Here is a 72089-nt window from a genome sequence, read left to right on the forward strand (position 1 = left end):
TCAAAGCCGATCACGGCTCAATGGCGAGGAGTCACCTAAAGAAGGATTAGCGCCGAGGTCGAGCAAAGAACGTATGGAAGCAACAGTTAGAATAAGTTTTAGAATAGAGAGAAGGAATATTCCATTGGATATACCTTCAATTGTACTTTTTAGGGTTTCTTAGGAATATCCCCTATAAATAGGAAGAGATAAAGAACAAACAAGGATTTCACTTTTCTGATATTGTAAAGGGTTGACTACAAAGAATACACAAAAGCTTGTCTTGTCTACTTATTCCATTGCTCAATATACATCTTTTATTCACAAGATCCAAGGATTTCTTGTCCACTTTCATTTTCTATTATCCCACGTTGTTGTCAGGAAGGAGAATCATCCAAGTCATCTAACATTTGGGTGATAAATTCCTCCTTATTACATTTATTGCCATTGTCTACATTTATTGCATGCTTTCGTTACTACATTCATTAACAATCATTGAGCATTTGTAGTTGGCATTCAATATTACTGGACTCAGTCCTACATCATCAATATATCTAAACTTCAGATCTAGTAGTTATTATATTTAACTAGAATTCACCTTCTATTTACTCATTAATCCGTTTAAGAAAAGGTTTAACACCTTTTTAGTAAAACAATTTGGCATCGTCTGTGGAGAGGTTCTAGTTAAAATTTTAGTTTTTTCTAGATCTAAAAAAACAGCCATCTGTTTCCTATTTGTACGAGCTAACAATGGCAGGAAAAGAAGATGAAAGACTGAAAGCAGTAGTGGATGTCACTGCCAACCTCCTAAACACCATCAACGAGGTTGACAGAGAAGACGAGGAGAATGTGACGCCGAGTGCCACACCCAGGTAAAGTGACTCACCTCCCCCTCATGGGAGTGTAACCGCTTCACGCGAAAGGGGAGCCTCCACATCCACAACTGAGGAAGCGCCACCAGCAGTGAAAAAACTACTGGAGGCATGGTTGACAAGTACTCTAAACAACATACTCGACAAACCCGCTCAAGGGGCGAGTAGGAGCGTCGCACGAGCGGACACCACAGCAACCGTCAACGAGCAACCCGCTCCTCTCCCAGCAGGTAACACTCACACCGTTGTTGATGCAGGTAATGACGCGCTTGCACCCATTCTAAAGAAAATGGAAGAAATGGAGAACGAGAATAAAGCGCTCCGTGACCAAATGAGCGAGCACCAAAAAAGGGTTGATAAGATATCGGGCTCCCTGAAACTTTTACCAAAACGGGACGTCGACCGGTTCGTTGAACAGCCATACAGCGAGGAGGCATCCCCACATACCATACCCAAAACCTTCAAAATGCCACCATATTTGAAGATATATGACGACACAACAGACCCCGAGGACCATATAATATCATTACGTCACGGCGGTAAAGGGCAACGACCACTCGAAAGAGCAGGTACCATCAGTGTTGCTAAAGAAGTTCGGCAAAACCCTAACAGGGGGAGCCTTAACATGGTACTCACAATTACCAGCACGTTCGATAACGACGTTCGAGGAGATGGCCGATAAGTTTGTCACCACCCACGCCGGGGCTAAGAAAGCAGAAGCCGGGGTAAATGACATATTCGTCGTCAGACAATCGCCTGGCGAGGGACTTAGGGACTTCCTCGCCCGGTTCAACAGAATAAGAATGAGCTTGCCAAACGTATCAGAAGGGATGGTAGTGGCAGCCTTCCAAAATGGGTTGAACAGGAATGGGTCGAGGGCGACCGGAAAGTTGTTAAGCAGACTCATGAAATACCCTCCCACCACCTGGGAAGAAATTCACAACGCCTACTCTGCCGAGGTAAGAGCAGGCGAGGATGACCTCAACGGTCCAACTCAACGGCTAACATCAGTCCAAACGGAGTCGAGGAAAGACCGCCGTAACGATAGTCGAAGAGATCATTCAGGCCCACGCCTCAATCGAGAAAGGCACCAGCCATATGTCAGAATGGCCATCCCACCACCTCCTCGCCAAACAGAAGGGTCGTCTAGGCCATACGCTAGGACTCACCGAAACGAAAGAGGTATGCCTCCACTTTTATCTGCTCACAATTTATTTTGTTTCCCCTTCAGAAATAGTGTACGCCCTAGAGAAGCTCAGCCCGAAAGTGAAATGGCCGCAAAAGATGAAGTTTGACTAAAATTCCAGAAAGTCAAACGCCCTCTGTGAGTTCCATCAGGAGTGGGGCCATAAGACCGAGGACTGCATAGCCCTACAGGAAGAGGTGGTGGACATGCTTCACCAAGGACATCTAAGGGGGCTGATGAGCGACCGAGGAAGAGCCAATTTCGACCGCGGATGAGAACAACACCAAGGCCCTCCAAAGCCACCCTCCCCCGCCTGCACCATCCAAATGATCATCGACGGAGGCGATGAAGCAGCAATCAACCACGTGAAGTTCACCACCACACACAAACTGAAGCGGTCGATTACCCATGAACGGTATGATGACCTCAAAGACAGTATCATCTTCGATAAGTTAGATATCCACAGTTTTGACCTTTCCTCACTTCGATGCTCTTGTCATTACTCTACGTATTTCAGATACTGATGTAAAAAGAATAATGGTAGATGACGGGAGCGACACGTGTATTATCCACCCCCTAGTTGTCGCACAAATGAGACTCGAGGACAAAATAGTACCGCGCTGCATAACACTAACATGTTTTAACAATGTAGTTGAACGAATCTCAGGAGAGATAACGCTGCCCGTTTTGGCCGGGGGCGTCACCCTCGAAACAACGTTTCATGTCATGAACCAGGACACAACCTACAACGCCATCATAGGACGACCTTGGATACACGCCATGAGGGCCATCTCGTCCAGCTTATACCAGGTCATCGAGTTTCCTACCCCGTGGGGAATATTCAGCATTCGTGGTGAACAACGCACGGCCCAAGAATGCTACCGCATCGCCCAAGATTGCACATACACTCAACAGTTAAAAAAAGAGGGCTCAAGAGCATAGAAATTACCGAAGTCGGGGCCCGAACACGATAAACAAAAAGACGTCATCAAAGACCCCGCCATTATAGAAGCCACAGGATCAACAGTGGAAGACCTCGACCCCGTCCAACTGGATAGCAACGACCACAACAAAAAGGCTTATATCGGCCATAAACTCTCAGAACCAGGAAAATTTCATAAATTTTTAATTGACAACGCCGATATGTTTGCTTTCTCCCATGCAGATATGCCAGGTATCCCGAAAGACATTGCTACACACAAGCTGAACGTCGATCCACTCTACCCACTAGTATGATAAATCAGAAGAAAATTCAACGAATCAATCAATGAGGTCGTCCGCGAAGAGGTAGAAAAATTGCTTGCCAACGGCTCCATCCGAGAGTCAAAATACCCCTAATGGGTCGCCAACGTGGTCATGGTCAAGAAGAAAAATGGGAAGTGGCGCATGTGCGTGGATTTCACAGACCTAAACAAAGCCTGCCCGAAAGACTCCTTTCCGTTGCCCCACATCGATCAACTCATCGACGCAACAGCGGGGCATGAGTTGTTAAGTTTCTTGGACGCCTACTCAGGCTACAACAAAATCCTCATGGAGGAGGAGGACCAGGAAAAGACCACTTTCATCACCCACCAAGGGACGTACTGCTACAGAGTCATGTCGTTCAGGTTGAAGAATGCAGGGGCGACTTATCAAAGGCTGGTCACTAAGATGTTCAAAGACCAACTCGGCAAAACAATAGAAGTCTATATAGATGATATGTTGGTCAAATAAAAAAGAAAGGAGGACCACATCGACCACATGAAGGAAGCCTTTGATATACTAAGGCGATACGGCATGAAGCTGAACCCCAAAAAGTGTGCCTTCGACGTGTCCTCTGGGAAGTTCCTCGGTTTTCGCAAAGAGGCATTGAGGTCAACCCCGACAAAATCAAAGCCATTGAGGGAATACCTGAAATATTGACCAGTAAGAAACAGGTATAGAAACTGACCGGCCGTATAGCCGCCCTGTCGAGGTTCATCTCACGGTCCTTTGACAGATGCCACAAATTCTTCAACGTGCTCAAAAATGACAACGGACTCCAGTGGAATTCGGAGTGCATCGAGGCCCTAAGAGAACTAAAGGCATACTTGTCCTCGCCCCCGCTACTCGCCAAAGCAGAACCCGGCGAGCGTCTCTTAATCTACTTGGCCGTATTAGACGTCGTAGTAAGTGTAGTGCTGGTCCGTGAGAACAAAGGTACGCAATCTCTAATCTATTATATTAGCAAAACCCTGGTCGATATCGAAGCGAGATACCCCCACCTCGAAAAGCTAGCCCTGGCATTGGTCATAGCTTTACGAAAGCTTAGACCCTATTTTCAATGTCACCCCATCTCGGTGGTCACGACCTTCCCCCTAAGAAGCATCCTGCATAAACCCGAGCTATCGGGGAGATTGGCCAGGTGGACCATAGAATTAAGCGAGCACGATATAACATATCAGCCGTGAACAGCGATAAAGTCGCAAGTACTCGCCGACTTCGCCGCCGATTTTAGTGCCAAAATAATGCCTGAGGTCGAGCAGCAAGCTTCTCATACCTCTCCCAAGTTACCCGACCTATGGGTCCTATACACCGACGGCGCTTCCAACGCGTCAGGATCTGGACTGGGACTCATACTCGAGGTCCCAATAGGCGAAGTCATCCGCCACTCCATACGGTGCCTTAATATGACTAACAATGAGGCCGAGTACGAGGCCGTAATTGCAGGACTAAGACTAGCTCTCAAGTGTGGAGCACGACGAGTCATCCTCCAATGTGACTCACAACTTGTTGTCAACCAAGTCACAGGGACTTTCCAAATCAAAGAACAGAGGCTACAAAAATACCAGGCAGAAATTCATAAACTACTGCCGAAGTTCGACGAATGTCAACTCGACCAGATACCTCGAGCACAAAACATTGAGGCAGATGGCCTCGCCAAATTAGCAGCAGCCACCAAGAATATAAGCGGAAAGGAAAACGTGGTTACCCTCCTCCATTCGTCAATAGACCAAATCGAGGTACACTCTGTAAACTTAACATGGGACTAGCATAACCATATTATAGCATATTTGCAGGAGGGAGTACTCCCATCAAACATAAAAGAAGCCAAGAAGCTTCGAATGCAGGCAGCCAGATACAACATCGTCAACCACGACTTGTACAAAAATCATTTGGTGGATCCTTGGCGAAATGCCTAGGGCCAAAAAAAAACCAGGCGCGTCCTCAAGAAAGTACTCGAAGGCCACTGTGGAGCCCACACTGGCAACCGAGCCCTCGTTAGATGCCTCATACGAGCAGGCTATTACTGGCCCACTATGAAAAAGAAGTCGCCGACTTCGTCAAGAAGTGCGAGCAGTGTCAGAAGTACACACCAATGATACACCAAGCGGGCGAGCACCTCCACTCAATCACATCGCCATGGCTGTTCATTAAATGGGGAATGGACATCGTTGGACCACTTCCAGCAGGACGAGGTAACGTACGATTCCTTTTGGTTTTAACTGACTACTTTTCTAAATGGGTAGAAGCAGGTGCATTCGCCCAAATACGCGAACAGGAAGTTATCGCATTTATATGGTGGAACATCATATGCCGCTTCGGCATCCCCAAAGAAATCAATTGTGACAACGGACCCCAGTTCACCGGGAAAAAGACCGCCGAATTCTTTGAGAATTGGCACATCAAGCGAATACTCTCCACGCCATATCATCCTGCAGGCAACGGTCAAGCCGAATCCTCCAACAAAACAATATTGAACATTATGAAGAAGAAGCTCGAGGACGCCAAGGGACTGTGGCCGGAACTACTACCAGAAGTGCTATGGGCATACCGCACCACGCCAAAAACAAAGCACAAGAGAAATTCCATACTCACTAATCTATGGGACTGACACAGTGATACCAGTCGAAGTCGGAGAACCAAGTTTGCGATACTCCAATGAGAGCGGACCAAGCAACGACGAGAATAGAAAGCAAGACCTTGACAAAGCAGACGAGCGAATAGACATGGCTTACATAAGAATGATAGATCAGAAATAGCAAGCAGGACGGTACTACAACAAAAAGGCCAAAGTAAGACCACTCAAGGTCGGGGACTATGTACTCAAGGCCAAAACACAAGCGAGCAAAGACCCAAGAGAAGGTAAACTAGGAACCAATTGGGACGGGCCATACAAAATCACGGCGGCAGCAAATAAAGGATCATTCCAACTAGAAACAATGGAGGAAAAGCTATTGCCAAACAACTGGAACGTCACCCACCTCAAATACTTCAACTTCTGAAAATGGACGTCCTATAAGTCGTACTCTTTTTCCCTCACCCGGGTTTTCTCCCCATTGGGTTTTATCAGGGAGGTTTTTAATGAGGAGACAAAGAGGGCGTCTTAAAGTTTAAGTGTTGAATTCATCGCCCCGCCTATCGACTACTTCTCCAGGCCGAGCGATGAAGGGACTAGATAGACTGGAACTTCTCAAATGTATGTATGGAACAAAGAGAAACATGTAATATTCTCCAATGAATGAATAAACAAAGCAATATGCAGCATTCTTGCACAACTCCACCAAAGTTGCACATCACACCAACGCAGAGATTATGCATTCGACATTGCTCGAATTATTTTACATTCGACCTCGCTCGAATTAACTTACATTCGACACCGCTCGAATTATTTTACATTCGACCTCGCTCGAATTATTTTACATTCGACCTCGCTCGAATTACTTTACATTCGACCTCGCTCAAATCAATCAAACCTCAACCTCATTCGAGCTAACTTATATTTGACCTCAATTCGGTCCATATTCGACTCCGCCCAAATCAACCTTACATGCAAACGGCCGAAAAGTCAGGGACTTTCTCACAAAAGAAAACGCCAACAAGAGAGGGAAAAGGGAAAGAGAAAATCTGAAAATACATGGCAAAAAGACAATTGTTCCATTTCAACTGTTCAGCTCCAATACATTTTACAAAGGGCCTGAGAGACGCCCCCACAAAAATAGCAAAACAAAAAAAAACTAAGTACAAAGGCTTCACGCCGCATCATCCCCATCAGCATCATCGGCATACTCATCATCATACCAAGGGTCGGAGGCAAGCCCATCCAAGGCGTCTTCATCATCATCCCCGACGGGCATACCATGGTTGTAACCATAACCCTCATGAGCTGCGCGTGTCTTGACACGAACGTCTTCAAGCTCCGCCTCGGAAACCTTCCCGGCAGCCTTCAAAGACTTATACACGTCAAGTTGGGACTCAGTGTGAACCCACATCTCGTACAACTCCCGTGACATACTAGAATCAACAGAAGTACGAGAAGTAGACGGTTGGGCCTGTTGTTGCTCCTTCTCAACCTTTAAGGTGACGACCTGATCATTCAGCCCAAATAGCTCTGCCTCCAAACCCTTGATCCACTCCTCCAACCTTGCCACCTTGAGCGCCGAAGTCTCCGCCTTGCTAGCTCGCTCAGACCTACAAACACATAGGGTACCCTCTAAGGCTGCTGCCTTCGCCACGGCGGCCATCCTGGTTCTCTCGACCAGGTTCAGCTCTTCGACCCTAGCGCTTAACTTTGGCCTCAAGTCGACGACCCTGGCCTCACTTTGTTCAAGCTCGACCTTTAAGGACGCCACCTACACCTGGAGATCTGCATTCTCAGCCATCATCCCTTTGCTCACTTCGAGCTCATCCTCCTTAGACCTCAGCATCCCTTCCAACACGCTGCATTGGCCGATGGCCCTCATAATCTCCTCATCTTTCTCCTTTAGCTCCTTATCCTTCTGCTTGATCTCATCGCGTAATGCTTGGAACTGGCCATCCTCACCAACAATTTTTACCATCATTCGGTGTTTAGATCGATACTCTCTATACTTAGATTCCATCCTCTTTTAGAGAGTCGTCCTCTGCTCCTCTCATCGGTCACGCTCAATCTCCAAGATGAGAGTCTGACACGCAAAGGAAAGCAAGTCAGCAAGAGTAAACAGCACATATGAAATGGATAAACTTTGGAGGAAAGAAGTGAAAACATACTCGCAAGGCCATGCCCGATATGACCAAAGACAGATCCGCATCCCTTAGCATCTGCAACGTCCTATTTTCAGCTTCCGCACACAAAGGAACAAAGGACGGTGCCGCCTGTACCGAGTCGACCAAGAGGTTATAGCTCACGGGAATGACTATGTGCCGATTAGGACCCTCCGTTCATATCTCCACGCGAGTAGACCTCTCCTCGAAGGCCCGTACCTTCTCAGGGTCGATGTCTGAGCCAGAGTCATCGTCCTCCACAGGAATGACTCTATCTCTCCCGACCGTTGATGATGAACCAACTTCAATAGTCCATGTAGGCTCTCCTCTGCCACGGACCCCCTTAACCTCGGATGTCCTCTTCTCCATGACAGCACCCGCCGCAGGAACAACCTCGATATTTGGTGAAGCCACCGATTTTGTTTCCAAAGCGATGAGCCTTTGCGGATCAACGTCAGCAACAATGGCCTTCTCAGTCTCCACCCTTCGTTTCTTCCTCGATGACGCCTCCTCCTCGCCGTGAGACGATTCGTCGACTAGGTGCAAGATAGGCTGAGAAGAGATCTCATCTAGCACAGCAACAGTTCGAGGGGCGGAGTCCCTCAATGGCAGAGCTTGAGTCTGACCTCCTCGTGCAGACTCAGCAAGAGCGAATTGCATCCCGACCGAGGCAACCGCCTGGTGAAATGCAAGCACCGGAGCCTTCGCCTTCTTGGAAGTTCGCCAACCTAGCACTAAAAGAAAATCACATCAAAGGACAATAGTGAACGGCAATAAGTCGAAAGGTAAAAATAACACTTATTGGACGAGGGCTTGGGTCCAAAGAGCCTATGGAAGGACGCCCAGATGCGGATTCCCACGGCGTGGGGTAACACGCGAGCTACCCAATCTTTAATATCAAAGACGAGAGAAGGTGGACGCTTCTCAGCTGAAAACAAAAAGTCGTGAGCAGGTCAAGAACAAAAAAAAAAAGAAAAAAAAAGAGAAGAAATAATGAGCAACATATGGCAAGCGACCATAGACCCTTACGATTATAGTTCCATTGCTCGAGGAACCCGGTCGGATCCGCCACTAGGTGCTCGGTCCTGATGAAGAAGTATTTATGCTAGAACTACCGGTTTGCCTTATCATCCATCCCGGCCACCAATCCTTTGGTCCCACGATGCCGTAGATGTATCAATGTTCCTCTATAAAAAATTGGGCGAGAAGAGATATAGCAGATGGCGGATAGTGACCTCGCAGCCGGCCAACTCTGCCTACTTCGCCAGCATTAGAAAAACCTTATATAAATAGGGGGAGAGCTGCGCCGGGCAGACGTTGTAAAAATAGCAGAACTCCTCCGCTAATAGGGGGAGAGAAAGAGAAAAACCGACTAGGAACGGATAGACGTAAAAAGCGCAATATCCGGGTCAGTGAACATGTACTATGTTGCCCCCCGCCGGAACAATTTTAACGTGAGAAGGAATACCAAATTTGGATTGGAGGGCGGCTATTTGACTCGGTCCCGTTTTAGAGAGTACCTGAGCGGGGGCAGGTTCTTTTGGAAAGTCATTTCTGACCAAAGGGTTCTGATCACGCCCAATTATGCCTTGCAAAAAGGACTACGCGGTCGCTGCAAATATAACCCGGTTCAAGTCCGGAGTCGAATCCCACAGGGAACTAACCTATTCACTACAACCTTAAATTATGCTAATGATAAGCTCATACAACTTCCGAATGCAAGAGTTTTATGAATAATCAGTGGAATTTATTCAGCCAAGGAAAAATGACACTAAAATTAGCAATAATCAAGACTAAAATTGAATTCAAGGGTAAAAGGATCTAGGGCTATTGATTTCCCTAATTGACGGATTAATTCTCAACTCTTTAGCTATAATCTCGCTGTAATACTCTATGAGGTTTATGAGTTCCGGGCTACCGTAATTACCTTTCGATCAATTACGATAATTGACTAGAAGTATTCTCTCGAACTACTCTAGTTAACAATTTATGCAACTCAGAATTATCCCACCAAAGCTTCGTTATTTCTAACCCCACTTTTAAATTTAAGTAATTAATCTCTTAACTTTCCCAAAAGTGGTGTTGTTCAATAACAATCTAACCAAGTGTTCTTTCTCAAGCAACACAAGGTGAATAGACACGATTAATCAAGGGCCCTTTCAATTAACCACAATACAATACGTAATTGAACAATCATAGAACAAACACGGCTCAATTATAACAAAATAGAGTCAAGACTTCATCCAACAATTGGTTCCAACAACCCTAGACAATAGGTTTAGCTACTCATACTAATGGAAAACAAATCACTAAAATAATTCATAATCAACAAATAGAAGTATGAAGAAGATGATGAAAACTCTTAGGAATTTATCCATCTTCTCTCCCTCGTTCTTGCCTCTAAAATCTTCTAAAAACAGCTATCTCTCACTTCTAGGTGAGTTTAGGTTTCATATAGGTTTAGGTTAGTCGCCTAGGAAATTACATAATTAACCCTGCATGTTTGGCTTTCGTCCGCCTGTCCGCGGGCGCGGATTCGACCGCGGATCCGGCCGCGAATTTGGACTGCCTCACTGCCTTGAGTTCGCGGACCAGTTCGCGGCCCACTCCACGGCCGCGCACTTGGAGGGGTCATTTCGCTTGCTTTTCTTGCTCCTTTTCGACCGGGCTAACCTTCGATTGCCCTTTCACATTCCATGTTGACTCCAAAACACTCGTTAGCTCCCTCCTAGCTCGGAGTAGCTCCTGCAAAGCATCAAATTCTTAATTAGAGCATTTTGTTATCTTTTAGCATTCAAATATCAATAAAGTGCGGCTAAATTAGAGTGTAAGTAGTGTCTAAATTGCATGAATATAGCCTACTATCAACACCCCACACTTAAACCATTGCTCGTCCCCGAGCAATCAAACCACACTCTAAGAGGCCTAACTTCACTGAGCGACTTCCCTACTCGTCACACCAAGAATATTTCACATAAATTGAGTACATTAGTGCAACATCTACACCTCAAGAGTTGACTCCCTCTAGCCACGCAATGTTCCTAACCGGCTTACTTACTCTATATCAAAGGTCCAGACTTACCTCTCCTTCATGAATCAAGTGTCTGCTCACAACAAAAGAGACTCATTTCATAATAAGTAAAATTCACACACACTGAGGAACTTTAAAAGGAACAGAATTCACTTACCCTTAGAAATGACATTCTTGTGCCACAAAAAATGCACTATAGGCTTGCCCGTAGTGTACGACTCTACTAATTGAGCTCACTCAGTCTAGGATCAAGTAGGACTATATTTGGATGTAATGTAGGTTGTAGGTTGGGTAGGATATATTTGGATATATAATAGTGACTACACCTCCCTAAGCACTTTAATACATTTATTTTACAATCAAGTCCACACCTAAGTTAAACCAATATTTTCATTTTTAACACCACATATACCACCCCACACTTCTTCTTTGAGCATATTCACCTTAAAAGCTACAAAATATTTATTACCAATCAACATGATACACTATTAAAAATGTTCTTCTCTTTTCTTCTTTTTTTTTTCTTTTTTTCACAAGTGGCCTTTTCCAACAAGATATACATTTCTCCTTATTTTCTAGTTCCACTCAAAAGCTCCATCAACTATCCCACACTTTATCCTTTGTAAATTCATAGTATTTCCAGTGCTTACGAGAGGTAAAGGATTCAAAAAGATGGTCAATTCAAACAAGGGATAGGGCTTGTAATGTGATTGCCAAGGAAACAAGATTACAAGTTCAACGGGGTTAACTATGGTACATAGCAAATAGGTGGGTGGAGTATGTATATATATGGTTCAACAAAGAAATGCCTATATCATTTTCCAGACTAAACAAGACTACTATTTCGCTGCAGACACACAGGGCAAGTTCTAGGCGTTAAATGTCGTGCACAGAATATAACAAGCCTCCCACAACCATGGCACATGACTCATTCCAGATTAGATCATCAAACACTCAGATCAGGGTACTTCAGCCAAATTAAGAGCATACATTTTAAGACCTTCTTACAAGAGTCAACAAATGAGCCTAAGCGTCACACTAAAGTAACCGCTATATTCAAGGCATTACGAACTCAAACAAGGCTTCCTATTTTAATTTTGCCCATAGCCCATAAGTTCCTAACTAAAAAATAAAAAGCTAACTACACCCGGTTCAAACAAAACCCTTGGAAAAGAACCGTGGTTTGAAGAAAAACCAAGGGGAAATTGATACACTACTACAAAAGAAAATCTTTTTTTTTCTTTCGACTTTAGTCCCTCAAGAAATACGTCGAATGATATCCATCGTTGGGCCAAGTCGAAATTGATTTATACAAATAAACTACGAAACTATCTATATACAACAAAGTACCCCCCTACCCCCACACTTAAAAAGATGGCATGTCCCCATGTCATACAAAGTAAAGTAATGTGAGGTAAGGGAACTTCCCTGGTGGATCAATCTTGATCGGAGACAGTGCCAGGGTCGAGATGACATGCTCTCCCCAGCGCACGCAGCCAGCCCATGATTTTCTTTTCTGACTTCGCATTTTGGGTTGCCAAAGCATCAACTCTGGTCCCCAATTCCGTGACGGAAGTGCGCAGTCCTGCCATGTCTTGTTCTAGGGCTGTCATTCGCGTACTCCGTCTGCCCTGGGATGGTCCTTCAGCCACTGCAGCTTATTCATGTGGGGGTGAGGTAGGTTCAACCTTTTTCTGCCCTTCGTCGCCCTCTTCCGACGCATTAGAATCGTCACTATGAGTTGCCCCTGGTGACACCGGGTCTTTCCCGATGGTCACTTTGTCTGCCCGAAAACTTTGCTTCTTTCTTTACCATGCCATCCGCATTTGGGTTCTCAGGCACCTTGCTGCCCGGCATAATCTAGTGATCAGAGAGGGGGAAAAGAACCCATACCTCTTCTGTGTTGAACGGACGAACATCTCAGACTGAAGAACCTTGGCCACATTGAAGTCGTAGCCATTCACGAAGCACCATATCAAGGCAGCTCTCGGACCATTTACCTCTGTGGTGTTGTGGGACGGCAGTAAGCGACTGTTGATGATGTACAACCAGCATTTTCCTTCAAAAGTGAGTGAGGAAGAGTGTAGCTTTGATCCCGGCACAACCCACACTACCTTTTTGTATGGTGCACAGATATTTCTAAAAAACCTGTTCCATGTGATGGGTTCTCTCCTGTAAGTATCATAGAAATCCTCCTCCCCATTGAATTCAGGCAATCGATACACTCTACCTGATGGCTTCTAACGAGGCATCCACCCTCGTGTGTCGCACAGTGCATATTCTATCCTCATGTTCAGGGCAGTTGGCATAGAACTCCCGAACAAGCATCAAGTTACCCTCCTCCGACTCTTCGAAAACGTTGTCCAATCTGCGCCTGATCAACTCCCGATATATATTAGGGCATTCATCCTGGAGGGACGCCCTGCCAATACCCCTTTCCGGTACAGGTTTTTAGTGGCCTTCAAACTGAAACGGTCTTGGGCAGCTCTGGAGACAAACCTGGTGCGATCAAATTGAGCTGCACTGGTTGGTGCCCGACCCCGAGATGAGCCTCCATGACCACTTGAGGAGGCCCCGGTAGCGCGTCTCTTCCTTGAAGGTTGCATGTTACCTACACAATAAATACTACTATCAGTGGAGAGAGGAATATGTGTCCCAATGGCGGTTACTCAGACTTCACTCGCACAATTGGTCACAATTTATCTTCAACACTCATTAAGGCAAATCAACAAACAGGTAGTGTGCATATGTACCCCCAAGTCACCCAAAGACCCAATCAGACTACCATTCCTCACAAACCCAACAATGGCTTCCTCCAAATCAATCAATTCAAATAGCCTCCATACACCACATATAAACCACAATCCAAATCCCAGACAAAAGTACCTATGATTTTACTACCCTATACAGAAAAGGAAAAAAAAAATACTAAGAAAGAGGAATAAAATCATGTACTTACTTGGAGATCTTGAGAAGAACGGAGGTTGGAGATCGGTTGAGTGGAGAAGAAAAGGAAGGAGAAGAGTCTTGTGTTAAAAGGAAAATATGGGGGAAGGGAGGAGTTTGGGTTCTTGAAGTTAGGAAGGGAAGAAGAGAAGTGGGGGGGGGGGAAGTGAGGGGTTTGGGTTCTTGAAGTTAGGAATGGAAGAAGAGAAGTGGGGGAAGTGAGGGTTTGGGTTAAGGAAAAGAAGGGGGTTGGGGATTAAAAATAAAAAACATACCTGGATACGCCCGCGCATCCGCGCCCCAATCCGCGGTCCAATCTGCGGTCGCGGATTCTGGGTAGAGGGGGTCCCAAAATCTGCACCCCAATCCGTGGTTCGATCCGCGGCCGCGGACGGGGGGCAGAACACAGGCTAAAATCCGCGGCCGCGGATCTCCGTTTCCAGCCAAGTTTTATGTTTGCCGCACTTTTTACCTATTCCTGGGTTAATTTCGACCCTCGAATCCTTCCGATGCGCATGATCTTTGGCCTGCACACTAGTAGGTCGGTCAAAGTCATTCAAAATCAGTTACAACAACCAAAGTAAGAAAAATAATGGGTTGCTCCCAAAAAGCGCCTAAGTTAACGTCGCGGCACGACGATTTACAACAAACCATGGGTTGCCTCCCAGGAAGCACCTGATTTAACATCGCGGCACGACCCAGGCTTTCATTATCACTCCTCATTTGCGTACTGGGGCTCTTCCAAAGTTATCACCACCCTATCCCCTTTCTCTTCGACCATTCCAAGGTAATGTTTCAACCTTTGCCCATTTACCATGAACTTGTTTGTCCCATCTTCGGATTCAATCTCCACAGCTCCACTTGAGAACACTTGCACCACTCCGAAGGTACCTGACCATCGGGACTTCAACTTACCCGGAAATAACCTCAATCTCGAGTTGTATAACAACACTAGATCTCCGGGCTTGAAGTTCCGATCTAAGATGTGCTTATCATGGATCATTTTCATCTTTTCTTTGTATAATCTAGCATTTTCAAATGCATGGAACCTGAATTCCTCGAGCTCATGTAACTCAATGACTCTGCTGGTGCCTGCGGTCTCTATATCCAGATTCAGCTGCCGCAGTGCCCAAAGTGCTTTATGTTCGAGCTCTACCGGAAGGTGGCATGCCTTTCCAAACACCAACTTGTACAGTGAAATACCAATTGGAGTTTTGAATGCTGTGCGGTATGCCTATAATGCATCATCCAACTTCTTCGCCCAATCGGTCCTTGTTGCATTCATTGTCTTTGTCAGGACACTTTTAATTTCTCTATTGGACACTTCAACTTGCCCGATCGTCTGTGGGTGGTATAATGTGGCTACTCTGTGGCGAACTCCATACTTTTCCAACAGACGTGCGAACGTTTTATTGCAAAAATGGGTTCCACCATCACTGATTATAGCTCTCGGGGTGCCAAAATGTGTGAAGATGTTTTTCTTTAGGAAACTTGTTACCCCTTTTACATCATTGGTTGGGAGAGCCACCGCTTCGACCCACTTAGAGACATAGTCAACCGCTACCAATATATATTTGTTACCATACGAACTGACGAACGGCCCCATAAAGTCGATCCCCCACATGTCAAAAACCTCCACCTCTTGAATTGTGGTCATCGGCATCTCGTGACGGCGAGATATGTTGCATGTCCTTTGGCATTCATCGCAACTTTTGACCCAAGCATGGGCATCCTTGAACAGAGTAGGCCAATACAATCCCGATTCCAACACTTTTGCTGCTGTCCGGATTCCTCCAAAGTGTCCACCATATGGTGAAGAATGGCAAGCCTGCAAAACAGAAGGTTGATCTTTCTCAGGGATAAACCTCCGGATCATGTTATCTACACATATTTTAAACAATAGAGGTTCGTCCCAATAAAAGGCTCGACAGTCGCGGAAGAACTTTTTTTTTTGAATTGAGGAGAGTTTATAAGGTACAATACCGCTTGCTAAATAGTTAGCAATATCAGCATACCATGGCGTCTCCTCCATTGTCACAGCAAGTAACTGTTCATACGGGAATGTCTCTATTATGTCTTCAACCTCCATTCTCTTTTCAGCTCCTTCCAATCTTGAGAGGTAGTCTGCCACTTGATTGTTCGTCCCCTTTCTGTCACGAATTTCCAGATCGAATTCTTGTAGCAAAAGAACCCAGCGAATCAAGCATGGCTTTGACTCTTTCTTTGCTATCAAGTACCTAATTGCTGCATGGTCAGTATAAATAATAACTTTTGAACCAATTAAGTACGACCTGAATTTGTCGAAGGCAAACACTACAGCCAGCATTTCCTTTTCCGTTACAGTGTAATTGAGTTGTGCACCGCTAAGCGTCCTACTTGTATAGTAAATCGGGTGCATCATCTTGTCTTTTCGTTGTCCCAAGACTGCTCCTATAGCATAATCACTGGCGTCGCACATGAGCTCGAATGGTTGCTCCCAGTTGGGTGCAACAATGATGGGTGCAGTTATCAGTCTCTTCTTCAGCTCCTCAAATGCCAACCTACAATCATTAGAAAACACAAAGGGTTGATCCTTTTCAAGAAGTTTACATAAAGGGTTAGCAATCTTGGAAAAATCTTTTATGAATCGCCTGTAGAACCCGGCGTGCCCAAGGAAACTTCTCACTGCCTTGACCGAAGTGGCGGTGGCAATTTCTCAGTCACATCAACTTTAGCATGGTCGACCTCAATTCCCTTACTGGACACTCGATGCCCCAAAACTATTCCTTCTTGTACCATAAAATGGCACTTTTCCCAATTCAGCACCAAATTTATCTCCACACATCTTTTGAGCACTCTTCTTAAATTGTGAAGACAATCTTCAAATGAATCCCCCACCACGGAGAAATCATCCATAAACACCTCCATAATATCCTCCACCATGTCAGTGAAAATGGCTAACATGCACCGTTGGAATATAGCCGGTGCATTGCAAAGTCCAAAGGGCATTCTCCGAAAGGCAAAGATGCCATATAGACAAGTGAAGGATGTTTTCTCTCTATCTTCCAAGGCTATTGAGATCTGGTTATACCCCGAGTATCCGTCCAAGAAACAGAAGTGGGACCGCCCAGCTAACTTGTCCAACATTTGGTTAATGAAAGGCAATGGGAAATGGTCCTTTCGAGTGGCTATGTTCAGTTTCTGATAGTCCATGCAAATCCGCCACCCCGTGACTGTACGAGTCGAGAACAACTCGTTATTTTCATTTTGTAAGACCGTTATTCCTCCCTTTTTCGGCACACATTGGACAGGACTGACCCAGTTGCTGTTAGAGATGGGGAAGATGATACCCACATCTAGCCACTTGATCACTTCCTTCTTTACTACTTCCTTCATATTTGGGTTCAGACGTCATTGATGTTCCCTGGAAGGTTTGTGCCCCTCTTCCAGAAGAATCTTGTGCATGTAAAAGGCTGGGCTGATACCCTTTATGTCTGCCATGGTCCAACCAATGGCAGTCTTACATTCTTGCAACACCTTCAATAGTTGCTCTACCTGCACAGATAGCAAACCAGATGATATAATAACAGGCAAAGTAGAATTAGGCCCCAAGAAAGCGTACCTGAGGTGGGCTGGAAGCGGTTTCAAGTCCAGCTGTGGTGGCTCCTCTATTGATGGTTTTGCAGGCGGTGTTGCTCTCTCTTCTAAGCGTAGGGGCTCGAACTGAGGTTCCCTTTTCCAGAATCCTTGACCTTCGAGAGCCATGACCCACTCTGCCAACCCTTCACCGTCCATCTCTTCCAAATTGATCAAGCAGGCTTCTAGTAGATCCTTGACATTAAGGGTCTCATCCTCTTCTTGCAGTATCACATCTACGGCCTCCACTAGTGAGCAGTTTGCAAATTCACTGGGTCTCCTCATGGATTGTTGAACGTTGAATATTATTTCTTCATTGTTCAACCTCATTTTCAACTCTTCAGTCTCACAATCAATTAATGCTCTCCTAGTGGATAAGAATGGCCTTCCCAGAATGATGGGTATCTCTTCATCCACCTGACAATCAAGAATAACAAAGTCTGCAGGAAATACAAAATTTCCCACTTGCACAAGCACATCATCAAGAATTCCTGTCAGTCTTTTGACTGTGCGATCAGCCAGTTGCAGCAACATTGAGGTCGGTCTAGCTCTGCCAATGCCCAGTTTTGTATAGATTGCCAAGGACTTCAAGTTTATGCTGGCTCCCAAGTCACACAATGCTTTAGCAAAAGCATAACTCCCAATAGTGCATGGGATAGTGAAGCTACCTGGATCAGACACCTTTTGGGCCATAGGTCTTGTCATTACCATGCTGCAGGTCTGTGTTAGAGTTACAGTGGACAGGTCTTGGAAGTCAAATTTCCGCGACATCAGGTCCTTCATCATTTTTGCATACCCTGGCCTTTCCCTCAAAATATCCATAAGTGGAATATTCAATTGAATCTGTCGAAGCATTTCCATGAATTTCCTGTATTGATCATCTTTCTTTTGTTTTGCCAATCTTTGATGGAATGGTGCAGGAGTCAATTTATGTCCATTACTTGATGTCTTTTCTTTGTTGGAAGCTTCTGGCACAAAAGGTGCCACCTGTTCTGAGACTTGTTCACCGTCCTTCTCCTTACCCTTGTCAACCTGTACTTGTTCAATTATAACCTCGGTGAGCTCTGCTGACTCATCTGCCTCTAATGTAACTGGAGTAGTTGGCGTAATCTCTCTCCTAAATTGAGCAACTTCTTGCTCTCTGTCTAAATCTCTTCCATTCCTGAGACTCACTGCCATTAGCTGATTTGGGTTATGCTCCTTTGGGTTAATATTTGTATCTGCAGGACAATGTTCCTTGGGGCGATTGTTCAAGGCCATAGACAGCTGTCCTAGTTGAGTTTCAATGCCTTTGATTGCTGAATCATGTGCTGCTAACTTTTCTTGCATCTTACCATTTGTTCCAATGAGTTGTTGCAGCATACCCCTGATTTCTACCATATTGTTGTCCTGTTGTTGATGAGGTGGTTGGTAGGCCAACTGTTGCTGGTGCTGCTGATTATAGCCCTGTTGTCTTTGATAAGGCACACCTTGACCTTGTGGTCGTGCGCCTCCAGAATTGGGGTTGTGTTGTGGCAGGTTGGGTCTGTACTGCTGGTTTGGTGCTGGTCCCCATTGTTGCCCACCTTGCCTCTGACCTCCAAAATTATTGACATAATTCATGTCTTCTCTAAAGCCCTGATTGTCATTCTCTCCACTCCGCGAGCACACATATGACTGGTTTATGCAAGGAGTGCACAATACTCCATTCATTGTATCAACAATGTGCACTTGCTTCGTACCCATCTCATCAATTTTCTTTGTCAGTATGCTCATATGAGTCATGAGAGTGGATATGTTATCTGCATGTGAATTGTTTGGGTCAAGAGCAACAGAATGCACTATTGGTGTAAGTGTCGTACCTCTAGCCATCCAGCCTGAATTTTGAGCCATCTTGTCAAGAAGAATCTTGCACTCTGTGAATGTCTTGCTCAAAAATGCACCCCCAGCTGAAACATCTACATTGGACTTCAAACTATCTGCTAAACCCATGTAGAATCTCTGTCCCAGCATCTGATCTGGAATGCCATGGTGTGGACACTTCACTAGCATACCCTTGAACCTCTCCCAGGTTTCTTGCAATGACTCAGTTGGTTTCTTCCTGAATTGTAATATCTCATCAATCTGCCTTGCAGTCTTGTTGGGAGGATAAAACTTGTTTAAGAACTGTTTGACTAATTCTTCCCAAGTAGCAATGGAGTTTATTGGGAGTGAATTCAGCCAAGTTTATGCATTTCCAGTCACAGAGAATGGAAACAGTAATAGCTTGATGGCTTCAGGAGTCATATTCGGCTGTCTTTGGGTCATACATATTGATAGGAAATTCTTCAGATGTTGTTGTGGGTCTTCAATGTATGACTCGGAGAACAGTCCCTTATTTTGCAACAGATGCAACATGTTGTTGGTGATCTGGAATGTCTCCGCTTGTATCTAAGGTACAACAATGGCGGTGGCTAAGTTATCAGTAGTTGGTTGTTCCCAATCATATAGAGCAGCTTCTGGCACAAGAGGTGCCACCACTCCATTGTTTGGGTCAACCCGATTATTTCGATTGTTTTCGTTGACATCATCCACGTTGTCCATTTCAATTTCGAGTGTGTATTTTTGTTGTAACTGTTTGTTCTTCTTGTTGGCTCGATTTAATGCCCTGAATGCTTTCTCGGGGTCTGAGAGTCCTTCAAAAAGTTCACCAGTCCTCGAAGAGCTTCTAGGCATACACCTGAGTCACAAGAGAATTCAAACGTGAGAATTTCAATGGAAAAATTTAAACACCGTAAGAAATTGATCTAAACTAAGAATCCTAGAAATTCTTCTAAGTTGTAATAAATAACATCGTTAGATCCCCGGCAACGGCACCAAAATTTGATCACGCACAACTATGCCTTGTAAAAAAGACTACACGGTCGCTACAAATATAACCCGGTTCAAGTCTGGAGTCGAATCCCACAGGGAACTAACCTATTCACTACAACCTTAAATAATGCTAATGATAAGCTCAGACAACTTTTGGATGCAAGAGTTTTATGAATAATCAATGAAATTTATTCAGCCAAGGAAAAATGACACTAAAATTAGCAATAATCAAGACTAAAATTGAATTCAAGGGTAAAAGGATCTAGGGTTATTGATTTCCCCAATTGCCGGATTAATTCTCAACTCTTTAGCTATAATCTCGTCGTAATACTTTATGAGGTTTATGAGCTACGAGCTACCGTAATTACCTTTCGATCAATTACGATAATTGACTAGAAGCATTCCCTCGAACTACTCTAGTTAACAATTTATGCAACTCAGAATTATCCCACCAAAGCTTCGTTATTTCTAACCCCACTTTTAAATTTAAGTAATTAATCTCTTAACTTCCCCAAAAGTGGTGTTGTTCAACAACAATCTAACCAAGTGTTCTTTCTCAAGCAACACAAGGTGAATAGACACGATTAATCGAGGGCCCTTTCAATTAACCACAATACAATACGTAATTGAACAATCATAGAACAAACACGACTCAATTATAACAAAATAGAGTCAAGACTTCATCCAACAATTGGTTCCATCAACCCTAGATAATAGGTTTAGCTACTCATACTAATGAAAAACAAATCACTAAAATAATTCATAATCAACAAATAGAAGTATGAAGAAGAAGATGAAAACTCTTAGGAATTTATCCGTCTTCTCTCCCTCGTTCTTGCCTCTAAAATCTTCTAAAAACAACTATCTCTCACTTCTGGGCGAGTTTAGGTTTTATATAGGTTTAGGTTAGTCACCTAAGAAATTACATAATTAACCCTGCGTGTTTGGCTTTCGTCCGCCCGTCCGCGGCCGCGGATTTGGACTGCCTCACTGCCTTGAGTTTGCGGACCAGTTCGCGGCCTACTCCGCGGCCGCGCACCTGGAGGGGTCGTTTCGCTTGCTTTTCTCGCTCCTTTTTGACCAGGCTAACCTTCGATTGCCCTTTCACATTCCATGTTGACTCCAAAACACTCGTTAGCTCCCTCCTAGCTCGGAGTAGCTCCTGCAAAGCATCAAATTCTTAATTAGAGCATTTTGTTATCTTTTAGCATTCAAATATCAATAAAGTGCGGCTAAATTAGAGTGTAAGTAGTGTCTAAATTGCATGAATATAGCCTACTATCAGGTTCGTAGGAACTACCTCCTCCACGATGGGGAAGCTTTCGTCCTCCTCAACCATGGGTTCCTCACCACCGGGAGGAATGGCTACCAATAAAGGGGTGGCATCAGAGACTCTATCAGAAGTATGAGGAAAATTTGACATCTTTTCGTAATAAAATATGTACAATGAAGTCAAAGAAAGAAAGTATCGACCAGGAAAGAAATCGAGGACTGAAACTGAAGGAGCTGTAGGAAATCGAAAACTGAGATCGGAGAAGAGGCTTAAAGAAGAACAAAGTGCATACAGAGTAGGAGATGCTAAAAGTTTCGATAATGAAGCCCCTCTCCTCTATTTATAGGGTTGGGTGGCACCTGAATCGAGGCAAAGAGCCGTCAATGGCACCAAAATCAAAGCGACAGAAGCACAGGAAACGACACACTACATTAGGAAGACGCGTAATGATGACGCGCGTGGCCATTACACCATCCTATGTCAGTCACGCCAACCACGACCCTGCTGACGATCGCCACCAGTTTGACCTCGGGCGATTCGATTCAATCATCACGACCAAATTTCCTCTGACTGGTTGTAGATAGAATTCGCTCATCGAGGACGTCCAAGAGCACAACCTCAATAAGCGGAGGGACTAACTGTATTGGTCAAAATTTGGACTGAACTTAATGACTACAAATGGACGGGACATGGTCGAGGTCAAAGCCGATCACGGCTCAATGGCGAGGAGTCACCTAAAGAAGGATTAGCGCCGAGGTCGAGTAAAGAACGTATGGAAGCAACAATTAGAATACGTTTTAGAATAGAGAGAAGGAATATTCCATTAGATATTTCTTCAATCGTACTTTTTAGGGTTTCTTAGAAATATCCCTATAAATAGGAAGAAATAAAGAACAAACAAGGATTTCACTTTTCTGATATTGTAAAGGGTTGACTACAAAGAATACACAAAAGCTTGTCTTGTCTACTTATTCCATTGCTCAATATACATCTTTTATTCACAAGATCCAAGGATTTCTTGTCCACCTTCATTTTCTATTATCCCACGTTGTTGTCAAGAAGGAGAATCATCCAAGTCATCTAACATTTGGGTGATAAATTCCTCTTTATTACATTTATTGCCATTATCTACATTTATTGCATGCTTTCATTACTACATTCATTAACAATCATTGAGCATTTGTAGTTGGCATTCAATATTATTAGATTCGGTCCTACATCATCAATATCTCTAAACTTCAGATCTAGTAGTTATTATATTTAACTAGAATTCTTAAGAAAAGGTTTAATATTTTTTTGGTAAAACACTTTCCTCTTATACCCACAATATTAATTACTCATTTCAAATTATTCTCTCAAATCCATTAAAAATATGCATCAATTAATATAGGTGATAAATTATACACTTCATTTATTATTTTTTAAGGAATGTGCAAAGTTCACATAGAACAAATAAAAATGAACGGAGAGAGTATAATCTAAGTCATCCAACGTAGACCGACATATTGAGACAAAAAACTATTATCCGCACTTAATACTTACCAAATTAGTAAATAATTTAATCTTAAGTGTTTGCTGTGTGATTATATACCACTTAAATTATAATTAAGTAATAAATTTTTATATACAAACACATGTATTGTATTAATTTGATTGGTACAAACATAGTAAATATTTGAAACTACAATTTGCGTTGAAAAGGCTAAGTCCATGAAAAAAATTTATTCACTTTTATTTTTAGACCGAGCTTATGTGTAAAATATGTATAATCTGATTAATGTGTATTATCACTTAAATTTATAACTCATATACTATAACTTAAATAGCTAACTAAACCACCCACCACCACCAAACCACGCTGCAATAAAAATCTCTCCTCTCTCTCTCTCTCGCTCGCACTAATTCAAATGATGAATTTGATGGAAGTGAATGATTGAATAATGGTAAATATGTCAGTTACGGAGCTGAAAGAACGGCACATGGCCGCTAACCAAACTGTAAATACTCTCCGTAAACGTCTCAAGCAGAAGCGTCTCCATCTACTTGACACTGACGGTTGCTCCTTTTCTTCATGAATTGCATATATTTAACTAAACAGGAGATCTAATTTTTTATTTTTTATTTTGGAAGTTGCTGGGTATGCAAGGTCACAAGGTATAACTCCTGTCAGCTTTGGCCCGACGGATCTGGTTTGTTGTCGGATCCTGCAAGGACATACCGGTAAGGTAGATATTTGTGCTTCTCTTCCTACACATTTACTCTACTGTTGCACCAAGGCTTGTATGTTGGAGCCAAACAACCTAAATTTTTAACTATTTATTGTGTTTGAAATTAAGCCTTAATGATTTTAGTTTAATCTGTTTTAGAAAATTACCAATTTGATCTCAGCAAGTTGCTCTCTTTGACCAACTGCTTCTAATAGGTTAACACTAACATGTATAGTGTATGTTTCGAAAGGATGGACTTACAGTTATGTATTGTTTGCTCCAATTCAGAGGTTGCCAACAAATTGCTGGCCTCGGTTTTCCTTTATATCGTTCTTCCATTTTATGATTTTCCTGATTCTATTGCCTAATAAGTTGTCACGGAATACGACATTATTAATTTTTTGCAGTCAAATCAGTAATTTCTGTTTCTTCATGAAAAATAGTAAATTTAGTGTAGTCGCTAGTTTGTGAAACCTTTTGTATTGTCTACACACTTGTTTATGCTGTGGTCTAAAGTCTTTCTTCATTATAGTGAAAATTTAATATGCATTTACTTTATGATCTACATGGAGTAAAGTTATATAGGAGCTCGATTTTTGTTTCTTTTTGAAACATAACATGGTGACAAATGGTGCATTTTTGTTTTAAGCATGTCTGGTCACGAGTTTATGACTCGGAACTGGGAAGAAAGAAACTTGTAGTTTTGATATGCTAGAGACACAATATTTTGGAAAAGGTTTGCTGTTATTTGTCCATAATATTTGCATCCAAAATATAAAATGTCTACAATGCCTTAACTAAATAAGCGGACTACAATGCCATAGCTAAATAAGCGGATAACTTCATATTTTCTCGCTACTTCTTTTTCTCTAAAAGTGAATATCTTTTCCAATGCAAAAAGTGATGACTGCAAAAATTGATCATTACATATCTAATACCTACTAAAAGTATTATATACTAGACAGCTGTACTAGTATTTAAGTGGCTTGTAATTCTCATAAATTTTCAACAAATACGATCAGAACCGTGGAAGAGGATGACAATTTGGTTAATGAGGAAGAAAATTCTATTTTTCAGATAAATTATTCTATTTTTTTTAGATGAAAGTGATGTCTCTAGTTGAATCCATGGCGTGACGTACTATAAATGAAGAGTGATTGTTTTTAGGCTCATCAAGGTGGGACACTAGAGATTTTAATGAGATGTAGGTTGGTGAAATTATAGAAGTATTAGAAGGTCCAAAAATTGGAATGACTTTTTCTAGTATAGACGAATTGTTTGATTTATACACGAAACAAGGAAACCAAAGGATTTAGTGTATTGAAATGATCAATATGTAAGATGTTGAGTCCACCAAGTACGTTTTTTCGTATGTCAGAGGTAAAACACTTTACAACAAGTATAGTGAGAGGACTAAATGTATAGATAGAGTTAACGATGTGATAGATGGTGAAGTAAGGTGCCCTGTAAGCAAGGTAGTTGAAGTGCATTTGCATCCAATTAACCCTGACATGCCTTAGCTTATTGTTGACCATAGGAAAATGACAAAGGCATTGAATAGGATAATTGAAACAATTGACAGATCAGTTATTAGAATTTGTGTGAGTGAGGTTTAGCATGGGGGTGTTGAGCGAATGGGATGCTTATCCGAGAACTAGAAATTTTATTCACAGTAACAGCTGAGGCTGTAGGAAGAATGCTAAGTCCATCCAAAAGCTTTTTTATGAAATGCAAGGAAAGGATAGGGCCTCCTTCATTTGATGGATGTAGACTCGGAAGTTAGATTGAAAAATGTTATTTGGATTCATCAGCAGGTAAAGGCTGCTTGTGGACCTTTATGATATAGTTAACTTTATTACCCCATACCTTGTGGACATGTATTGACTGCCATTTGCAACATTTATGAGTGTTAATCGCCTTTGTCCGTTAGTTTTTGGTGTGCGTTGATATAGCATAAAGACGTTGAAATATTTAGGTGGATTTTCTACTTGAATTTATGCTACGTGAGATATCCATCCAACTTGTATGTTGAGTGATCAATGCGAGAGCATATGAGCAAACAATAGGTCAACTTTTGCCTGACACTAGCCGTCGGTTTTGCCTATGACATATATATGTAAAGATGCCTACTAAGTTGAAAGGTGTTGCTGAATATAATATGTTGCAGCAAAGAATGAATTCAAAGCAAAGTATGGTTCACAGTAGAGGAATTTGAAAGAAGATGGGTCGAATTTACAGAAAGACATGATTTTTGAAAAGTAATAATTGGATGATCAAGTTGTATGGTGAACGAGAAAGTTGGGTACTTTTTAATCTCATAAATCTACTCTGTTGGGATGAGATCTACACAAGCAAGGGAATGCATTCCTTGTTTGATGGTTATGTGAATAGTAGAAGTACACTTTATAATTCTGTTGAATAGTAAGAGCTTGCAATTATAGCAAAATGTGACAATGGGATAAAGTTAAATAGAAGTCCAGATACACCAAAGTGAAATGTGATTTTGGGTTTTCGTGGGAAGAACAACTCCAATCCGCTCTTACACGAACATCTTTTTAAGATGGTCCAAAAGGAATCGGTGCGATTGTTGCAGTGTGATTTGTTTATTCCATTACACAAGAATGGGAGTGAGGTAGCTACACTGTTCGAGATGAATATTATTTACCGTTCGACTAGAAACAACTTTTTTGGGAATCAATTTGTATTCAAAGTTGAATACTGACCTAGAGGCAATATGTTCAGTGCACTTGCAAGATGTTTGGTTAATTGGTATTATAGGCTGCCACATAATGAAGGTGATGTCTCATAAAAGAGTGCACAAAGTGAATCCCATTACATATTGAGAAGATGATGAAATGATGTGTACCGTTATTTCTTGAAGATTTTTTTTACCGGAGGTTACCTATGTCACACCCCTTTTTACCTTTAAAAAGATAAAGTATTTTTCCAAAGTCAAAAGGTTTTCAATTTGAAAGTAACACAAAGATGTTTCCAAAAGGGATTTTCTCGGAGTCTCCATCTAATAATGGAGTTTTGTGCGGTAGGTCACCTTAAAACAAGTTTAAAAGCATTTTCCTTTGAAAACCAAAATAACTCCATTTACTTGTTCGCAAAAGAGGATTTTAGGCAAGGAGATTCTTTTGACGGGGGACCCCCAAGTTCCATGGAAAACATGGTTGCTTACTTGATCAAGTTGGCTTTTGAAAACACTTTATATTGAGACCACACACACATTTGCTGACCCTGCTCGGGAGAATGGTAACCGTTGGATTGGGAGGCTTGGATTAAATTTAAGATATTGATTGGTTGGTGGGTTGATGGGTTTTGGGCTCTTGGGTCAGACAGGTCAGGTGGCTTTTGGGCTCAGGTTGAGGTATCCGAAGTTTGACCTGGCTTGGTAGGAAATTTGATTCAAAACAAGACCTAACATTAGCTAGCCCAAAAATCTCTCTAAAATAAAATAAAATACTACTAAAAATACTAATTAATTCTAGTTAAATCTTTTCGACGAATTTAACATCAATCACATCCAATGAATTTCCATCTACCAAAAGTTTTCCTCCAAATTAAGAGAATTATGAAATTTGGTAAATATATTTTGAGCCTAATATTACTCACTGAAACTACAATTAAACAAATGTAATAACTTAGATATTAAGAATACTTAGTATAGTGAAACATTTAACATAATGTATATGGTTCACGTATTATTATTAAATTTTTTTAACAAAAGAAAAGAATGCTTAGAATTAGTCATTCTTGTTTTGTACCTTGTAATACTTCAGTATTTTCACATACCTATATCTCATTAACACGTCCCGTTCCCCCATCTTGATGATCCTCAAAGAAATCATTCTCTTTTCATAGATCGTCATGTCATTGACTCCATTAGAGACATTATTTTCGTATGAAAGATTGAATTTTCTTCCTCATTCACAAGACTATCATCCTCGAAGAACCAAACACGTCATGTGAAGTTTCTCTGACATTAATGTCATGGCTGAGATATTGAGTTCCTTCTTCATTAACTTGTTCCATGGTTCTGACCATGTTTGTTGAAATTATTTGAGTATTCCAAGCCACTTAAATTTTAGTATGACTGTATGGACTTATATATAATAGTCCGCATAATTACCTTTAGTAGCTATTAGATATTAATGATCATGTTTCGTCGCTATCATTTTTTGCATCGGAACATGTGGAGCTAACTTTTGGAGCGAAAGAAGTAACGGGACAGGATGAAGTTACCTGCTTATTTAGTCAAGCAAGCAGACATTATCAGAGTTTGGACGTTTTGGACTCAATGGTTTGGAAAATAACAGCACCCTTGAAATAGCTTCTCTGAAAATAGACCCTGCCTTTGTAGAGGTAGGGGTCATTTGGCAGAATTATATATTTCCTTTCTCGAGCATAAATAGTCATGTCTTCTTTCTCATCGGTTGTTTCCTTGTTCTACACGTCATTTTGCTCATTAACCTTTATCTCATGTCCTTTCCATTAGGTTTAACTTTTTTGTTTCTCTTTCTATTTTATGATGACAAGAATCCTTGTATCTTCTTTTTTCATCTGTTATTATCATTGTTCGGAAGATATCTCATCTTCTGGATAAAGCGTGTTCATCTTCGTGGTAAAGCTAATTGGCACGTCCTGTTAGGCAAGATTGATTGTTCAATCATAAGGTGCCACTGTTCTCTTCCTATTCTTGCTTGTTCATTCTTTTGTTGTGAGCTTGATAAAGGCTACTGTTTAGGAATTTCTCTTATGTAAAGTTTCAATTGTTCATGAAAATTATTTTTGAGCAGATCTGTTGATACGAATTGATGTGCAGAAATTAAAGAAACTAAGATTAAAGGATAGAAATTAAGACTAGACCGATATAAGGTGCAGTGTCAAACAATTGATATAATCATTTACTCAACAATTACAAGACTTATAGCACCTAATCTATAGGATTTCCCTCAAGACGAATTATACACCTTAAAGAGTTAGATCAACAAGTAGAAAATACCTAAGTTGCGCGGACTCTTCGATTTTGGTGCCGTCCCTGTCCTGATACGGGACGGATACCGATACCGGGACGGGATACGTCTCGGATACGGTCAACTGACTTCGGACACTTTGACCGGAGTCCATCGACAAATTTGGGAGAAAAATTGAGATTTTGATTTCTCAAAATCAAAAATAAAACAGATTTAGAACAATGAAAGAATAATGTCCATCTTGGAGAATGAAAGATTGTGTTGTACAATATTCATGTAAGTTTTTCACAGAATATTTCTCAAAATTTACAATATTTTTATAGCTCTATTTTGTATTAGTCGAATCCCCGCACCCGTATCCATATCCGGATCCACACCCCTGAATCTTAAATTTTAGATTTTGCCGAATCCGATACTCGGATCCGTCCCCGTATCGAATATTCGCACCCGAGTCCGAGCAACTTAGGGAAATACAAGTTCCTCATGATTCATCAACATTCTTCAATATTCAAAAGAAGTGACCTCATCCTATTCTATTTATACTAGGTCTAAAGGAAAGACATAAGTACCCCTAAATGGGCCAAACTACTATACGCCAAAGGGAAAATTTGTAGCCGAAGTATCCAATCATTGACAATCATGGCCTAAGTCACGTGATTGCGCATAAGCTCCCCATGGTGGCTCATGATGACGACGATCATTAGATTGATCCATGGACATGGTGGCATGGGCTCGGACCGTTGGCACGGTCCATGTGACCACCCTCTTGTGCTCTTTGAACCGTTGGCAATAGATCAGTTGGCACGGGCGGAACCGTTATGGCTTGAACCATTGACACGGCCCTTCTCACTCCCCTTGGACCGCATTCTGGAAATGGACACAGTTGGACCGTGTCCCTCAACCATGGCCACGGGAGGGGTGGGGGGAGGGAGGCGGCGTGTAGCTCCTCCTTAGGAATCACCCTAAAAACATTGTAGGTCTTCAGGGCACCTCCAACTTCATCTTCCAAAGCTTTCCACCTCCAACCCATTGTAGGGTCTTGATGCTTGTGGTGATGCTTCGGAGGAGTCCGGAACCAAAATGTTGCAAATTTTGACTCAAGAGACCAAAATAGGTGAAAAAAAGTTTTGAGGACAATTTTATGTATAATGCATATAAAACATGCGCTATACCTTAAAGGCCAGTTATCCCGTTAAGGTATAGCGCATGTTTTAAATGTGTTATACTCGATATTTTGAAACTTGTAGTATAGCGTGCACATATTTCATGCTCAATAGTTGAACCTAAAAAGTCGGTCAGGTATAGGAACTATACATAAATAAAATAAGCCCCTTCTTCTTCCCCGACAGAACCTCTCTTGGTCCCCTCTTCTATTTTCTAATCTTCCATTGGAGCCCACCTTCTCCCCCAAAAATCACGTGTCGCTATTATATTACAGAAAAAACACTAGATTCAAGGTTAGCTCCTGGTGTAGAACTCGATTTGGTAGAAAAGGCAGCATATATTCACCGTTCAAAAACTTAAAAAAAAGGTGGATATACTCTTTTCGTACAAAATTGTTTATATTTTGTGTAATTCGTTTTTATTAATAAATTCATAAAAATTAACTAAACACGCACCAAATCATGACATAAATTAATAAAAACGAGTTACACAAAAATATAAACAATTTATATGAAAAGAGTTCATCGAAATACCTTTTTTTGAAGTGTTTGAACAATGAATATACGCGCTTTTTCTACCAAATGGAGAACAAATCGAGTTCTACAGCATGAGCTAACCTTGAATCTTGTGTTTGTTCCGTAATATAATAGTGACACGTGATTTTTGGGGGAGAAGATGGGCTCCAATGAAAGATTAGAAAATAGAAGGGGGGACCGAGAGAAGTTCTGTCGAGGAAAAAAAGGGGCTTATTTTATTTATGTATAGCGCATGTAATACATACACTATACCTGACCGACTCTTTAGGTTCAGCTATATGCGCTATACTACAGGTTTAAAAATATTGAGTATAGCGCATGTATTTACATGCGCTATACGTTAACAGGGTAACTGGCCGTTAAGGTATAGCACAGGTTTTACATGTGTTGCACATAAAATTGTCCTTTGTGTTTTTTTCCACCTATTTTTGTCTCTTGAGTCAAAATTTGCAACCTTTTGGTTCCGGACTGATAACAACACGATAGGGGTCCAAGAATTACTAAAGAAAATCAAGAAACATGCAGAAGCTAAAAGAAAATAAAGAAACAAAAAAACAACGGAAAATTAAAGATAGATTGAATTCAAGAAACTCTTTCTTGAATTCAAGAAGTCTATTCTTGAAGTTGAATCCTAACAACAACAATTAGCTAACAAATAACTAATCGCCTTTGGTAGAGAATTAAAAACAAGAGATAGATTGTGAAACCCGATCCTTTAGAATAACAAGAACAACAATAAGCCTAAACTTATCACCTTTCTTGAATACCTAGAAGTGATTTAAGATTTCGAAAGAGTTTAATCTTACCACCTTAAGTTGAGTCTTGAAGGTTGAAGAATAAATGCAAGAGTAGCCACACACAAGAGTGCAAGAAAAATCTCACAATTTTTATTGATATTGTCTATAATAATCTAAAAATCTATAAACAAAGAAGACACCCCTTTATATAGAGAGGGGGTCACGAAATTCCTACCTAAAAACAAGGAAATAAAGTCTTAAACTACTTTGGACAACAAGTCCAAATACATTAGGAAAAGGAAAAACACTAGGAAACAAAAACCAAGTCAATCTTGGAAAGTAACTCCAACAATTTTAGGCAAAGGAAAACATAACCTTAATTACCTAGGAAAGCAATAAATCTAGTACCAAAATATATGAAAATAAGTTAAAACCAATCTTGGATAGAATCTTGAAAGTCCCAAACCAATCATGGATAGGATCTTGGAAATCTTGAAGGCAACTTGCAAGCAACTTGGCACCAACTTCTATCACGCCTATTGAACCTTTCTTGGGCAGCAAGTAAGTCCTTTTTATGTTATAAAAAAGTGGCTTCATGTAGGACTTATTGGGCTGCAAGTTTGGACATATTTTTAGGTGCCAAATAGGTCCAATAGTGGCCTGATTTAGACCTTCTTCAGAGGATGTCTCTTGGGATCTAATCCACTTTTTCTTGGACATGAATTTGGACTATAAAATAATTATAATACCTAGACAACTCATATCCTTTTATCCTTGAGCTCTCCCACTTGATAACAACACGATAGGAGTCCAAGAATTACTAAAGAAAATCAAGAAACGTGCGGAAGCTAAAAGAAAATAAAGAAACAAAAAAAACAACGGAAAATTAAAGATAGATTGAATTCAAGAAAGAGTTTCTTGAATTCAAGAAGTCTATTCTTGAAGTTGAATCCTAACAACAACAATTAGCTAACAAATAACTAATTGCCTTTGGTAGAGAATTAAAAACAAGAGATAGATTGTGAAACCCGACCCTTTAGAATAACAAGAACAACAATAAGCCTAAACTTATCACCTTTCTTGAATACCTAGAAGTGATCTAAGATTTCGAAAGAGTTTAATCTTACCACCTTAAGTTGAGTCTTGAAGGTTGAAGAATAAATCCAAGAGTAGCCACACACAAGAGTGCAAGAAAAATCTCATAATTTTTATTGATATTGTCTATAATAATCTAAAATCTAAAAACAAAGAAGATAACCCTTTATATAGAGAGGGGGTCACAAAATTTTGTAATTTCTTTGGCATGCACATGTTTAGACTACCTTATTGACAAGATCGCATTGCAAATTTCATTACATAGTGCATCTAAGAGAGGTTTTTATTGGACAACTCTAAGTAGGCATAAATTTTATTGGGATGATGATGTCCATATGCTTTATAAAGGAGTATTTACACCTATTAGGCTTAATTGGGTTAAGTGGACACATGGTCACTATCTTGTTTTATTCTTACCATTTTTTCAGATTAGTGGATGCCATTTACTAGTGCGTGACTTCTTTTTCTTGCAAGGTCGAAATTCGAGGCAAGTAAGTCCTTTTTATGTTATAAAAACGTGGCTTCATGTAGGACTTATTGGGCTGCAAGTTTGGACATATTTTTAGGTGCCAAATAGGTCCAATAGTGGCCTGATTTGGACCTTCTTCAGAGGATGTCTCTTGGGATCTAATCCACTTTTTCTTGGACATGAATTTGGACTATAAAATAATTATAATACCTAGACAACGCATATCCTTTTATCCTTGAGCTCTCCATCCCAATTAACAACTTCTTTATTTGCACTTGAAGTCTAATGACCTTGTTTTGCAACTCTTTAGCTTGACATCTTGTTAAAGGCCCTCTTTGAGATTCCAAAGCTTCATTCTTGTCCTTTAATAGATTTGAGCTTCCTAGGATGCTATCATTCCCCTCTTCTTGAAAAACATTCGTCCTCGAATTTCGACCTTGCAAGAAAAAGAAGTCACGCACTAGTAAATGACATCCACTAATCTGAAAAAATGGTAAGAATAAAACAAGATAGTGACCATGTGGCCACTTAACCCAATTAAGCCTAATAGGTGTAAATACTCCTTTATAAAGCATATGGACATCATCATCCCAATAAAATTTATGCCTACTTAGAGTTGTCCAATAAAAACCTCTCTTAGATGCACTATGTAATGAAATTTGCAATGCGATCTTGTCAATAAGGTAGTCTAAACATGTGCATGCCAAAGAAATTACAAAATATTAGTCATGCATCCATTTAACACAAGTATCTCTGCCACATGTATCAAATAAGACACTCTTATGATATAGCCAAGTATCAATTATAAATCCCATGGATGCTTCTACATATAAGTTATTCAAAGAAGCACATAAATTCTCAGAAAGGTCTGAAGAACCCATAAATTCCAAAATACAAATTTCAATACATTCAAACTCGTGATTGTAACTTTTCCCAATATTATTCGCAACATCAATGGATTCTACATGATTGCTCAAACTGTCACAGAAAGAGTCATAGATAGGTTCATGAAAGAGTAAACACTTTTATAGGCTCACAATCAACATGAATAGAGGAATGACTTCCCATCAAACAACAAAACTCACATTCTAGCAATTTATCACATGAAAACTCATTAGACACTTGAATAAGAGAAGAAAGAACATTTAACTCATTAGCAAGCCTCTTCTCATAAATTTCATGCCTCTTTCCACCAAGTTGGAATGCATAATCATCTATGTCATACTCAATTTCAAAAGGAAGCAAATTACTCTTGCACTTTAACTTAGATATTACAGTTAATGACTTGATATGCATCAAAATATCATCATCCACAAAAATTATAAAGTCACCAACATAAGAAATAAGAGTATAGTTCATTACCTCCAAAAATACCTTAGCTGTTCTAGAAAGGCCAAGAATGTGAATGAACCAATTATACATACCATACTTGGACTTATTTACTAATGGAACAACATCACCTTTTATTCTCTTATGCAATGGCTCTAACTTAGCAATGTCTTTAGGGAACTCCATGTTATAAACCTGTAAATAAGGATCAAAATAGTCAAAAGGTTCAACAACAAAGAAATTAACCAAGCTTTTATCTTCCACCATCCAACAAGAATTGATTTCGCTAAATTCATGTTGGAATCCGATTGGATCCTTTGCTACCATCTCTTGTGCCTCACCTCCCCTTTCAAAAGGTCTTTCTACATATGGTTGCACAAAATCACAAGAACTAAAACAAGAAAGATTTAATAAGTTAGGAAGTAAAGAAAATATTTTCTTGCTTACACTCTCTTTGGCTTTTATCACAAGACTAATTTTCCTCACCCTTAGCCTCTTTTCTCTCACTAATGTTTTTTCCTTTTTCTTTACTCAAACCCTTTTATTTTTCTCTCTCTACCTTAAAACTTTTCTTATCTCATTGCCTTCTCTCTTTTCTTTTCCCTCAAGCTCACTCTTTTTTTCAATTGACATCCCATTCTCTTCACTCAATACAACCTCTCCTTTTTCCTCTGTTGGGATGTCAACCTGCACTCCCTTACTCCTCTCATTCTTTTCTCTCTCATATTTTTTCATATTCTCTTTAACAGTCTTTTCATCTTCATAAATTTGTGAGGGAGTCAAAGGTCCAAGAATAAGTTTCTTCCCGTTAATCTCAAAAGAGTATCTATTTTTTTCATATTATATGAAGCTCTTCTATAGGCATACCATGGCTTTCCCAACAAGATATGATAATTATTCATGGGAATCACATCACACCAGATCGCATCCTCATACCTTCCAATAGAGAATAGTAATAACACTCTTTTATCTACCTTTGCTCCTCTCAACATGTAGGGTTCAATATGCTCAACACAAGGCAAGTTCAATTTTTCAACCATATAAGTGCTAATTGAGTTATAGCCAAACTCTTTGTCAATTTTAAGGGCACAAATCGCAGACATCACTTTAGCTCTTGTTTGAAAAATAATTTTACCATTGTCTTCCTTCCATTCGGTATATTGTAAGTTCGACTTTTCAAGTTGGTGAGTCATAGCTCGCCTCCTTTCACTATAACTACCTGTTTGAAACATCTTGAACAAAGATTAGAAGAATTATGTATCTCTCAAACTTTGCCTTTTTCCACTCAAAGCAACTCTTGGTCATTAAACTTTAGATTTATTAATAAATCTTACTAGTCACAACCCTTAGTGATAAGAATGTGGAGTTAGAAAAAGAATAGAAAAGTGAAGGACCAAACCTTGGAAGAATAGGAATTGGTTATGTAGAAAAAATAAGGAAAGAATTTAGGAAACCCAAAACCCACAAGAATAAGGAAAGAAGTTACCTTAATCTTCAAGAACTAGGATCCCCTCTTCTTGTTTCCTTTCTTGACTTGGAAACCAAATAACACTTGAATTCTACAAATAATAATGAGCCATAATGCTTTTCTTTTGGCTGATTTTCATTTTTTTTTGTTTTGCTCAAAAACCTCCCAAGATTATCAAGATTGAAATCTTGATTAGCCTATGCTCTGATACCACTTGATAACAACACGATAGGGGTCCAAGAATTACTAAAGAAAATCAAGAAACGTGCGGAAGCTAAAAGAAAATAAAGAAACAAAAAAACAACGGAAAATTAAAGATAGATTGAATTCAAGAAAGAGTTTCTTGAATTCAAGAAGTCTATTCTTGAAGTTGAATCTTAACAACAACAATTAGCTAACAAAGAACTAATCGCCTTTGGTAGAGAATTAAAAACAAGAGATAGATTGTGAAACCCGATCCTTTAGAATAACAAGAACAACAATAAGCCTAAACTTATCACCTTTCTTGAATACCTAGAAGTGATCTAAGATTTCGAAAGAGTTTAATCTTACCACCTTAAGTTGAGTCTTGAAGGTTGAAGAATAAATCCAAGAGTAGCCACACACAAGAGTGCAAGAAAAATCTCACAATTTTTATTTTTATTGTATATAATAATCTAAAAATCTATAAACAAAGAAGACACCCCTTTATATAGAGAGGGGGTCACGAAATTCCTACCTAAAAACAAGGAAATAAAGTCCTAAACTACTTTGGACAACAAGTCCAAATACCTTAGGAAAATGAAAAACACTAGGAAACAAAAACCAAGTCAATCTTGAAAAGTAACTCCAACAATCTTAGGAAAAGGAAAACATAACCTTAATTACCTAGGAAAGCAATAAATCTAGTACCAAAATATATGGAAATAAGTTAAAACCAATCTTGGATAGAATCTTGAAAGTCCCAAACCAATCATGGATAGGATCTTGGAAATCTTGAAGGCAACTTGCAAGCAACTTGGCACCAACTTTTATCACGCCTGTTGAACCTTTCTTGGGCATAAAAACGTGGCTTCATGTAGGACTTATTGGGCTGCAAGTTTGGACATATTTTTAGGTGCCAAATAGGTCCAATAGTGGCCTGATTTGGACCTTCTTCAGAGGATGTCTCTTGGGATCTAATCCACTTTTTCTTGGACATGAATTTGGACTATAAAATAATTATAATACCTAGACAACTCATATCCTTTTATCCTTGAGCTCTCCATCCCAATTAACAACTTCTTTATTTGCACTTGAAGTCTAATGACCTTGTTTTGCAACTCTTTAGCTTGACATCTTGTTAAAGGCCCTCTTTGAGATTCCAAAGCTTCATTCTTGTCCTTCAATAGATTTGAGCTTCCTAGGATGCTATCACGGACTCCCTCAGTGGCGTATCTTCTATGAAGTGCTTGATTAAAGTTCTCAAAGGAAGACATTGACTTAGCAACTGAGAAGACTACATACAGGATAGAGGAGTTCTTTTTTTGGGGAGAGAGAGAGAGAGTTCTTAGTATAACTAGTCTGCATTAACTATTCTGTTGATGACTAGAAGGGTGCTTTTGGAAGAGTCCGGGTATTTGCAGCGTCCTTTTGGGTGCCTCTAATAGTTATTTGTCGTGTGACTTAAGATGATGCAGCGCAAGTTGTTGACATCATAGGTTAGCTTGAACTTTAAATAGATGCACAAGTACTGTTGGTTCTTGTTAACCAAAAAGTTTTCAGTTATCATAAACAACAGGGTGGAAGAGAAGGCAAACAACACGAAGAAGAAGAGAGAGAAATGGGAAAAAATTGGCGGTGAAAAAAGTTGGAGAATCAATTGCATTGGGTTTGTTGTTGTTGTTGTCAAATCCTTGAGACCATGACAAGTGATACAGTGCAATTGAAACTACACAATTTTGGAAAAGTCTTATTCATTAATAATTTGCTTCAACTTAGGGTAAATTGTACTTCCATCTTAAAAAAAAAAATTACTTGTACTTAATGAATTGATAAAACCGGGTTAGCAGGCTAACTTCGGGCCACATTTGAAGGGACCTTATAATTATAGATAACTAACAAAAAAACCTCATGAAAAAATATACCCAAAAAAAGTATTAACCAGACTGGTGAAGAATACTTTTACACCATTATGCTTGCTCCTGAGTGTGATTATAAAATTTTAGAAATCTAATTGATGTATCTTCATCATATTTCGGATTTTGCCTGTGCTTTTTAATTACTGATTCACTGGTTCACAATTTATGTGAAGTGATGCGAGGGTATTGATAAAAGTTGAAGGGGCAGTACTTTGACTAGAATTTTTGTCTTTTTGGATCCTAGGATGTATACTAACTAAACATGGTTTTGCATGACTAAACTTCTTAAAAAACTTTTGGCAGGTATATTCACTGGACTGGACTCCAGAAAAAAATCGTATTGTGAGTGCATCCCAAGATGGCAGATTAATAGTATGGAATGCTCTGACCAGCCAGAAAACCCATGCAATTAAGCTTCCATGTGCTTGGGTCATGACCTGCGCCTTCTCTCCCATTGGGCAATCTGTTGCCTGTGGCGGACTTGATAGTGTCTGCTCTATCTTCAATTTGAATTCACCTACTGACAAGGAGGGGAACCTTCCGTTATCAAGAATGCTTAGTGGGCACAAGGGGTACGTGTCGGCATGTCAGTATGTTCCAGATGAGGATGGTCACGTGATAACTGGTTCTGGTGATCAAACATGTATTCTGTGGGATATAACCACTGGCCTAAGAACTTCTGTCTTTGGTGGTGATTTTCAGTCTGGGCACAGTGCTGATGTATTAAGGTAAGTTGGTGACCTATAGAGTGTTATGCAATAATAATTATGTTTTCTTGAAGTTTGTCAACATCATTTTTCATTTCTTTTCATTCGATCAGCGTCTCAATCAATGCATCAAATCCAAAGCTGTTTGTGTCTGGATCCTGTGATACAACTGCCCGTCTGTGGGACACCCGTGTTGCTAGTCGAGCACAGCGAACATTCTATGGTCATGAGGGAGATGTTAATACTGTAAAGTTCTTCCCTGATGGTAATAGATTTGGGACTGGTTCAAATGATGGAACTTGCCGATTGTTTGACATTAGAACTGGACACCAGCTGCAAGTGTACTACCAACCGCATGGTGATGGCGATATCCCACATGTCACTTCCATTGCATTTTCTATCTCTGGTCGGCTTCTGTTTGCTGGGTACTCGAATGGTGACTGTTACATGTGGGACACACTATTAGCAAAGGTAAAGCAGAGTTGCATTTTGTTTTCACTGCTTATGAGTTGGGGTTAAAGCTCAGTCATGACTGTACGCTTACATTAGGTTCAAAATTTTCCAGGAGTTATTTAAATCCGTCTGGAGGTGTGTATGTTAGTAGCAACTAGAGAGAACCTTAAGTATTTAGAGACTCCCAAGTTATTGACTATAGCCTATAGGAATGAAATGGTACGATGGAGCTAAATGAATAGTGAGGATGATATAACATACCTCAACTAGCTTGGGGGTGAGGTACAGTAGTTTCTTTGTTGCTTATGCATTGTTCGTCTGAAATATTCATCTACCATCATCACAATTTCAATTCCAGTTGGGATACCAAGTCTGGTATTTAAGTGAAGGGTAGAGAGGCGGGTCTATAATCCACCAATCTTTGAAGCTGGAGTCAGCATATCTCTCGGTTGTTAAAAAGAATATATTCTACCGTTGGTGAACTTATTGTTGGAAGAGATTATGAGATGATTCTTGTTCTAAGTTCCCATTGGTTTTTAAACAATATTCAACTAATTGTTGTGTTCTGCTGAGAGCTATGACTGTACTTGCTGTAGTCTGATGGTTTGTGTATGTTTATGTTGCTATAATCTTAGTTCTTCCTTAATTCACATCAACCTTATGTTTGCATTTGCTGTTTCAAATACTAGATGGTTTTAAATTTGGGATCACTTCAAAACTCTCATGAAGGTCGGATTAGTTGTCTTGGGTTGTCAGCTGATGGAAGTGCCTTATGTACAGGAAGTTGGGATACAAACCTGAAGGTAAGTTTTTGATGTTTTCTTACAAGGATGAGTGTTAATTATGCAACCAAAAAGGTTATCAAGTATTATTTTTTGTGATAATAAGTTTCATTCATTGCCATGTTGATCATTTCCCATGTATTCTTCTGCTCTCTGCGATCTTAGACCTGTGTGAGTGAAAAGATATGTTAATCTTTCATTTTCCGCTGGCAGATTTGGGCATTCGGAGGTCACAGAACAGTGATCTGAGTGATGAAACGCGCTACCTCTTTCCCTTTTCTGTCTCATTTTCAGGGACTGCCCGGCATATGGTCGTGTTTTCTTGGGATGGTCTTCACTTGTAGATCTCTTTGTATTTCAGCTAATGTTGTGGTTAGAAAATTGTAAATTTTACTCCGAGGAGCATGCTCTCATAAAACAACTTGAGTACAATCACAAGGCAGATTTTTTACTTCTTCATAGTTAGGTCCGTACCTTTGGGAATACCTTTACTTGGTGATCTTCCTTATTTAACTTCAATATATAGATACTCAAATCTAAGCTTTCAAAAGGATTTTATGTGTAAATATTTTTAGCTATCAGTGAAAAAATTTTTAGCTATCAGTGAATTATAACATCAGCAGATTTTCTCTCTTATTTTCAAGTTATTAATTTCTTTTATTATAGACAGTAATCTGCATAAAAGTTAAAGTCCTTTTCAAAATAGTCCTTGCTTTTCGTTACCGGTTTTCTAGAGTGTGTATTGATTATCACATCCATTAATCTGATGAATATTCACACAACTTTAGTAATAAGGCCTTTAACCCCTCCCTACACTAAAAACAATAAGGTAGTAAGTTTAAACATTGTGCCAACTGGAACCCAATTCAGCGTAATTTGAGGATATTAATTTTACCACAAAGCAAAGAGTGAATATCAAAATTTAGGAGTACAAATGTGCTGAATGCCAAGTTTCAGGCTTGGGAAAACTGCTTTAGAAATCACTTTAAATATATACGAGGCAAAAAATATACCGGTTAGAGTTGGATAAACTACAATAATCAACTCCGACTAGTCATATAAATGAATGAATTCCAATAACTCGTCAAAGAGTATCTCGCAGAGCCAATTGACTTTGTCAAATCCCACCACAGTATCACCTTAACAACTAGTATCTCTCGGTCGATGTAAAGAAACCTAGCCGCTTGCAATAACTTCATGAATTGCATCACTTACAGATATATCTTCTGACCTAACAGCCAGCTTCATTGCAACCTCCTTTGCCCCATCCAATCCAAATGATAACCGAACAAGTACCTTTACGCTGCCAATGTATACACCAGATAATAAACATGTGTGCGATCTTGAGTTGCTTGGGACTACCTCAGTGCCCTGCAGAAACATCAGAAACTATTTCAGCTTCCAAAGAGAGAAAAATTATGCAGAATTGCCTGCAAATATTTGACTAAAATTACGTAAGTTACAGACGGTATTCAACAAAACAGTATCTCCTGCTCTTAAAAAGGAGTTTTAACAAAGAGTGTTGAATTTGATAAACCTCGCAAGGTTGCATGCCAAGAAGGTTGATGACTGCATTTACTGCTTCAGTCAGGCTTTCCCTTGGGCCAAGACCATATTCATCTACGCGTTCACAATCTGGTCCCAAGCTCTCCCATGCATTCCTAAAATTGGAGACTCCCAATTTCAGCATGTAATCTGCAGCGACAACCTCCAGGTCTTCTAGTTGGTATTCATCTTCAACACCATCATCTTCAGCCTCACCAGTGGTTGGATCAACCTGGTGGATCGTCAAATTAATTAACATTACACCTTTGCATATAACCAAGATTACGAATAAATATGAGCAGTATACAATCCAACATTTCATTTTAAATCAAAACTAAGACAATCTTGGGAAGCAGTAATATGCAGAGGAGATAAAATGCTAAATCGGCAAGGTTTCGAGGATACATGAAAAACATTGAAACCATGTCCCATGTCTAATAAAGGTCTCAACAAATAACCACAGCTCAAAGGATATCCAAAATAATGCCAGATATGTTATATACAGATAATAAAGACACTATGTACTTTATGTACAAGTATCATAACCCTGAAAAGTAAATCATTAGTTGTCTCCTAAGTTATACATAGATTCCATAACAAAATTTTTGAAGGTAATAGTTCTCATGAGCAGTATACCTCTTTAACAATGAAACTTAGTGTGTTCGAGAATTTCCCAACAGCAGGGACTCCTTCAGGTTTCTCAAAAGCCACAAATGTCTGCCCTGGAGTATCATATGGAAGAGACTTGAGAGGTTTGGATGCTATTTCAGAAAATTCCTCAGCTTCGGACGGATCCACAATAACAGAGACCTGGCGGGGAAAACATTGTTTGGATGAATAAGTGGGCCAAACATCAAAATGCAAGAAACTCTTCAAAGAATCTTAGAATAATAAGCAGATCACTTCAAAATGCAAGAATTTCCTTGCAAAAAATCATTACATTTTCCAACAATTGCCCAGGAATGGTATTGGTGCAGTTGTACCGGAACACTAGATGACTATCAAAAATGTGCTTCACGACATTAACCGCATACTCTGTTTCAGCTTCTGTGAGCTCCACAGGCGCCGATGACTGAAACACAAGACAAAGAAAATTACTCACTGAAACAGCTGAGAAAGACGTTAGAAAATAAACGACAAGAAAAAACAATGAAGAACCTTGAAAAGCTTCCCATAGCTAGCGAATTCTGGGATAGAGGATAGTAATCTTTCATATGAATCAACAATAGAGGTGGGGCCGACAGGTGGAGCACCCAAACCAGTTGGCTTTTTACCCGATGCTTTCTTCTCTGCCAAAGGCTGAGATTTAACTTCCTTGGGAACAGAAAAAATATCAAACGCCTCCTCTGATGGCTCCTGCAGCCGTTTAAGCAAAATAATCAGATAACCAATAATAAAAGAACCAGAGGTCAAGAAAATTAAGAGAAGATACACACATAGTTCTTTAAACTTGTCTCCAGATTACTTAGAGGGACACCGAGTGACCCGAATAGGAACTCTTTCACTTCATCATCAGTTTCAACAACTGCACCATCACCTCCAAGGGTATTCAAGTACAGTGTTGCCCTATCGCGAACCTGCCAAAAGATTACCACTCACAAGCTTAAAGGAATAACAATAATAGTAGAAATTTTCTTTTCTTTTACCAGCAATATTAACACATAAGAAACGGGTAGAGCCCAAAATGAAGAAAACCATGATGATGATGATGGTGGTGGAAGCTTTAAAGCTCTACACATGACGTAACATCACATTTCCGACAAGAGCCTTTGCGCATATAATAGTTCAATTTAAATGCAGTTACTTCTTATATTAGATATGAAGCTGCCATACTATGAGAGATAAACAGCATGCTTTGATACCACACTCAAAACCCATACCCCCAGCAACATGGAAAATACACCCAATTACACATTTGAATCAAAAAAAAGAAAAAACAATTTCCAAGGGAAACATTAATGGGATGGGAGGGCCAGGAGGAACTTAATAGGAAGGATAGAGACTTTATACATGTTTAGTTAGGAAAGGACATTGTTTATAATTAAAAGTGAAATACTTTGCAATCTGAATGGCATCTTGAACAAGGAAACAAGAAAAAGATAGCAAATAATTTCTCATATGTGATGCAAGAAGTTTCACAAATCAAAGATATGTTCTCACAACTATCATGAAAAAGAAAAAGGACAAAGGAGAATCATCAATAATATAAACAAAATCATTAAAAAAACTAAAATATGTAAAACATCATGACTAACCTCATCATCACTGTCGAATAGGCAACGTTTCAATAGCACAAATATACGGGGCTGCAGCATATTAGAGCACACGTTTTATCAAGAGTAAAAATGCGGCATTCGTTCATGACACAAAGAAAAACAGAGAGCAAGCCTACCTTCAATGAATCAACCAAGGCACCAAACTTGGCTAAGGTGCTCACTGCACTGGCCCGAACTGTTGCATTCTCAAGTATAACTCTATTGTATATATATCGTATGTACTTACTGGGGTCTGATGTCTTAGGTCCTTCATTTCCAATAAAATGTAGTATCTATAGATACATAAAAGGAGATAAATAAATAAATAAATAGATCATCTCATAAGCTGAGAGAGAGAGAGAGAGAGAGAGAGAGAGAGAGAGAGAGAGAGAGAGAGAGAGAGAGAGAGAGAGAGAGAGAGAAAAGGTTCAGCAAAACAATTTAGATTAACAAGAAAACCATGAACAATGGAGATTGAATAGAGAAGCCAAATAACCTGAGTAGAAAGGTATGTAAATTCACAGTCCTCAATAAATTCACACAAGTGAAGCAGCCCACTTTCTTTAGCATCTGGAATGTCTCTGATCAGGATCACAATTGAGTCAACAATAGCCTTTTTGTACTCAAATCCTCCTTCTTCCCTCAAAATATTGCTTAAGAAATTCATCCTACAAATATGAAAGAATTAGCAAATATCCTCCAGAAGTTAAACAAAAAAAATATTACATTTGTTTTGGAGGCTTTTCTTGGCGGATCTATGAAACCAAAAAAGTTCATGTAGGAGTATTTATATGCACTTCCTTAAAAGTCCATGATTACTCACAAAGATCTGTACTTCAGGGGAAACTTCAAACACAATGATCTAATGGCTTCCACCACAACAATCTTGAACTCATCAGCAATGTCAGACATAAAATTAGTTATCTGCTTCATCAAACGATCAACACTTGATTCATTGCCGGTTTTAAGCAGAGTCGTTATGGCAAGAGTTGCTATGCTCCTATTCTGATCAGAAATCAAGCTCTCCATATCTATGTTGCAGTTTGTCACAGCCAAAGGATGTGTCATTGCCACCTGCACACAGTTCAAATTCCTAATCCTTCTGCTTCAATTACAGAAAGCACAAAAAGGGTTTAAACTATTATAGAATCAGATAGGAGAAAACAAGCATTTCTATTTTCTTGCACAAAGTATTACTCCCTCCATCCAATGATGGTGCTTGACTGGACACGGAGTTTGAAAAGTTAATTTGACTTATGTAGTATATTAAGAGTACTGGAAAAAAGTATTGAAGTAACAACTGAAAAGTTAGTCTGATGGATAAACAATAAGTAAAGAATTTGAAGTCTTAAAAGTCGTATAGAATAATATTATTAGTAGAATAGTGCCAAATGTCTCAAAATAGAGAAGGTGCTATATTAAAATTGGGATTAAGAGGGATGAGGGGCCAACCACTTGGTCCCACTTTCAGTCGCATACAAACACATTAATCTTTCATTGTCAAAGGGGAATTCTGGTATTTGTACAGATAAACACACTGAGTTATCCCAAAAGGAAAAACATGGGTTAGTTTGTATCATTCATTGGCATCATTACTTAACCAAAACACAATTACCGCATGACCAACTTAACCATTCACAATAGAGCTTGAAGACCAATGAAAGTATAGACGAATCACCTTATTCAAGGTGCGAACAGCAGCAAACCTAAGAACTGGCTTGGAAGAGCTTAAAAAGAGCTGTAGAACAGTGATTGCAGGAGTTAATTCCCGACTAGTCACACCACTAAGCTCTGTGATTGCCCTGGCAGCTTCAAAAATAACCATTTCTGCTTTGTGACGTAGGCAACCCTCTAGATAGTCATAGAATGGCCTATCCCCTGTTTGATTACTCATGGTAGCCTCTCTTATAACCTGAATAGATATGAAATCCCAATTCTTAGTTAACAAACCCAGAATCAGAATCTCGTACTATAATAGAAGTCCAATCAAGTTATGATGTTAAATCTCAAAAATTAGAAATGAAAGAAAAAGAAGGCACCTGACTAGTATAACGAATCAAGAGGCATTGAGCTAGAGGCGAGCGAACAGTTCCTCTTGTCAAACTGGTAACAAGCTTGCTCACAGCTAAACGGTCATTTTGCCTTATCTGTATATTTTGAAGTAAAACATACCAGTGCATGCAAAATGTTACTTATTCAGGATCCTTTTGGAGAAATGACGTGGGATACCACAATATCTAACAACTTATTGTAAGAACTAAACTGAGCAGATGAAAAGAAACATTATTTCTGAAATGCAACGAGATTCTACCGCTAACAGTCAAAAAGGAATGTGGGTGGGTGGGTGGGTTGTAAGAGATTAGAGAGGATCCGAGCACCGCACCATGTTATGAGCTCTTAAAGAATATGGTGAATCACTTTTCTTTATAATTTGTTTTCAGTTACAACTGGCTAAAATCCTGCTCTTCCACCCCCACCCACTCCCGACTGTTAGCAGTAGAATCTCGTTGCATTTCAGAATTAATGTTTCTTTTCATCTGCTCAGTTTTGTTCTTATTTATTTATTTTCACCCACCCACCCACATATATATTGGGAAAATACGTTAAAAAAAAAACCCATAGACTATACTCGTTTTGCTAGTTTCATACTTAAAATATGTGATGTTCACAGTATCCCCTGAACTATAATTTCTCCTACTTAAGACTGAACACCCCATAGTTTAAGTATGAAAGTAGCAAAACGGATATGGTTTAGGGGTTTGTAATGTATTTTCCCGTATAATTAAAAAATAATAATAAAAAATCAGTAATAATTAATTAATAAGAGAGAATCATAAAAATTTCACGTGGCTATTGTTTGTTGGCTAATTTTTGGCTCTCATATGCCACAAGGAGAGTGAAGCCACTCTCCATACTACTTGGCACACTGGGAGGTATTAAATAGGAAATATTAAAGTTTAGGGGTAACTGTGAACGCCCCATACTTTAAGTATGAAAGTAACAAACAGGTATGTTTTAGGGGGTTTTAATGTATTTTCCCATATATATTTGAGGACTAACTCTTTTTTTATAATTCGCACACAAGAATTTAGTAATCACATGAAAAGAAGGGATTGATGATAATAGACCAAATTCTCGAAAAGATTAGCAAATTACTTGATTAACCATGAGTACTCATACCTGGTGCAGCAGCGCCAGTGCATGGAATTGAATGAGTGCTGCCCTTGACTGAATAGCTTCTTGGACCTCATTGCTCCATCTTTTCACAATCTCCGGATTTGTCTGTGGAAAGTCATAAACAAAGAAGGTTTTCAAGAAAGCTACCACCAAACAAGCAACCAAAGGAAAGAGGATTCTTCAAAATTCTGGGAGTACCTGAAGCAAATGGATTCCACTAACAAGGGCAGCACTTGCAACAACAGGGTTTTTGTCAACAATGGCTTGTTTCAAGTATCTCTCAATTTGTGTGAGAAGAGTCCCATCTGTGATTCGGCAGAGGACTCGAATAGCATTTGCACGATACATATCTGTTCTGCTATTCATGTCCTTCATAAGAGAGCTAGTAACGATGATCACCTTTTGGAGCAAAAAGAAATGAAAAGTTATTTTCATCCACAGAATAAGTAGAAATTTACAAATCAACACGGGAGATCAACTAGGATCTTACCTCATCGGCTGAGGGAGAAAGCTCTTTTATCATCAAGTATACCATTCTCCTTAGACCAAGATCCTTTGATTGAAAGAGTTTTGTGACAGCAAAGAACACTTCTGTAGCTTCAACCTACAAATTAAAACAAACTAAGGAAATGAGCTCTCATGATGAAAAAGAGACAATGTACTCAAAGTGACACAAAGACCTTGTACAAGGACAAGAATAATTTGGTGGTTTTTTTACCAAAAAAGCAGCAAGAAAAGAAGCTTTATGAAAAGAGACATAGGAGCTAATTCGTACGTGGGATTAAGGTCCAGGCAAATTAGTCAGATCTCGTCCCACGTTTGAATTACCTCCCAGAATTAAACTTACTTTTAAAATGAGGTAATACCCGATCCTTCAAGAGAGATCATGGTCAGGAATATCTTGAATAAGGAATGATATTATGTCCCTCACATTTTATAATAAGTAAGGAAGCTTTGTTCCATTCTCTTCTTCTCAACCCCTACCTCCAAACAAGGCAATCATCTCTTCTCTCAAATCTCCTCCTTTTTTACTATCCCTCTGGCAACAAACATCTCCTTTAGCACGTCAGTTTGTCTCCCATCTTATGCACAATTGTCTTCGCCTCTTCTATTGCACCTCGTTTATCGTGAGCTTATTCCTCATTACCTCTTCCGCCTCCCCCCTGTCCAACAATTTGATAGGTTTCCTATTCTAGTAGAAATATGTAGATGATATATTGGTGCTGGTAAAGAGGGGGGGGGGGGGGGGACCCCGAACATAAGTAGGTGTACCTGCAATGCAACTGGTACCTGATCGGGGCAGAGAGGCTTATTTCAAGCGAGGCCCTCACAACAAGAAGAATAACTAGTTATTTAAAAGTAAAGGCTCTTTTCCGGTTTTATGAATTCTACAGCTCTCTACTTAGCCACACCTCTTCTATTGATTTTTCTTTCATTCAATCATTAATTCTTTGATAGCTTAAACTATCTAGAAACTTGCTTTGGTGACTTAATTCTCATAAAAAAAAGGTGGTCTAGCATGAGCTGTGATGTCACATACTTCTTTTTCTTTCTGCTTACTAATAACAATTTAATGTACAATTTATCAAAAGAAAATAATTGAGAAAAAGAGAATAGATGCTTCACTGCAAAAACAGAACTAGCTTAGAAACTAACCTTTGTAAACGTCTCACCCTGATTCAAAAGATACAGAAGCTTTGTAATGACCTGGAAAACCCCGAAAATAAAGGAAGCGCTAACAAGTTAGTCTAAGTAAATTAACATGACATAAAATCTACAAGAGTTATAATTTGCATGGCAGAATCCGAAAACAAAGATAACAATAGAACAGACATGACATAAAATCTACAAGAGTTATAATTTGCACGGCAGAATCAGAAATCAAAGATAACAATAGAACAGACCTGTGAGCACCTGCGTGCATCCAATTGCGGATCATTGAAAACCCTAGCTTCCTGAAGCACAGCCCCCTTCTCAATCCCCATAAACGGAGAGTACTCCGCTGCATTATTATATAAATCCAATATGAAATGCCCTTTGACTACAAACAAAGTAAGTTCCTCCTACTAGCCAAATGACTACATCACATAGATCTAGCAAAAAGCACTATTCTGGAGAGTTTTGAAAATGACACATTAAATGAACCACAAACAGTTAGCTTCCCCAATGTTTTCACACTAAACCAACAAATGAGCAATTTCAACTCAATCAGCCAACTAAACCTCAATCCTGAATTAGTTGGATTCTACTATATTAATCATCTTTATCCACTCGGCTCTAGTGAGGTATATATCCATAAGCCAGTGAGTTTTAGAAGTAAAAAGCGCAAAAAGAAATAAGCAGTGTTATCGAAGGCGTGCTTAAAGCGCGCTTAAGCCCTGAAGCAAGGCTCAAAACGTGTTGAGCGCTTAGTCTCACTTAATGGATGCTTCAGTGCTTTCATCAAGCCTCTAAGGCATACTTTTCCTTGCCAGTGAGCATAATCCTGAAGAGGCGACACTAAACAATTGATATTTCACTTTATCGCAAATTTTCTTCAATTTCTTTGTCCATATATTTGGTATTCATGCTTATAGATATTAGTCTTGGACTACACATACATATTTGTAGTTTTCTCCATTAGTGCCTTTCTTCATTAAAGCCCACGCTTTATTTGCGCTTTGCGCTTAAAGTCCCAACAGACCTTAGAGTTTTTTTTACGCTTTTCGCCTTTGATAACACTGGAAATAGGGTCTATGAAGCTTTAAGCGAAAAGCAAAAAGTAAAGCACGCTGCACGTTTCTTTGAAGTGAAGCACACAATTTACAGAAAATTAAAAGCACCAAACAAATACTCCCCCCATTTCAATTTATGTAGCATAGTTTGACTAGGCACGTATTTTAAGAAAGAAAGTAAGACTTATGAACCTTATGATTATAGGCATGCCATAATATTTGTGTTGCTATAAACCTTTTGAGACTCGTGGTCTTTTTTTTTTATGATAATCATGGTGTCCGGGTCAGCTTGTGCGCGCTTCGACTAATTCCACGGAATACTTGCTACCTCCCACCAGCAACAGGTACCGGGTAACTCTATCCATCAAGGCTTGGACTGATTGGAAGAAATCACCTAATTTTTTTGCCTCATCTGGGATTGGAACCTGAGACCGCATGGTTCACACCCACTTCATTGACTACTAGGCCAGACCCTTGGATGCTTTGAAACTTATAGTCTTAAACATGCCATACCATTAGTGTAGCTATAAAAGCTTGTCATTAAGATTAAAATAAGAAGTTTAAGCTAGATTGATTCCAAATTTAGAAAGTTGTCATTCTTTTTGGAACAAACTAAAAAAGAAAATGATGTCACATAGTCTAGAATGGGAGGAGTATGAATTATGGTACTATAATAATAAATTACAATAAAAATAATTAACTTCAGCATCCATTATACAATGATGCAGAGATCGGTCCAACTCCTCAAAGTTAAGATTTAAAGAACCGGCCTTTTTTATGTTTGGATCGATGTGCGTGTCGTTGTTTGAAGCGCATATTTCAATGAAGCACATGGCTATGAAGCAATAACCTTTCGCTTCGCAGCGACAAAGCGATTGGCTTCATCAACACTGTCCTATGCTCTTTTCAAGAATCAAATTAGGTCTGTTTCACTCAAATCTTAAATAAGTTAGATGAGTAGCTTTTCAACTCGTCAATCACTTAATTGTGCCTCAATCCCATATCAGTTCGCCTAAGCTATATGAACCACCGAATCCATTCCGTTGAATTTCTTTATACTAGGAACTTTTTTATGCTAAAAGTTATTCCGTCGATTCTTCTCAAAACAGCAACAACCGATCTCCACATGCCATTATTTACAAAATTTAGTGAGCAGTGCCAAATTTTCTACGGATTGCTTCTTTCAACTCGTTTACAATGGGCCTATGGTGCCAGTTCATTTGAATCTACACAGTTCGTTCCACTCTATTCAGGCATATCTAATTCCAATATTAAAAAACGTTCAATGCTGAATTCCAACTGATTTGCACGTTGAATCAACGATACACGATTATCAGAAAGAAAAAAGGTAAAAAGGCTAGTAACAGCAGCTGATTACTAACAGATCAACTATAATCAGACTCATTTTCATCCAGAAAACATAAAGTGAATGAAGCATTAAATCACAATGCAGATCTATAGGAAGCCTGCAAGGACATATACAGTCGTAAAAGAAGCGGATCAATTCGCATCAACCACCGAAAAATTCAAAGAAGATCAAACATAAACTTGCCGCCATATAAATGCTATCGCGGTGGAAACTTCAATCCATAAATCCTAACAGATTGACAGCAATAAGACTCAATATTCACTGGAACACATAATACTAAGAAGAAACTACAAAATGCAGATCTAAAAGCATCGTAAAACAGCAATACGTGAATTAATTATATGTTAAGACTGTAAAAACTTGAGAATTCAAAAATTCGTACCTTCGTCATCGCGATCGTCGTCTTTCTTCAGGAGAGGCTGAGCCATATTTTTACGAGAGGAATTGCAGAGAGATGTTGTGAGTATTCACCAAGGAAGGTGAAGGTGAGATTATTAGATTAATCTCTATAATGTACAGTCTCACTGTATTTATATGGTGAGTAGTGAAGTCGAAAATTTTGATCTCTGAAGCTCTCTCGGTGTGCGAGCGCCGAGGTGAGTTAGGAGACGGGTCAATTGGGTCTACTGTAACCAAAAGGGGGTCATTTCCACAAATAGCCACTTTAAAGTTTCTCTTTAACACATGACCACAAATTAAAATTGAGTGCAATTTTAACCATTTATAACCATAGATATTTTTTTTATAAATAATTAAAATTTAAAAATACCGACCAAAATTGGTCGGTAAACTGGACTGGTCAGGAAGCACACCGACCAAATTTGATCGGTAATGTTGAATTTCTGGGAATTCATGTACATTAACCGACCAACTTTAGTCGGTAATGTATAATTTAATTTTTTTTATTAGTAACCGACCAAGGTTGGTCGTTTTTCTGGGTTTAATTTTGGTAGAAAATACCTGTTTTGGTAGCTACACCACCTGTCAAATAAAAACAGCATACCAATACCCCAAATTCACATCTAATAACTACTAATTCACCACATACAACCCCCCTAATTCACCAAAAATCCAATAAAAATAACAATAACAACAACAACAACAACCAAACATCCAATTAATACTTTAATACTAACAAATTAAAGTTCAATTGAACATCACAATCCAAAACAAAGCAAAAACTAATTACAACAAGTTCAAAATTGTTCAATCTAATTCAAAGCTGGTTCTATTAGTCTAGTTCAAAGTATACCAAAGAATTGGTCAAGGGGTGTTTTCTACAACATCATCATCGTCTGATGAACTTTCATCTACAAGACGATATAGAGAACGGTCTTGTGGAGGACGGGAAGAACGATCACGGGAAGACGGAAGAACGATCACGAGGAGGATGGGAGGAACAATCACATGGAGGTCGACCTCTAGAGATGACTCACGAGACCGGGGTAACGGAAAAGCTCCAGTAGAAAGGAGAGTTTTGATCTCATCTTACATACCAAGGAATTGAGCATCTCTAAGCCTTTCTCTTTCCTTGGCCACTTCTAGCTCGGATGTAAGCTTTGTCACTGTCTCCCGCATAGCCGAGAGGCTGTCATGCCCCAACCTCGGGGAGCGCGACCGGCGCTCAACCGAGTGAACCCGGTCGAGCAAGCCTATTAGATGACTACTTCCCGACTCGTTTGTGATTAAAGAAGGCACGTTATCATTAGTTAAGCAGTGGAAGAATTATATATATATAACCTTACAAGTTGCCTTGCTTCATTTTCATTACATCATGGTTAAGTCTCCAAAATACATACAATTTACAAACTAGCGGAATAAGAGTTTTAGAAGAAATACAACATAATTCAACGACCCATTCCAATACCCCCACATAACCCACGTAAATGTCTACGGAGCATCTAAGGATACAAAAGACAGTTATGATAATACCGGCAACAAGGCCCCGACTATACCTCAAAACGTGTAAGCATATAAACATAGATGTACTTCATGTCCCCTGGAAGAAAAGGGGGGCTCACCAAGGTCACTGAGAAGAGGATGCGCCGCTAGCTGCAATCGACACTGTCTGCTATGGAACCACATACATCCATTCAAAGATGTAGCGCCCCCAGCAAAAGGGACGTTAGTACTGTCGAATAGTACTAGTATGTAAAGCCAAATACCAATCTTAATAGAATGAACAATGAAACGAAGTGAAAGCAGTCATGATAAACAATAATAACTTCAAACAAATACGAAAACATCAAGTAAGGATCACATAGTTTCCGGTTCAATTTTCCATCTTATTAGGTTGGTAATCTTAGTGCCATGTGCCACTATCCACAATGCCACCGTGTTCCAACACGGAGTCCGATCTCGACCCGACCGGCTAGGTCATCTCATTTGAGACATCATCCATATCTACAATTTCAATCAATCAATCCAGCATAATAACCATCATGTGTGCGGCATGGCGTCCGATCACGGCCCGATCGGCTAGGCCATCTCACCTGAGATATCATCCTTTCAATCGCTCATTGCGACCCACATTTCCTTCCCATCTTTCATTACATGGCATGAGTAGCCTCATTTATTAAGTCATTCTTGGCACTTTGTATATCTTATAATTCCAATTTCCCCTTCTTGTACATTCAAATAATATTTTCATCGCATCAATAAGGCCTAACACATAAGGCATTGCACACATAAGGGAAAAAGCTAGGGAAATCATAATCATACAGAGGCTTTTCATACAAATTAGCTTAGCAAACATTATTCGATTCTTGACATGAATTCTTAACCTTTATCGACACAGATTCCTCATTTCAAACACATTCTCAAATAGTATGACGCCGTGATAAACATTTAGAGCAATTATTGAACATGAATCTTCCAACACCATATATTAGGGCATCCAATTCTAGCATGATCAAGTTAGGAACTTACACCAAATACTCGAACACCGGAGGTTCGGTTCTAAGAAGAAGGGAGTTTAGCCATACATACATCAATTGAGCTTTCCTTAATTTCTACAACAAGTTCCGGAACCCTTAGCACCTTCAATCTATTTTAGGGATACAACAAGTTGAACCAAAAATTAGAAGGATGATCAAGATTATAGCTCATTTGAGCACTCTATCGACACCATGTGTTTATTGAGGTTTTATGGTTCTTTTCATGAAAGATTTTTACCAGCCTATTCCCCCATTATTTCCTATCTTTACTTAAAAATTCTCTAATTTTTGGCTTATAATTCCCCCACAGCTTCTAGGAACACATGCATGCAATGTAATTACCCTTATTCCCATGAATTATCCCCCTAATGGCCCATTATGGCTATATTGTGAAATTAAGAGTTGGGGTGATGAAGCCTTACCTCTTACGACGAAGAATTAGATGCCTCACTTGAGTATCTTCAAAGATTTTAGCAAGGTTTGATGGGTTTTAGTGTGTAGGTTGATCTCTCTCTCTAAGAATTCCCTTTCTCACTCTTAGAACATCAGAAAAATGGCTCAAAATGGTGTATAATATGTGTTTTTATCGGAATAGGGTCAATTCTTAAAATAAGAAAATGGGTGCTCCGACACAGATCTACGGTCGCATATGCGACCGCATAATGGTTATGCGGCCCGCAAAGTGGCCGCAAAATAGCCCTCAGGGGCTTGAATTTTCTGCCCAGGTATGCGACCATTATGCGGTCCGCATACCTATTCTGCGATCCCATAATGCACCGCAAAACTTCCCTTCACAAAAGCCCAAGACGATTATGCGACAAATATGCGGCCCGCAAAGCGATTATGCGATCGCATAATTGGCCGCATAACTGACCTCAAAATTGGCCAAATTTTCTGCCTCACTCTACGGCCAATATGCGGTCTGTAGAGTGATTATGCGGCCGCATAATGGACCGCAGAAATGCATTCTTCAACAAATATTTTTCTTTAGGTCTGTAGCATACTGTTCAATCCAAAAAGTCCGAACGAAGAATTTCTACTATTATGACACATTAATCTAACTTGGCACTACGAAATTCCGGGTTTTTAGTTAAAAATTTTAAGGGGCCTTACATCCTCCCCCACTTAAGATTATTCATCCTCGAATGAGGATCAAGGTTCACTTAATAGCAGCTTATACAGCTTTAAGTTTTCACACCACATACCATCAGCCCCAAATTTGACTAACTTCCTAATTTTCTGAAAATTTTGCCAGAGTTTCTTTTGTAACATACCTATCCACCCGTCAGAGAGCCCCAAAAATACATCTTAACAACATATATATGATCAAATGACTCAACAGAACACAAACAACACCAAACGTGGCCTCATGAGGAACATATAACCAGAAAGGAATGTCTTTACATTAGCTGAACAAGTGATACAAAATTTATGGGAACAACTTCCTAGAACTATTACATGGCTATTCGAACAATTGAGGGTACTTCTTTTTCATTTCATCCTCGGCTTCCCAAGTAGCTTCTTCAACTTGCTGGTTTCGCCATAATACCTTCACGAAGGCAATTTATTTATTTCTCAACTTTCGAACTTGCCTATCAAGGATGACAACTGGGATCTCTTCGTATAAGAATTCTTCATTAACCTCGATGGTCTCAACCGGCACAATAGCGGACGGATCTCCAACTACCTTCTTCAACATGGACACATGAAATACCGGGTGCACTAATGACATCTCAGGTGGTAGCTCAAGCTTGTACACTACCTGACCAATCTTCTGAATGATTTTGTACGGCCCGACATACCTCGCACTCAATTTCCCTTTCTTTCCAAACCGCATGATCCCCTTCATGGGGGAGACCTTCAAGAACACCCAATCATCTTCTTTGAACTCTAAGTCTCTGCGACGAACATCCGAATAGGATTTCTGGCGACTCTGGGCATTTTTCAACCGCTCTTTTATGATCTTAACCTTCTCCATAGCCTGATGCACAAGGTATGGCCCTATCAGTTTAGCTTCTCCAACATCGAACCATCCAATCAGCGATCTACATCTCCTATCATACAAGGCCTCAAATGCCGCCATCTGAATACTGGCACGAAAGTTGTTATTATAAGCAAATTCTATCAGCAGCAAATGATCATCCCAGCTACCCTTGAAGTCAAGCACACAAGCACGCAACATGTCTTCAAGCGTCTGAATAGTCCGCTCTGCTTGCCCGTCGGTCTGTAGATGGAAAATGTGCTAATATTCACCTGAGTACCCAACCTTTGCTGAAATTTCCTCCAAATATTGGCCGTGAACTGAGCCCCTCGATCTGAAATGATTGAGACTGGAATGCCATGAAGCCTGACTATTTTCTTGATATACAATTGATCATATTGTTTTGCGGTGTCGGTGGATTTAACTGGTAAGAAGTGTGCTGATTTCGTGAGTCGATCCACGATCACCCAAATTGAGTCAAACTTGTGCGATATCCCTACCACAAAATCCATATTGATCATTTCCCACTTCCACATTGGAATTTTTATATTTTGTGCCAACCCACCGGGCCTTTGATGCTCGACCTTCACTTGCTGACAGTTTGGACATTTTTCCACAAAGTTCGCCACACCCCTCTTGGCACTACGAAATTTAGGGTTTTTAGTTAAAAAATTTACGGGGCCTTACAGAGGCTCTCCCTATTAAGTTTCTTGCCCTGTGAGAAATCCCTATTCCTTGCATTCCACACCTATAGCGATAGAATTTTTTCGTAGGAAGCTCGTATACCTTCCCTTATTTTGGACCGCCAATAGCCTCCAACCATATTCTTTCAGCATCCTCGTCCGAAGGTTGGGTTGGCTCGCCCGATTCACCAGCTAGCTGACTACGAATGAATTCTTCCATGTTACTTTGGTAGCGACCCTACATTATTTTAAATTAAATTAGTATTTAAAATTCTTATAAAAGTAAATTATAACACTTAAAGAAAATTAAAAGCTTACATATGCAGTCTCTACCCGTTCCTCGACCCACCTATCTCCATCCCCCTCTTTCTTCTTCTTTAAAATATGCGTCTCCTTGAATAGTTCATCCTGGCTCATTGGACGCCCATACTTATTTTCCTGAAAATAAATTAATTTAGTTAATTAATAAAATTGATATACTTAGAAAGGTAAAATAATTTAAGAAATTACCAATCTTCTTTTTATTGTCCCGATGTAGATAGCACCCCTAGTGTGCAAGGAGCCCCTCTTCTTGGATGAGCGAGCTTTCTTTTCTTTTTCGCTCCTCCGTAAGAAATTCTCGGTCTGCCATTGCCTTAACAAATCATCCCATAAATGTTGCAGACACCAGTCATGCCTCTTTTTCTTCTTTCTACCATCCAAGAAATGATCCGCTAATCTCTTGCGGGCTTTATGATGAAAATTTGCAGCCACTTCCTCGCTATAGCGGTCTTCCCATACACACTTGCTCTGCATTTCAAAAGTTAAATATTAGATGGAAACATCATAAATATAAATTATTAAACTGCTTAAAACAACATTTATACCTTAAACTGATTGAAAATTTGCTCTTTCAGTGAGTATGGAAAATTAGTCCAAGTCGCATAAGGGCCATCATAAAGCTTTTTGATCGCATTAGTGATTATCTTCATAGTCTGCTTACTCGGCTTGAACCTGCAATTTAACAATAAAAACACATGAATATATAAGTAAAAATATTATAAAACAATAAACGTAAAAATAACAAATAACTCTTACCCGTCACCCTTAAGGACTATGATGATCCTGCCATAACGATCATAATGCACTACCTCTGGATCATCATCCTCAGCATGTGTATTAGAGGCACATGTAGACAGTGTAGGGGGCTCAGAGCTGCTGTCTCACGGGCGAAGGCCTGAAATGGATCGAGACGATGATGAAGATGGTTGCGATCCATGTGACTGCGACATAGCTGGATGCAATCCATATGGCTGTGATACTGATGGGTGTGACCCGAGTGGCTATGATATGGATGCATGCGATCCATGTGGCTGTGATATGTAGGGATGCGATCCACGTGGCTGTGATGCAGATGGCTGCGATCCACGTGGTTGTGATACATATGGTTGCGATCCACGTGGCTGTGAGGCAGCTGGATTGTACGTTGGACGTATAGTCCTATGGCCCTGTGATGGAAGACCTGGTGTCTGGATGAAGGTGTAGGCCTCGTGATGCTGTGGTAGCTCAGTATAGCCGTGTGGATGGAAAGACAGGACAATTGTGGAAGACATGGATCTGGCGGTTCGAGCTGGTCTCAAAGGCTGGAAATTTGTCTATGTTGGTGACCTTAAGGTATCTTTTACATGATCCAATTATAGTATGCAGTAACAAATAATGAAACTTAACAAGAGGTAAACATATTGCTTTCTGCTCAAACTACCTTGCATATGCAATCATTTCAATTATAGTATGTGTATTAAAAATTAGCAGAAAATGCCATGTTAGAAATCGTTCTCATACAAGTAGCTTCCATAATCACTCTGAAAGACAAATGATAGGAAGTCAAATTTAAGCTAAAGAATTGGCTGAAAAGGGTCCCAGAATCTTATATTATCTGATTTGTTTTTAAGACAAAAAATCAAGAACAGTGCAATGAATGTATCCATAGTTCTATTTTACTAATTTGTTATCTTCACTTAATGGTTCTTTAAAGAAAATACATTTTATTATGACAACAATTATTGCATTTCAATTCCATACAAGTCGTGATCGGCTTTACGAATCTTTACTATCCATGTGGCTCCATTTAAGCATTTTTTCATTTTCTCTTTTTAAAAAATTCAATTAGGTGAAAAATGAATTGCCAAGTACATTCAAGGCCTATCATTATCAGCAACTCTGAAAGACAAATGTATGTTGGATCATTGGCCTTCCTTGGATGATATAGAATGGTGATGTCATAATCCTTAAGCAGCTCCAACCATCTCTGCCACCGCGAGTTAAAATCCTTCTATTTAAACAGATGTTGTAGACTCCGATGATCAGTAAAAACCTCACAACGGACACCGTACAAATAGTGCCACCAGATCATCAAGGCATGAACAATAGCCGCTAACTCAAGGTTGTGGACAGGATAGTTCTTCTCATGCACCTTCAGCTATCTAGACGCGTACGCAATCACCCTACTGTCCTGCATCAGCACCGCGCCGAGACCAATGCGCAACGCATCACAATACACCGTATAAGACCCTAAACATGTAGGCAATACCAACACTGGTGCTGTAGTCAAAGCATTCTTGAGCTTTTGAAAGCTATGCTGGCACTCCTCGGTCTACCTGAACGGAGCACCCTTCTAGGTCAATCTGGTCATAGGTGCTGCAATAGACGAGAAACTCTCTACGAATCGACGGTAGTAACCCGCCAAACCAAGAAAACTCCGGATCTCAGTAGTTGAGGACGGTCTAGACCAACCCTACACTACTTCAATCTTCTTTGGATCGACCTTGATCCCCTCACTCGATACTACATAACCCAAAAAATGCCATTGAATCTAGCCAGAATTCACACTCCGAAAATTTTGCATATAACTTCTTCTCTCAAGGTCTGAAGCACTGTCCTCAGGTGCTGCGTATGATCCTCCCGACTCCGAGAGTACACCAGAATGTCGTCAATTAACACAATGACAAAAGAGTCAAGATAGGGCTGAAATACACTATTCATCAAGTGCATGAATGTTGCCGGGGCGTTGGTCAGCCCAAAAGACATCACAATGAACTCGTAATGACCATACTGAGTCCTGAAAGCAGTCTTCGGGATATCTGGCTCCCGAATCTTCAACTGATGATAGCCTGAGCGCAAGTCGATCTTAGAGAATACCCTGGCTCCCTGAAGCTGATTAAATAGATCATCAATACGTGGAAAAGGATACCTGTTCTTCATTGTAACCTTGTTCAACTGGCGATAATCAATGCACATTCGCATAGAACTATCCTTGTTGTTTACACACAAATCAGGAGCACCCCAAGGTGATACACTGGGCCGAATGAAGCCCTTATGTAGCAACTCTTGAAATCGTTCCTTTAATTCTTTCAACTCTGTTGGGGCCATACGATAAGGTGGAATAGAAATGGGCTGAGTGTCCGGTAACAAATCAATGCTAAAGTCAATATCCCTATCGGGCGGCATGCCCGGAAGATCTGCTGGAAATACATATGCAAAATTCCTCACTATCGGAACTGACTTGACGGTAGAAGTATCAACACTAACATCCCTCACATAGGCTAGATACGCATCACACCCTTTTTAACCATTCTCTAAGCTTTAAAAAATGAAACAACCCTACTAGGAACATGATCTAAGGTACCTCTCCACTCTAGCCGCGGTAGACCTAGCATAGCCAATGTCACCATCTTGGCGTGACAATCAAGGATAGCGTGATAAGAAGACAACCAGTCCATGCCCAAAATGACATCGGAATCTACCATACTGAGCAATAATAAATCGGCTCTGGTCTCAAACCACTAAGAACAACCAAACACGACTGATATACCTAGTCAACAATAATAGAATCACCCACGGGTGTAGATACATAAATAGGTGAACTCAAAGAATCATGGGATACATCCAAATACGAAGCAAAATAAGATGACACATAGGAATAAGTGGAGCCTGGATTAAATAAAACTGATGCATCTTTATGACAAACCGGAACAGTAGGTGTGATGACAAAGTCGGATGCAACTGCCTCCATCCTAGTAGGAAGGGCATAATATCTGGCCTGGCCTCCCCTTCTAGGGCGACCTCCACCTCTAGCTGGATGTTCATGTGTGTGGTAGTTGGTGCTGTAACCATAGCCTCTCTCTCCTCTCTATCCCGGGTCAGCATACCCTCTAACCACTTAGCAATCCTTACTACCTACTGGTACGCAATATCCATCTCCAACTCTCGGGCTATGCTTAATCTGATACTGGGGTTGAGCTTCTCAATAAACCGATGAACCCACTCTCGAACAGTAGCAACCAAGGTCAGTGGATGCCTAGCCAAATCACTAAATCAGACCGCATACTTTGACACGATCATAGAACCCTGGCGCAACTGCTCAAACTCTGTGCGCCATGTATCTCTGAGACTCTAGGGAACATACTCCCTCAAGAACATGTCTGAGAACTAAGTCTAAATGAGTGAAGCTACCTCTGCCGGACTACCCAACTCGTATACGCGGCACCACTGATAGGCCGCTCCTCTAAGCTGGAACGTAGTGAAGGAAACCCCACTAGTCTCCGCAACACCCATAGTACGGAGGATACGGTGGCACTCCTCAGGAAAACCCTGGGCATCCTCTGACGCCAAGCCACTGAAAGTAGAAGGGTGGTACTTCTTGTACCTCTCAAGTCTGAGCTGCTCCACCTCAGAAACTGCTGCCCTAACCTCGGGCTGAACTGGAGCTACCGGCTGCATTGGTATGATTTCTGTAACCTGGTCGACCTGAACCCACTGCTCTGGGGTATGAGCGGCTGGAGTCTGTGCTCCTCCCCTGGCATGAGATGTGGCTAGAGCAAGTAGGATCAATCCAGCCTGAGCCAAGGTGCTGAACATGCTCAAAAAATGGGTTAGAGTCTCCTGGAGGGCTGGTACAGCAACAAGTGTCTCAGGTGCCTGCCCTCCAGCTGGAGCTACTGGTGGCTTATCTGTAACAGCTCGTGCGGGTGCCTTGGCTGCACCATGCGGACGTCCTCGGCCTCTACCCCAGCCCTGACCTCTCGCAGGGCACGGGTGTCTGGTCATCTGATCCATCTGTACATGTCCTCACCATTTATGAGAGAATAGAAAGACAAATATTAGAATCCGAAGTCAAAATCTCGCATGAGAAGGAATCAAAGAAGTGAATCTTTTTCTAACAGTTCCATAGCCTCCCGAAGATAAGTACAGACGTCTCTGTACCGATCCCCGAGACTCTACTAAACCTGCTTGTGACTGATAACGCCTATGAACCTAGAGCTCTGATACTAACTTGTCACGACCCCAACTTCCCTCCGTACGATGTCGTGATTGCACCTAGTCTCTAAGACTAGGTAAGCCTAAAAATTTGCGAAATAACTGAATAATAAACCAAACTCCAATCTCAACACATGATATAATAATAGAAACTGCGATTTAAATAATTAAAACTTCCAAAACCCGGTAGAAATAAGTCACAAGCTTCTAAGAGAAAATACTATGTGTCTCTATATATTAAGTCTAAAGCGAATAAGGGAAACAACATAATAAGGATAGAGGGGGACTCCGAGGTTTGCGGACGCTGACAGATATACCTTGAAGTCTCTACGTGCAGTCCAACTGGTATCTGGCCTGGTGGGAGGAACCTGGATCCGCACAAAAAGATGTACAGAAGTAAAGTATGAGTACACCACAACGATACCCAGTAAGTGCCAAACCTAACCTCGGTAGAGTAGTGATGAGGTCAGGTCAGGGCCCTACTTGTTTAAAACATAAGTAAGACAAAAGATATAATAATATTTTGAAAAGACTGAGAATTTAATTAACAAAAAGTTTCAAAAAATAATAGCACAACAAATAGAGGTAAACAACAGTGGCACTCCCGAGGTAACACCTCGTAGTCTCAAAAGTAAATATGCACGGCAGGGGGGGATCTCTCGAGGTACCGACTCGTAATCCCAAAGTAAATATGCAAGACATGGGGATCTCCCAAGGTATCGCCTCGTAGTCTCAAAGTAAATGTGTAAGATGTGGGGATCTCCCGAGGTACCGCCTCGTAGTCCCAAAGTAAATATGCAGTAGATAATCGAAAGAACAACAAATTACAGCAAGAAATCTTACAGTTAAGGATTTAAATTAAATCAAGGGAAGCAAGTAATTCAACTAAGCATGTTGCACAAATTGCAAGTAAGAGTTAATGCACGTAGACATGTGATATTAGGCTAAACATGATCACTACATATGCTAAGGCAACTCAGTTAAGGAATTTAAAAGAAGATAACTCAGCAATAACTGAAATTTCCATAATTAGCCCGTGTACGCACTCGTCACCTCGCGTACATGGCACTCACATATCACAGGTTGTTACAACAGTCCCAAATCCAAAGGGAATTTTTTCGCACAAAGTTAGACAAGCCACTTACCTCAAATCAAGCTCAATCAGTTAATAAGAACGCCTTTCTCTTGACTTTCTGACTCCGACTAACCCAAATCTAGACAAAAGCAATTTCATATTATAAATATAACTATAAGAAACTAGTCTAATTAATGAAATTAAGACTTTAACAAGAAATTAGAAAATCGCTCCAAAAAGTCAACTCGGGCCCACGCCTCGGAATCGGGTAAAAGTCATAAAATATGAACACCCATTCAACCACGAGTTCACCCATACCTACTTAAATCCGATACCAAAATCCCAATTAAAACTTCAAAATTTAGTATAAGAACTTTCTTCCATTTTTCCCCAATTTTCCACCCTGAAACACTAATTAAATGGTGAAATTAAAGACATATTCATGGGAATTAACCAAAACTAGGTAAGAATCACTTACCCCAAACAACCCACGTGAAAATCTCTCCAAGAATTGCCTAAATCCGAGTTCTCAGATCCAAATTGTGAAAAATGACATAAACCCTCGATTTTTGAAATTAATACTGCTGCCTAGGCATTCTTCTTTGCGAACGCGGAATCTGCCTCGCGTTCACGAAGCACAAAAAGCTATTGACCAAATTTCCCTCTTACACGAACGCGAGGGTCTACTCGTGAACGCAGTGACTACTGCCCCAGGCCTCCGTGAATGCGGAGCCTCACTCGTGATCGTGTAGGCCTAATGCCTGCTGCCCCCACTAACCGTTCCTCTTCATGAACGCGTGGACCATCTCACGAACACGTAGACCTAAAAATCCAAAGCTTCGCGAATGCGGGACCTGCTTCGAGAACGCGAAGGCAAAGCTTCCAGTGACACTCAACCACCGAAATCTAAATTCCAATCTGCTAACCTTCCGAAATCCACCCGAGGACCTCCGGACCTCAACCAAACCTACCAACAAGTCCTAGAATATCATACGAACATGCTCGAAGAGTTAAGTCACATCAAACAACACTAGAATCACGAATTGCATATCGATTCAAGCCTAATGAACTTTAAAACTTCTAACTTCTACATCCGATGCCAAAACCTATCAAATCAAGTCCGATTGACATCAAATTTTGCACAAAAATCGTAATTGACATTACGGACCTCCAAAACTTCCGAAATCAGAATCCAACCCCAATATCAAAAAGTTCACCCCTGGTCAAACTTTCCAAAAATCATCCAATTTTCCAATTTTTCAACTTTCGCCATTTGACGCCGAAATGACCAACAGACGTCCAAATCAATATCCGGACATGCTCCTAAGACCACCCTATGAAGCTATTGGAACCGTCAAAACTCTATTCCCGAGTCGTCTTCATACAATTCCAACTACGATCGATTCTTATGACTTAAACTTCCATTTTAGAGACTATGTGTCCCCTTTCACTCCGAAACCAGATACAAATCCTACCGTCAAGTCACGTAACCACAAAAATGAAATAATGGGAGCAGTAAGTAGGGGTTCGTGGATAATAGTCATAAAACGACCAGCCGGGTCGTTATAGGATCGAATCAGTGTTTCTAATATTGATGGCTCGAGAAGGATGATCTTCTAGGAGGTTTAGAGTTGGTAAAAAAAATCATTAGTTCAGGTTCTACAGGTATGGATTGATTTGGGGGCAACAGTTGGGCAGCGAAGTATGAGGAAGGGCATGGCGGGAGGTGTTTCGTAGTGGTTGAATTACTAGCACGTCAGGTATGAGTGGCCGATTAGCATATGGATTCCATGGCAGGATAGCCGCGTGCCTTGAGAAAGTTTAGAGCAGTTTGGGAAAATCATGGGTAGAAAAGTGACTAGGTCTACGAATTGTATTTGCAGTGGTGGCCACTGTACTAAGGAACATTGAATATGGCAGGAAGGAGTTTTCTTGAAATGAAGAGGGTGTGAAGACTTGATTATCAATTTGGATGCAATGTGACTTTGCGTTTGAAATGTACTGTCGGACTTTTAGTTGATATCAATGGGAAAGGAACAGATTTGTACAGCTAGTGGAAGAGCATGGGCCTAGGATAGTTTTACTAATTTCGTGGTAATTGTACCCAGTGCAGCGTCATTTGGGAGATGCCGATATGGAATCCCATATGTGGGCTATCTCCTATGGACAAGTCTGCAATTGTATGATTTTGATGAAGTTTCTATGAAGAGTTCTGCTTACTATCCAGCGAAAGGTCGAATAGGCAATTGTGGCTGATAATTCAGGATGTTTATGAAAAACTTAACAGGAGGTCCCGAGAATTGGGCGGGTTAACAGTGCAAGATCATGGTGATTGAGAAGGAGGAACCTTTTTGGTTTCTAGATATATGTGATTGTAGCTTAAGGCTAAGTTGGGGAGCCCCACCATCTACGATCGGATCGCGTAGTGGTCTGCTTGTGTAGCTTCTGATTATCGGTGTATTGGTGGATTATTTATGACTAAGGAAAGAAAACATTAGGGGTAATTCGAGCAAAGGATTTGATGAATGTGTGCTATATTTGGCCTTATCGCTTCATGTTCAGATTTTTGGGAAGACTCAGAGTTTACGCTTCTGGTAGATGTGAGGTACAAGGAAAACTAAGTCATCTGGTTGCTTCTTTGGGAGTGTTCATGTGCTGACAGCACTAGAGTTCGGCTTATATTCGGGACCAAGTCAGAGCGGGTCACTCAAGGTGAGTGCGGATTTAGTTTGTTATGTTTTGAATAGGGCTATTATTATTTCTAAGGCAAGTCGAGAATAAATTGGAATGAGTTGGGTCGGTTAGTGATGGTTGAATCAGCACGATTGTGGCAATGATCAGTTCCTTCAGCATGTGGAGTTATACATGTAGTTTGTGGTTGTACGTGTAGGCTTGACAGCCACCATAACTTGATTGATTTGGGAGTTATTTGGCTCATATGGCCTTGTTGTTTAAAAGGATTTCGGAAGGATTATGTCGATTTAGACCACAACCTGAGGTTTGTATTTTCTGTGGTTATGGGATTTCGGTTGCGTGTTGCATTTGTTCTTCTGAATGAATTTAAGTGAAAGAAATCTAGCAAATGAAGTATTTATTTTACTACTAATTCAGGGATTATGATGAATTCTGGTATTCTCGCGCAGCGGTATGATAGGTGCGGTGAGCGGCATGGGAATTTTTAAAGTTGAGGAATCAAGGTTGTGGTTTGGTGTTGACAAGAATGTCACGGGCTCGGATGAGCAGGGGAAAATTCAGATGTTCAGAGTAAGCTGGCATTTTCTTTAGTGTCATGTGAGAACGATGTTCTATGTAAGAGGCTTTGTGTATTGATTTGCGGATTCTTGATTTGCTTTACAGAATTTGAACGGTTGGTGGTATCGATGTTTAGTTGTGAAAAATTTAAAACCAAACACAGAGTTTTTTGTAAAAATCGCAAATGTAAGAGTTTATACATGGGAGGCGTTCTATCCCTTGGATTGTGGACTGTGTGAGTTTGTCCCGGATTGGGCGGTTGTTCTTATGTGCCATGGAAAAAGGTTATTGTGGGTCCTTGAAAGGTTATTAGCCCAGTATGGTATGATCAAAATCGTCTTGGGGTTTGTTGATGGGTCTAAATGTAAATGTGTGCTCTACATCAGGCCGGGTGTGTGCATTCGGCATAACATTGCTTATGGAGGAGTCTTCGGGCATTGAATGTTATTTCAGCTGTAAGCTATTCCATGTAAATATCTATTGTGCCATATGTGTTGTAAGATGGCTTGATTATTCACACATATGTTGAGGTCCCGTGTAGCTTGTGGTATTGTATGAGCAATATGGCTCTCGAGATGCAAATAATTTATTGCACCTTAGTTGCGCTTGAGTTTTGTAGCATATGTCGCTATCCATATCCCCAGGGATTGCATTGGGCACTTGGTATGCTTGTGGTCGATATTAGGGCATTTCGTAGGTATAAGCATTATGGCTTAATGGGTGCTTCCATATTTATTGTTATGTGTGGATCGGGTGGCATACTGCCACGGGTATGTTATTTGGATCGGGTTGCACGCCGCAATGGTATTATATTTGGATCGATTTGCACGCCGCAACAATATTATGTGTGGATCGGGTTGCATGCCGCAAAAACGAGATGTAGAGTACGGTTCCCGATATCTATTCTTGTGCATTTTGTTTCTCATTCTCTGAGAAAGGCTCGTAACATCTTTTCGGTTGTTTCATTAGTTAAGTGGCTGGGTAGTTCTTTCCTAGAGTTCGTTTTTCCTTATATATACCATATTCAAGTTGTGGCTTGTTGGCGTATTGATGGCGTCATATGAGATCTTGGTCAGTGTTTGAGAGGGATTATTGCCTGAGCAGCTTGTACTGGGTGAGACTAGATTATTGGACTTGAAATTAGTGCAATCAGATTTATATAAGGTACATTAAAGAGAAAATACCTATATTCAGTTCAGAATAGGGTAATGGTTTTTGTCGGGAGGAGAGATTCCATGATTTATTGATTCGACAGGTGGTTATGAGTTTCTACACGTCTCTTTTATCGTGGCAGTATTGCGAGAATTGGAACAGAGCTTATATGTGTTATGAGATGTATTGTAGGCATCAGATTCGTGAAATTGCAGCTAATGTGGTTGGGGGATGTTATTATCGGCAGCCGTCTTATGTGGTACATGGTGTGATTTCAGCATAGATACATGATCGTGTCTTGTTATAGTGTGTGGTAATTGATACAGTGTTTGTATATTTGAATCAGGTGTTGTAGAGAAATTTGGATGTTGAAATTTGGTTCTAAGGCTTATTGACTAAACAAAAGGGAGAATCTTCTGTCTGGCTCGAGCTAACATGATCACCTGGGTTGTAGTGGCACGGGCAGGTGCACGAGCTGTTAAACAATGATTTTGGACAACTCCGGAGCAGTTCTTGGCACGTTCGAGGACGAACGCATGTTTAAGTGGCGGAGAATGTAACGACCAGATCGGTCGTTTTGAGCTCTAGCACGTCGTTCGTCGATTTGAGGTCTTGAGTAGCTTCACTTCAGGTATTATGACTTGTACTTGTGGTCGGAATTTAATTTTGGAAAGTTCGGAGTTTATTTGGAATAAAATTCTAAATTCGAAAGCTTTAAGTTGGAAGAGTTGACCAAGGGTTGACTTTTGAGTAAACGACCTCGAAATCGGTATTTGAAGATTCTAGTAGGTTCGTATGATAATTTCAGACTTGGGCGTATGTTCGGGTCGAGTATCGGGTGGCATGGGAGTATTTCGGTGCTTATTACGGAAGGTTGGCATTTTTTAAAGGTTTAAGGATTCCCTAAATTTGGGTTGAAGTGAATTTTGATGTTATCGATGTCCGTTTTGGATTCCGAGCTTGGGAATAGTTCCGTATGATGATTTTGGTCTCAGGAGCGTATTCGGACATTGATTTGGAAGTCCGTAGGTTGTTTCGGCGTCAATTTGCGAAAGTTAGAAATTAGATGATTTTTGGGAAGTTTGACCCGGAGTGGACTTTTGATATCGGGGTCAAATGTTGATTCTGGAAGTGGGAGTAGGTCCGTAATGTCAATTATGACTTGTGTGCAAATATTTGAGGTCAATCGGACTTGATTTGATAGATTTCGGCATCGAATGTAGAAGTTTGAAGTTCTAAAGTTCACTAAGCTTGAATTGGGGTGAGATTTATAGTTTTGATGTTGTTTGATGTGATTTGAGGCCTCGAGCAGGTTCGTGTCTTATATTGGGAATGGTTGGTATGATTGGACGGGGTTCCGAGGGCCTCTGGTGTGTTTTAGGGTAGTTTCTGACCAAGTTTGGCTGAGTTGCTGCTGCTGATGTATGGTGTCTGGTTTTGTTCTTTGCGAACGTGAAGGTGTTCATGCGTTCCCGAAGAAGGATCTGTTGGTTGCTGACATTTTGTGCTACACGTTCATGACTAAGGCGTCGCGTTTGCGTAAGGTAAGAAGGTGAAGCTACGCATTCGCGATTGGGGCATTACGTTCGCGAAATGGAAACTGGGCTGGTGAGAATTTTAGCCTTTGCGTTCGCGGAGGGTGAACCACGTTCACGAAGGTTCGCCTGGTAAAGCATCGCGTTCGCGAGCTGTGACTCGCATTTGCGAAAGGCAGCTTTTGAGCTGGAGCTGGTATTGCTTCGCGAACACGAGGGACTTGCCGCGTTCGCGAAGAAGGTCGCCTGGGCAGTGTATAAGTTAGCAAATACGGGTTTTGGCTCATTTTATCTCAAATCTTCCATGGAAGCCGAGCATGAGGCGATTTTGGAGGAGCTTCTTCGTCACCCATCACTAGGTAAGTGATTCCTTCACGTTGTGAGATAAATACATGGTTTATGTATGGATTTAAATATGGGAATTGATAGAAATTTTAGATTTTGAAGAAAAACCTAGAAATTAGTATTTTTAGATTTTGACCACGAAATTAGACATGGAACTAGGAATAAATCATATATTTGAGTTTGTCATGGTATGTGTAAAGGTTATCTTCGAAAAATTTCGGAACCCGGGCACGTGGCCCGAGGGTTGATTTTATCGACTTTTCGAGCAGAGTTAAGAATTGTTTAAATTTATTAATTATGAGTATTATGGTGTGTTTTTATTGGTTTGCACATTGTTTAACTAGTTTCGAGATGTTTTATTTTGAGTTGAGGTGTTAGAGAGGTGTTGGAGTCGGTTATGGAACTTCGGAGCGAGGTAAATCTCCTGTCTAACCTTGTGAGGGAGAAACTACCCCTAGGTGATATTTATTGTTATGTGCAACTAGTTGTGGGTGCTACATAGCACGAGGTGACGAGAGTCCGTACGTAGCTAAAGCATGTTTATGTCCGGGTAGACTTAGGATCTTATCATGGTAATATTTGAATTATTTAAATTCATTTTGGTGGCTTAATTAATTGAAGTTATAATTGAAATTAATTAATTGAAGTTATAATTGAAATCGATTTAGAAATAAATATATGTACACTAGGCCAAGCCTTAACACTTTGAGTATTGGGCGAGTTATTCCAGGAATGGTAGAGATTATATTCATATTAAGCTCATGTGTTGTATTGTAAACACAGGTACGATCATAGCTTCATTCATTCGTTGAACCTTGGGGATTACCATTAGCATTGAGGTCAATCACTCGCGTCTCGTAATTCGGTAACTTTCTTCCTTTCTTTTCTTGTGGAGCGGGCCGAATGCCTCGGTAGTATATAGATGTATCTATGGATCGTGCCGCACATCCCTCGGCAGTGTACACGTTATTTTGGATCGGGCCGAACGACCTCGACAGTATCGTGCGTATATCACTAGTAGTCCGAATATTCACGAGCTAATCTTTCCACTGATGCCCAACTCTTTATATGGTATTCCTTGTTTACTGGTTATGACACTTGACATTTATGAGCTGTTAATGTAGAATGCGAGATTTAGAAATTTTTGCTTTAAAAGAAATAATTGAAAAATTATGAAATTTCAGATTTACTCCACTATAGATGTACACTTCATATCTGTTATGAATTATCATATTATTTATTTGGACCTCTAGTAAGTGTCGATGTCGACCCCTCGTCACTACTTCTCCGGGATTAGGCTAGATACTTACTGGGTACGCATTGATTTACGTACTCATACAGCACTTTTGCACTAAATGTGCAGGATCTAACAGGTTCATTGATGATCACCTTGGCGCGTAGGCACACCTGTTGAGGAGACTTTATGTGAGCTGAATTCTAGGCTGCGCATCGCAGTCCACTAAGTCTCCATCGTACTATTTATTTTATCCTATCTTATTTACATTATATTTTTATGTCGGAATGGTTTATTATTATTATACTCCTTAGAAATTTGCTCATGCACTCGTGACACCGAGTTTTGGGGATTTCCTTCGAGTTATTCATTGTTGTGGTTCGTGTAAATATTTTTATTTACTTTGTAAATTTTATTTTATACTGTTCAACTAAGGAAAATTACGATTTCAGAAATACTAAAATGAGTAACTAAATTGGTAAATCACTGTTGGCTTGCCTGACGGCGGCGTTAGGCGCTATCACGACTTCTAGTTGATTTTGGATCGTGATACCAAGAGCCTTCGTGCTTTTAATATAATATAGATAGATAGATAGATATAGATTATAAGTTGGTATGTAGGTTAAAACGAGAATAGACAAGACGTAACTGGAATTTGAAGCTAAATAAGGAAAATGGTATCAACTGAATTATAAAATGTGAAACAAAATGAAATATCTAAATAGATTATACTATAGCTGCTTATACGGAGAAGTATACATAAACAAAATATTAATAAATAAGTACATACATCGGAGGAATACATTGAAAGTAATACACAATTATCATCCCAACTCCTCAACTCTAACAAAACAAAATGACTCGACTGATAAATAAACCCAGCCACATAATGATCGGGAGACGTTTTACTCTTTACCACCCTCAGTCTAATCTCTAAAGCTTCACAATGGATGTGGAAATACGTTATTATTCCACCATTATACCATTTTTCAATGCCCAAAGCATCCTCTTAAGTCCATAAAACGTGAGTTGTGTCTATAAAAAATTATTGTACGTAGAAGAGTTATTGTTTATAGCTCCATCGAAAGTTGAAGTGATCATCCTATTTTCCTCAAAGACGAATCTTTTGCTCAAGGACTGAGTTTTTTCTGCCGAAGTTCTTGGGATTCACCACCGGAATGGACAAATTCACCAGTAGTACCATGTTCACTGCTTGTGAATTCTTGGCTCGACATTCCAGATTTCCTGAACTTTTTAAGGTCATATGAACCTCCGTCGTATTCGGAACTTTCACCAGAACCAAACATTGCGCTATGACTCTTTTTCATTCCCTCGTTCAAATCATCCAGAGAAACATCACCTTCCAAAGCACGTACAACCTACAAGATAATTAATTAAGTATTTATTAGCCACTCTCTTTTACCATTTGAAATTCAAATATCTCTGAATTGTGAAGGCTTCGGAAGGCTTTTGGTAGAACTGAAACCCTATTATTTGGTGGTACATGATACAGTTGTTACTATTAGGCTACATCTCCAATTTTGACAACATAATTTAGTATTTGATAAAGAATGTATACACCGCTGAACTTAACAAAATATCAACAAGAATGGGGAAGATGGAAATGCCGTGGATGATGCACACAAGATGTACTAAAGTGACTTTTCGAAGTTCATTGTAAAAGGGAGTCCCCTCATTCATTTGTCAAGGGGAGTCCCTTGACTCACCATCACTATATTTTTCATCTAATCTTTTGTAAGGAATTGAAAGTGTTCAATCCTTTCATAGACTATGAAGTAG

The 72089-nt window shown here is 40.2% G+C and overlaps 3 protein-coding genes and 1 non-coding gene across 6 annotated transcripts in view; 2 read left to right on the plus strand and 2 right to left on the minus strand.

Moving 5' to 3' along the window:
* Nucleotides 1–19613: 19613 nt before the first annotated feature.
* Nucleotides 19614–19720, plus strand: LOC142180476 (small nucleolar RNA R71). The gene has a single exon (XR_012709099.1). It is a non-coding gene; the product is annotated as a small nucleolar RNA R71 (small nucleolar RNA).
* A 3833-nt stretch (nt 19721–23553) lies between these two features.
* Nucleotides 23554–40375, plus strand: LOC107776663 (guanine nucleotide-binding protein subunit beta-2-like). 2 transcript variants are annotated; one of them, XM_075252361.1, is made up of 7 exons: nt 23554–23771; nt 23847–23936; nt 28206–28291; nt 38103–38527; nt 38620–38977; nt 39649–39762; nt 39955–40375. In XM_075252361.1, exons 1-7 carry the CDS (start codon nt 23657–23659, stop codon nt 39988–39990), a joined length of 1224 nt encoding a protein of 407 aa, XP_075108462.1. In that variant the 5' UTR covers nt 23554–23656; the 3' UTR covers nt 39991–40375. The 2 variants fall into 2 exon arrangements, with proteins under 2 accessions (XP_075108462.1, XP_016452058.1); XM_016596572.2 differs by lacking the exon at nt 28206–28291 and having other exon boundaries at nt 23555–23771; nt 23847–23941.
* A 338-nt stretch (nt 40376–40713) lies between these two features.
* On the minus strand, nt 40714–51426 carry LOC107776662 (coatomer subunit gamma). 2 transcript variants are annotated; one of them, XM_016596570.2, is made up of 18 exons: nt 51184–51426; nt 48623–48720; nt 48375–48425; nt 47209–47322; nt 46917–47117; nt 46722–46823; nt 45581–45688; nt 45220–45453; nt 44365–44615; nt 44038–44209; nt 43679–43834; nt 43542–43592; nt 42723–42863; nt 42445–42642; nt 42227–42358; nt 41923–42096; nt 41279–41518; nt 40714–41112 (listed from the first exon to the last, which is right to left on the minus strand). In XM_016596570.2, exons 1-18 carry the CDS (start codon nt 51227–51229, stop codon nt 40918–40920), a joined length of 2664 nt encoding a protein of 887 aa, XP_016452056.2. In that variant the 5' UTR covers nt 51230–51426; the 3' UTR covers nt 40714–40917. The 2 variants fall into 2 exon arrangements, with proteins under 2 accessions (XP_016452056.2, XP_075108463.1); XM_075252362.1 differs by lacking the exons at nt 48375–48425; nt 48623–48720; nt 51184–51426 and adding an exon at nt 47703–47818.
* A 19601-nt stretch (nt 51427–71027) lies between these two features.
* The window catches only part of LOC107776660 (uncharacterized), a 4652-nt gene continuing 3590 nt past the window's right edge, over nt 71028–72089 (minus strand). Inside the window, exon 9 of the mRNA XM_016596568.2 lies at nt 71028–71668. Coding sequence (XP_016452054.2) covers nt 71420–71668 — 249 coding nt within the window. The 3' untranslated portion in view covers nt 71028–71419. The remainder of the gene's footprint in view (nt 71669–72089) is intronic.

The sequence above is a fragment of the Nicotiana tabacum genome, chromosome 4 (genome assembly GCF_000715075.1).
Source record: "Nicotiana tabacum cultivar K326 chromosome 4, ASM71507v2, whole genome shotgun sequence".
Lineage (NCBI taxonomy): Eukaryota > Viridiplantae > Streptophyta > Magnoliopsida > Solanales > Solanaceae > Nicotiana > Nicotiana tabacum.

What these genes read in the sequence shown, in the direction of transcription:
- LOC107776663 (XM_075252361.1), top strand. Translation starts at nt 23,657, where the DNA reads ATGGTAAATATGTCAGTTACGGAGCTGAAAGAACGGCACATGGCCGCT. An exon ending in CCATCTACTTGACACTGACG is followed by an intron (nt 23,772 to 23,846) that starts GTTGCTCCTTTT and finishes TTATTTTGGAAG; the next exon opens with TTGCTGGGTATGCAAGGTCA. An exon ending in TAGACCCTGCCTTTGTAGAG is followed by an intron (nt 28,292 to 38,102) that starts GTAGGGGTCATT and finishes AACTTTTGGCAG; the next exon opens with GTATATTCACTGGACTGGAC.
- LOC107776662 (XM_016596570.2), bottom strand. Translation starts at nt 51,229, where the DNA reads ATGGCTCAGCCTCTCCTGAAGAAAGACGACGATCGCGATGACGAAG. An exon ending in AGGGTGAGACGTTTACAAAG is followed by an intron (nt 47,323 to 48,374) that starts GTTAGTTTCTAA and finishes TTTAATTTGTAG; the next exon opens with GTTGAAGCTACAGAAGTGTT. An exon ending in TATTCGACAGTGATGATGAG is followed by an intron (nt 42,864 to 43,541) that starts GTTAGTCATGAT and finishes ATCTTTTGGCAG; the next exon opens with GTTCGCGATAGGGCAACACT.